The sequence below is a fragment of the Lonchura striata genome, chromosome 5 (assembly GCF_050655825.1).
Source record: "Lonchura striata isolate lonStrDom1 chromosome 5, ASM5065582v1, whole genome shotgun sequence".
Classification (NCBI taxonomy): Eukaryota; Metazoa; Chordata; class Aves; order Passeriformes; family Estrildidae; genus Lonchura; species Lonchura striata.
Window position 1 is genome coordinate 6,791,118 of NC_140707.1, and position 70,563 is coordinate 6,861,680.

Sequence of the window (70,563 nt, forward strand, 5' to 3'; positions counted from 1 at the left end):
TCCTGGAAACCGGGGGTGGAAAGGATCTGGATCAGCTGGCAAATGTGAGGATAAGACCCTGCTGGAAAACATCTCAGTCCTCTGTATTTTTCTCTTTCTCCTCTTTTCCATCATCCTTTTTCTTACCACAGATTCCTCCTGCTGCTTCTTGCCTGAACCATATTCCTGCACACTCCTCTTCACCCGATCCCTTCCCAGCACACCAACCCCATCCATCCCCTGTTGTCCAAATCCCTTCTCCCCTTCCCTTATTACCCCCCTGGGTGTTCATGTCCTTAATTACCTCTGGGGGAATATGCAAACTACCTCAGCATTCTCCCAGGGGACCCTTCAGAGACATTTTGGGATCATCATCCCTTTGGCCAGGACCCCTCCCTGGCTTTCCCTTTTCTCCCCTCCATAGGTGCCCTGCCATGTTCACTCCCCGAGGATCCCAGGGCACTCACTGATGAGATTTTCAGTGCTCTCTCCCTGCTGACTCTTCACAGACCCCCTGATGTGTCACTCGCCTGTCTCCTGGTCACTCCCGGGTCCCCAATCAATCCCCGGTGCTGCCGCCAGCCAAGGGAGCCGATCACCCAAAGTGGGTGAGGCACCTTCAGCTGCACTCCCTGCCCGCCCCGGAGGGTGGAAGGAATTTGGGATGAACCCCAGGGTTTGCAGGAAAATTGACATCACCAGACGATTCTGTCCACAAAGAATACAGAGGAGTACTGTAAAACTAATTTCATTTCTAAAACTGGGAGAGGCCATGGGACATTTCCCATGGGATCTCTCCAATTGTTGAAGGACACAGCCCTCCTTTTCATCCTAATTTTCCTGGCCACATCTCACTCTCTCTTTCCTCATTGGCTGAAGTACTTGAGAGCTACCGATATCCCAGTCCACCTACTACATACACCATTAATATGCTCCCCACTTTTGTATAGCAAACGGTATTCATGGCTCTGTTAAGTCTTTGTTGTTCTTCTGGAAGTTCATGAATAGAGCAGGACCTTGGCTGAGCAGCAGTCTGTGTCATCAATTAATAAAATTTTCTGAAACCGATGTCTTCTCCTGTCACTTCCTTACATAAAAAAGTTGCCTGGCCCTATCTCTGAGCAGCTTCAGAGCATCTGTTTGTAAAGACACTTTCCTGTGGTTCCTTCCATGGGGTCCCCCGTTTGTGGGACATCCCCCCTGGAGCAGGGTGTCCCCTCTGTGCTGCAGCCCCAGGGCTGAATGTTGGTGCTTTATTTTTTTTTAGGGGCTGAATCTTTATGTTTTGGAGGAATTTTTTGCTGAATCTTGATGTTTGGGGAGGTTTTGATCTGTGTCTTAAAAGTTTGGAGGATTTTTATGCTGAACCTTGGTGTTTTGGAGGTTCTTATAGACACACGATGCCCAATGACTTTGTGAGATGAAGTGGGGACAGGAGGAACTCCCAGTCCAAGATGCTCTGTTCTTTTTTTTTCCCCCAGACCAGGATTTTTCATTCCCGGGGAGGAATGAAAATGGAGGAAATGGAGGAGGAGGAAAAGCCCTGGAGATCCCGCACAAGGAGTGGCAGCAAACCCAGCCCAGGGAGCTGCAGGGAGGAAAGAGCCCCCCTGAGCCAGGAAGGCGGGCAGAGATCCAGCCAGAGCTCAGAGCTGGTGGAGAAACCTCGTGGCAGGGAGAAGCCCCACAAGTGCTTGGAATGTGGGAAGGGTTTCAGCCGGAGCTCCGACCTGATCTGGCACCAGAGGATCCACACTGGGGAGAGGCCCTACGAGTGTGAGGAATGTGGGAAGCGTTTCCGCTGGAGCTCCAGCCTGAGACTTCACCAGAGATTCCACACCGGGGAGAGGCCCTTTGAGTGTGGGGAGTGTGGGAGGAGCTTCAACCAGAACTCCATTCTGATCCAACATCAGAGGATCCACACTGGGGAAAAGCCCTTTGAGTGTGGGGAATGTGGGAAGAGCTTCAGCCAGAGGAGCAGCCTGATGCAGCACTCGGTAATCCACACTGGGGAAAAGCCCTTTGAGTGTGGGAAATGTGGGATGAGCTTCAGCCAGAAGGGCCACCTGATGCAACACCAGAGGATCCACACTGGGGAAAAACCCTATGAGTGTGGGGAATGTGGGAAGAGCTTCAGGCACAGCTCTGGCCTGAGGAGACACGAGAGGATCCACACTGGAGAAAAGCCCTACGAGTGTGGGGTGTGTGGGATGAGTTTCAGCCTCAACTCCCAGCTTACGGAACACAAAAAGATCCATACTGGGGAAAAGCCCTACAAGTGTGGGGAATGTGGGAAGAGTTTCAGAGAAAGCTCAGCCCTGATTCGGCACCAGGTGATCCACACTGGGGAACGGCCCTACACCTGCTTGGAATGTGGGAAGAGCTATGGGTGGCACTCAGACCTGAGAAAGCACCAGCGCATCCACAGCGGGGAGAAGCCCTACGAGTGCTCCCAGTGTGGGAAGAGGTTTCAGATCAGCTCCAGTCTCCTCGTACATCAGCGGAGTCACACAGAGGAGAGGCCGTTCCGCTGCCCCGACTGCGGGAAGGGCTTCAAGCACAACTCCAATCTCACCGTGCACCGGCGCATCCACACCGGGGAGAGGCCCTACGAGTGTGGGAAGTGTGGGAAGAGCTTCTCACAGAGATCAGCCTTGATCAAACACCAAAGGAGGCGCCACTAAGGGGGGAAGCCCTGTGAGCTCCCCAAGGGTGGGAAGAGCTTCTTATGCTCCTCCCAGCTCCATTCCCTATGGGAGGATCCACGTTGGATGATCCTCAGTGACCTTCATTGGGCAGTCTTGGTGATCTATGGGCCTGGTTATCTGTGTTGGGAAGACTCTTGACTGGGAGGCTCCACATCTTCCTCGTTCCCTGTGGGCACCTAGATAAACCCAGTGGCAGGAACATCCATTGGGGCACAGACCAACAATGAGAATTCCTTGGGGAGAGCAGATTTAATGACTTCCAACTCCATAAAACCTTTTGCATTCAATCCTATCTTCTGGTGGCCTCAAGGAATACTGAATGGTCTTGGAGGTATGTCCTAGGTTGACTATATGATGTTTGTATCTCCAGTTGTCTGTTCTGTTTATAGTGAATTATAATTTTTGCACCTTTAAGACTTGTTCCGAGAGCAAAGGAGGGAGAGAAGGGCAGAGTTTGTTTTCAGAAACTGCACTCACTCCTCCACATTCCTGCTCCTGGGCCAGGTTGTCTGCAGATGGACAGACAGAGGTACAGATCTCTCCTTTGCTGTTAATTAGTTTTAGCTAGCTGTGGCAGAGAAGTTCCCTGGACTGTGGCTGCTTTTCCCTTTTCTTTGGACCTGTTTAAACCTGCTCTGGCCTGAACACCCAGAAGAGCACCGGCAGCTCACACCTGTGGCCCAGCGGGCCAGGCCTGGACTGTGGCATTTCCAGCACCGGAGGGACTGATAAGAGACTGAGTGAGCTGAGCTACAACCCACGGAGGGACTTCCTGAGTTTGTCTCTCTTTTAGAGCAGCAAGAGGTTTTATTGTTTAATATTGTTTAGGTTTTATTCTTTATAAAACAGTTTTTTCCACTGTTCTCCAAGGAGATACTTTTCCCAAACTGGCTGGGGGAGGAGCCAATTGAATCTGCTTTCCAGAGGAATCCCTTTGGAGGTTCTCTCCCAAATTTGCTCTGAACCAGGACAAGGTCTTTTCCAACTTCAGGGATTCCACGATTTTGATTTCCTATTGCCCAAGGGTGTCTTCTGCAGCCAGATGGTGGAAAAACTGGGGAAAAGACCAAGATTTTGGAGACAGTGGGTTAGAAACTCCACCAAAAAGGTTCTTCCCTCCCCCCAAGCACGTGGATCCTCAGCCGTCATGGACATGGAAGTCTTTTTCTTTTGGCCTTGATTTTGTTTTCATTTCTCTTTATCCCTTTAAAATATCCAATATTGAAGTAAAAATAGACATTGAACTAAGTTAGTGGATGTGGTCATGGTAGGACACAGACATGGTGGGACACGTGTAAGAATGTGCCCTCTGTTGACAGAGTAAACAAGTTAACCTTTTGTTCCCTTAAAAAGGACAAAAGGCCAGGTGTTTCTCTCCTCAATTTGGTTGAAAGACACCTCATAGGACTTTGGGGACTTCACCTCAAACTTAAGGATAGCTAATTGGACAGGAGCAAAAAAGTCCCACCTAAGCAATTCCCTAGAAAAGAAGAGAACAAAAGAAGTTAATTGCTTTTGTGAAGTGTTTTAGCAAGAGCAAGAACCTCTTGCCCTGACTTGGCTTTTCTCTGTAAAAAGCTTTTTTATTTTTGCCTTTTATTAAAACTTTTTATTCCCAACACTGTCACATGAGCCATCCTGCTTGTTTTATGCCACCTGAGGTAGCTGAGCTATCAAGGGTATAATGCTTATCTCTGAGAGCTTATAAGACCAGGCTCAAAAAGAGAAAAAGCATTAGACATGGAGAGTGACATGGGCACGCATGGACATGGAGGGGGACAGGGCCATCCCTAGGGACATGGGGAGACACAGGCATGGATGGAGACATGGGGGACAGTGACAGGGATGGAAACATGGTGGGGAGACAGCCATGGGTGAGGACATGGTGGGACATGGCCAGTGACAAGTGGGGACATGGCCATGGCCGGTGCCATGGGAGGAACTTGCAGGGGATGAGGGGGATGCTGGGTTTGAAGGAGTTGAGGGTTCCTGGGCAGGACTTGGACCTTGCTGAGGCCTTTGGGGAGCCCAGGCCGAGCGGCTCCGGCTGCGCTGGGAGAACCTGGTGGAGGTTCTGGGGCAGCTGCTCAAGGACCCCTGACCTGGAGCCCCAGCTGGGCATTGGGCTCCTGGAAGGGGATGAATGTCCTTGTCCCTAGGAGGGAAATCCCAACACCCCCAGGGTGTCGGGAACAGCTGAGGGGCCACAACAGGGAGGGGAAAGCCCAACAGAGCTGTCCTCCTCCTAAGCTACATCCTAAAAGTCCCAAAACTCAGGGATTCTTCCCAGGAAAAAGCTGCCAGGAGCTGCCTGAATTGAGGGAAAGGGGGGATGTGATCCCCAAACTGAACAGGAGGGGCCTGGATCCCCAAACCCAAGCCCAGGGGTGAGAGGTAGAGCTGGAGGCACAATGGGGAAGGGGTGGGAGAGCAGGGGAAAAGAGGATTCTGACCAGGAGAGGAATGGGACCCTCAGATTGAGTTGGGAGGGGTCTTTGGGTTGGGGGAACAATGGGAGTGGGGAGGGAAGGGTGGGGATGGGATCAAAAATGGGTGGTTCCATGGGGATCCCTTAGTGTCCCCATCACTTGATCCCTGGAGTGATTTCCGTGAGGCTCTGGGAGGGGGGAATGGATCTGCACTGGGTGGGTCCCCAAGCCCCCTGCCCATACCTGGGGGGCTCATGGGAGGTTCCCTCTATCCAAACGCTGGTGCTGCAGCCATGGGGGAGAGGTGGGTAGAAAAGGGGGATCTGGGGTGGTCAATGAGAGGAGCAATAGGAAGAGGAGAGAGAGATGAGGAGGAGGTTAGGGAAAAGAAGGAACAGGAACAGGAGGAGGAAGAGGAGGAACCGCAGCAGATCCACACGGTTTGCCTGCCCTTCTGCCGAGTCTGCAGCTCCCCTGGTCATGGCAGCATTGACTGCCCCAGATCCTGCAGGTAAGTGGGGAGGGGGAGCTCACCCCAAATCCATTGGGGGGTCTCTGGGAGTTTTTTTTTGCAGGAAAAGGGATATTTGGATCTTGCATTGCACCAAAGGTGAGACGCAGATGCCCCTTTGGAGACTTGTGAAGGGTTCCTGTAGCGATCTCTGTACTGGCTGGGGCAGTGGTAACAGTTTGGGGGGGACATTGGTTTTGGGGTTCCAATTGGCATCGGAGTGGGGAGAGCAGCAATGGCCAATCCTGGAGCTGGGGGATCCCAGCAGCCTGGAGGAGTGGGGGACTCTGGAGATGAGCAGAGTCTGGGCCCATCCAACTGTGAACAGGGTGGTGACTTCTCGAGCTGGACTTGGGCAGCAGGACCAAGGTGCTCACCCTTTGTTTTTCCCCCAAGCCAGGATTTGTCCATCCCAACCTTTGTGCAGGTGGAGCTGGTGGAGGCTGTGAGGAAAAGGAAGATAGCATGGAACACTGAGGCAGGTGAGGAGGAAGTCACTGCCCCTTTCCCCCTCTCCTCTGCTCCACCTATCAGCCCAACATTGCCCCTGGCTGCAGGACAGCGCTGCTGCCAACACTGTCCTGCCAGGGATGAATTGGTGGGATCTCCTTCCCCTTCCCTCTGGCATGGAGGCAAATCCCATCCTCTCCTTGTCCACCCTCCTTCCTCTTCTCATTCTATCCTTCTTCCTTCCACATTCCTTCCTCTTCTTTTCTTTCCTTACCCCAGGCACTGAGCTGCAGACAGAGACCTGGGAGGACAAATCTCTGCTCAGAACCTCTGTTTTGAGGCTGTTTTGAGCAGCTCCACAGCATGGGAACCTAATGGGGAGGAAAAGCCCTGGAGATCCCACACAAGGAGGGGCTGCAAACCCAGCCCCGGGAGTTGTGAGGAGGTAAGAGCCCCTCTGTGCCTAGAAGGCAGCCAGAGATCCATTTGGCACTCAGAGATGGTGGAGATGACTCATGGCGGTCAGAAGCTCCACAAGCGCTTGGAATGTGGGAAGGGCTTCAGCTGGAGCTCCGGAGATCAGACCTGATCTGGCACCAGGTGATCCAGATGGGGAATCAATCAGCCCTACAAGTGTGGGGAGTGTGGGAAAGGCTTTGGGTGGATCTCCAAGTTCATCAGCACCACAAGATTCACACCAGGGAGAGGCCCTATGAGTGTCCCAAGTGTAGGAAGTGGTTTCTGAGAAGCTCCAATCTCATCGTAATGAGCCAAGGGGTCAGCTGGAAAAGTATTTAGGATAAATGAAAACTGTGGATGAGTCAAGGGGACATCTGGGAATATAACTGAGATAGTAGAAGATTACATATTTTAGTTAAGATTTTAAAATTAGTTAAGAAGCCAAGTTGCTAGCAAAAATCACATGCCTTAGTTAAAGAGTAGCAAATATATTAGAAAAGTAAAGCTAGGAGTGACAGGGATAGATGTAGGAATTGTGAAGGAGCAGAGACCATAGAAATATCTTGCCTTAAGAATAATCAGCAGTTAGGAGACGCTACCGTGACCAGCAGATCAAAAAGTCCTGCAAACTGGCCATGGGTGAAGAGTTTACCTTGAGGAAGACAGCTTTCTTCCTCCCTTACACCCACTCCCTTATTTCAAAATCCCAAAGACCCAGTTAAGGAAACACGATTGCACAGCCGTAATGGATATTCAGCTGATTATAATACGAAGTGGGCAGGTAATGATTATGTATTATGTGTCCTTAGAAACAGCTTGGATATGTAAAACCTTTCCTGTATAAATAGAAAGCAGGAGTCTGCAACTCCTTGCACATGTACTTGGAAATGATTCCACATGTGTCCAGCACTGCAATAAAATACCCTTCTTTCCAGCTTTAATTAGTTGAGGAGCCGTCTGCCCATGCTTCAGTGCATCAGTGGATTCACACACAGGAGAGGCCCTTCTGCTGCCCTGACTGCGGGAAGGGCTCCAAGCACAGCTCCAGCCTCGTCACCCACAGGCACATCCACACCGGGGAGAGGCCCGGTGAGTATCCTGTGTGTGGGGAGAGATTCTCCAGAAGCTCTCGCTTGACCCAGCACCGAAGGAGGCACCATTAAGGGAAGCCCTGCGAGCACCCCCAGTCCCAGTGTCACCCCCTTTCCTGCCCACAGAGCTCCTGAGCCAGCGGCGGCCGCAGCCGCTCCCCGTGGCCTTGCACAGGACCCCCTGTGATGGGGCAGGGAGGATTCGGGAGGGTTTGGGAGGATTTGGGGAGGGTTTGGGGAGGATTTGGGAGGATTGGGGAGGATTTGGGAGGATTTGGGAGGATTTGGGAGGATTCGGGCCGTGGCGGGGCGGGTCCGGCCGGGACCGCTGGTCGCTGCGGGTCTGCCCAGCAACTGGTGAGTCATCAGCCGCGCTGTCTCTGATTGGCTGAGGGAAGGCGGGAGTAGGAAAAGGATCGGGAGAGATCCCGCCCCGAGCACCAGCACTGGCAAAACAGTCCCAGCCCGGGCACAGGGAGGGAATTTATTACCATCCAAATCACAGCAGGAGAAGGGAAAGAAATCTCTCCAACACCTTCCCCCCACCCAACAGGGATCACCCAGACCAGGGGTTATCAATGATGGAGAGTCGGGGGCATCTGAGTTGGGATCAGAAGCCAATTTTATTGAGTGTACCAGGTGTTTATATAGAGTTTCACTTGTATGGTGCTTATATAGGGCTCTGGTTTTGGTAACAATTTCCCATTGGTTACACTTCTTTATGACATTACATGACCTGGTAACATTATTTTATCACTATGTCTCACAATATGTTTCTTGGTCACTTCTTGCCCAGGGAGACTTTCTCTGTCTGTCTCTGCCATGGTTTCTGCTCAATCAGGCAGAAGAAGAAGATATCAGGCCCCTTTATCAGTTCCACTGTACTCTCTGGTTTGTTCCCCATACCTCCCCCTATCTGTTCAAACAAAAATACATTCTTAAGTGATTTGTCTATTAATTTTTTCACACAATATAAAATACAAGGAATAAGCATAACAATACATAATATAATCCTAATACATATAAGCCTATTTTAATTAAATTTCTTATCCATCCACCAAGTCTCCAATCCCCCAGAAGCTGATCTAGCCCTGTAAGCCCTGATACCACTGGGTAATCATAACCATTTCCCCAAGGGCATAAGTCTGCTAGAGGTTAAACAGGTGCTGATGTGGTGGCGAGGTCCTGTTCACAAGGGTTCTCTTCCAATGTTGATGTTCAAGGTGAATCTTCAAGTGATGCAGTCAAAGAATCTCAAAACGCCTTCACATTGTTTGCTGGAATCCACTTGGAACCATTCTCTGTGGACATGCAAGCAAAACCTCTACCCCAGCCTGGTCAGAGAGAAAGCCAGGTAAACTTTCCTAGGAATTGTTCTGGGGAGTTTTGAGAAGGCTGAGAGAAAGAATTAAAGCAATCTTGCAGCTGGTGTTTTGAACAGTTGTTTTCTTATAAGATGTTTACTAAAGGGTGTTTCCTTAATTAGCCAATCATGTGAGGTGTGTTGATTAAAGGACCAGTCAGGTCGGTGTTGGAGCAGTGTATAAAAAGGAATGGGTTCCTAAAAAAATTAGTATTAGTCTCCTGGAGAGAGTTAGACTTTATGTGTCGCCTGACTCTTGTCCCTGACTCAGTGGTGACACCAGGTGACATCAGGTGACCTAAGGATAAAGCCCCAATATCTTACCAGATCCTGGATCCTTCACTAAGGCAAGGGATTTTTCCTTTTGTTGCAATTGTGAATTACAATTAAAATGTCAAACAATCAGGGGTTGGGGTCCATCAAAGATCATTTCAAGAAGTTGAACACATAAAAGGCTTTCTGCAGTCTCTCGGAAGGGTTGTCCTCTCTGGCCCCCCCTTTCTATTGTACCAGGAGACGCTTGAGGGAGCCATGAGCCCATTCAGTGACAGATTGGCCTTTTGAGGAATGAGGAATACCTGTTTTGTGCATAATTCCCCAAAGGCAAAAAAGGTAGCAACTCAGCAGGAAGTATAAGTTGGGCCATTGCCTTTACTTCAGGTGGTATACCCAGAGTTACAAAAGCAGCAGTGAAGTTCTAGAGACATCTTTAGCCGTTTTCCCTGAACGGGCTGATGCAATGTCTTGGTTTGAAAAGACAGGAGTCTGTGTAGGAAGGCAAGACCCTCCTGTGAAATGGAAAAGGTAAACCCCCTCCCTCCGAATTACCACAATTTCAAAATTAAAAGGCTCTCAAGCAAAGATATGGGAATGGGAATAACAGTTCTTTACTAGGGAAAAAACTAAATTTAAAAAAATGCAATTAGTACAAACAAAACTAGTGATAGAGTCAGAAACCTGACACCCTGAGGAGTCAGGGTGTTGGTAATAGTCCAGTTAAAATGGTGGCTGCTCCTCCTGGTGTGGAAGATGAAATGCTGCTGAAGCGGTGATCTCTAGAAGGGTGGAGTTTTCTCTGAAGGTCTGGTAGTAGTTGGGCCTGGTCTTCCTCTGGGAATCCAGCAGAGAAGAAGCTGCTCCTCGGGGAATCCAGCGAAGTGGCTGCCAGTGTCTCAAAAAGTGCTGATTTTATGCAGGTAGGAATGCTTGGCTCCTCCCTCTGGGTGGAGCATCTCACAATGGGATGATGTAACTTTATCAGTCATGCAGTGAGTTATTCAATGGTCCATGAACAGAAGATATCTCTCCGGAGGGAGACATTGTTCTTGGAAGAGATAAGAAAACTGCCCAACCTCCAACAGATGGCAATAGAATACATGCTTATCTTACAAACCAGGACACCCCACATCCCCATTGTCCCCAGTGTCCCCCTACTGTCCCGATGTCCCCAATGTCCCCGATGTCTCTGATGTCCCCAATGTCCACCCGTTATCCCTGATGTCCCCCCAAATGTCTCCACATCCCTGATGTCCCCCTATTGTCCCTTATGCTCCTGCATTGTCCCCATGTCCTCAGTGTCCACCCATTATCCCCGATGTCTCTGATGTCCCCAGTGTCCCCTCCCCATTGGCCCAAATATCTCAATGTCTCCAATGTCCCCACATTGTCCCCATGTCCCCCAATGTCTCCTATGCCCCTGCACTGTCCCCATGTCCCCAGTGTCTCTCCATTGTCCCCACATCCCTGATGTCCCTGATGTTCCCACATCCCTGATGTCCCCCCACATCCACATTGTCCCCGATGTCCCCAGTGTCCCCCCACATCCCTGATGTCCCCACATCCCAAATGTCCCCCCGTTGTCCCCGATGTCCCCACACCCCTGACACCCTGTCCCACTCCTCAGTGTCCCTGTTAGTGTCCACGCGGACGCCGCAGACGCGGGCACTGCTGGGGGCGCCGGGGCGGCTGCACTGCCCCTTCGCACCCCTGGCCGGGCCCTTCACGCTGCAGTGGCTGCGGCACCGCCACGGCGCCACGCAGCGCCTGCTGGCCTTCGACTCGGCCGCCGCCCACCGCACCGAGGCCGCGCCGGGGGTGCTGCTGTTCCTGGGGGGCCACGGGAGCCCCCCCGGCACCGCGCAGGTGAGGGGAGGGGAGGGGCTGCGGAGCCCTGCGGGGACAGCGGGGGGCGCCACCGAGCAGGGGGGTGTCAGGTCCACCCGGCTGCCAGGGGGCGCTGCTGGGAGTGGGCGGCCTCAGTCCTCCTGGCCACTGGGAGGCGCCAATGGACAGCCTTGGTCCTCCCGGCCACCAGGGGGCGCTGCAGGCATGGAACTGCTTTGCTCCTCCCAGCCGCTAGGGGGCGCCACTGGCAGTGGGTGGTTTTGGTCCTCCCGGCCACCAGGGGGCCCCACTGGCACGGGAACAGCCTCGATCCTCCTGGCCGCTAGGGGGCGCTGTGGGCATTGGTTTTTTGGAAGGTTTTGGGAGCATTTTTTGGGGTTTTTTGGGAGGTCCTGGGGGGGTTCAGTGAGTGATTTTTGGGGGTTTGGGGGGCATTTTTTGGTTTTTTTTGGGGGAGTTTTGTGGGTGATTTCTCGGGACTTTTTTTGTGTGTTTCTGGGAGGGTTTAGCAGGTGATTTTTGTGGGTTTTGGGAGCATTTTGGGTTTTTTTGGGGGGGCGGTTCTGGGGGTTTTTGGGCACAGAACGGCCATGATCCTCCCAGCTGCTAGGGGGCACCATTGAGGCTGAACGTTTCCTCGGTCCTCCCAGCCGCCGGGGGGCGCCAGGGAGGTGTCGCTGCAGCTGCCGCCGCTCTTGGGGTCGGACGACGGTGCCTTCGTCTGCTCCGTGAGCGCGCCCAGGGCAGGTGCAGCAGGTGCTGCGGCTGCACGTGATTGGTCAGTGCCGGGAATGGGCGGGGCCGGGGCTCCCAGTATGTCCCAGTCCATCCCAGTCCCTCCCAGTTCCCTCCCAGTATGTCCCAGCCCCTCCCAGTCCCTCCCAGTTTCCCCCAGTCCCTCCCAGTATCCCCAGCTCACTGTCCCGTGTCCCAGCCCCTCCCCGGGTGTCCCTGCTGCCGTCCCGGCTGTCCCCGGGGCTCCCGGCCGATCTGCGCTGCGACGCCGTCGGCTTCTTCCCGCTGGACGTGGAGATCCGCTGGGAACACCGCGCCCACGGACACACCCGGCCACGCCCGGGGGACACTGAGGGGGACACCGAGGGGGACACCTTGGTGACCACCCTGGGGCCCGGCTGGGACATGCCACACCGGGTCACTGTGGCGGTGGCGGGTGAGGGACACATGGGGACATCAGGGATGGGGTTTGGGGACAACTGGGGACATCAGGGATGGAGCTTGGGAAACCTGGGGACATCAGGGACAGGGTTTGGCCACAGCTGGGGACATCAGGAACGGAGTTTGGGACACTTGAGAACATCAGGGATGGGGTTGGGGACACCTGGGGACATCAGGGATGGGGTGTGGATGGTCTTGGGACACCAGGACTGGAGCTGGGGACACCTGGGATGGGGTTTGGGACATTGAAGATAGAGTTGGGGACACCAGGACGGAGTTGGGTACATCAAGAGTGGGGTTGGGGACAGCTGGGGACATCGGGAATGGGGTTTGGAGGGTCTTGGGACAGCAGAGATGCCTGGGGACACTGGGGACAGGGTTGGGGACATCAGGAATGGGGTTGGGGACAGCTGGGATACGGCTGGGGACAGCTGGGACGGGGTTGGGGACACCGGGGATGGGGTTTGGGACACTGGGGACAGGACTGGGATCTCCTAAGGGACATCAGGAGCAGAGCTGGGGACATTGGGGGGTGGCCGGTGCCACCAGGACGGGCTCGGTGCCACCCGGGGGTGTCGGTGCCACCCGGGCGTGTCGGTGACGCGTCCCCAATATCCCCACAGGTGCCACCAGGCCCAGCGTGGAGAACATGGCAGGGATGGGCCTGGTGGACATTTGGGGAGGTCTGGGGAGGTTTGGGGACATCTGCGGACATCTGGGGATGTTTGGAGACATTTGGGGAGTTTGGGGACATTTGGGGAGGTTTGGGGATATTTGGGGATATTTGGAGAGTTTGGGGACATTTGGGGAGGTTTGGGGACATTTGGGGAGTCTGGGGACATTGGGGACACCGGTGGGGTTGGTGACACTTGGGGAGTTTGTTCCAGTTTGGATTTTAAGGTTCTTTTTTAAAGCATTGATTAAAAAACCCAAAGCACGAATTTAAAGTCATTAGAGAACCAATTACCCAGCTCCAATTGTTCACTGGATTTTTTTTAAAAAGCAATTTTTAAAAAGTTCTGTTTCCCATTTTATCGATTTTTCAGCAAATCTGCGCTTTTGTCACGGGAGAGAGAAGGGCAAAAAAAGGAGAAAAAAATGGGGGGAAAAAGGAAAAAAAAGGAGATTTCCATTCCCATTATTCCTTCATCTCCACACATCCAAATCAATAGCAGAGAGTTAGCAATGATCAATAGTAGGGAGTTATCAATAATCAATAGTGAGTTATCAATAATCAATAGTGGATTATCAATAATCAATAGCAGTGAGTTATAAAAAATCAATAGCAGATTATCAATAATCAATAGCAGTGAGTTGTCAATAATCAATAGCAGATTATCAATAATCAATAGCAGGGAGTTATCAATGATCAATAGCAGGGAGTTATCAATAATAGCAGATTATCAATAATCAATAGCAGTGAGTTATCAATAATCAATAGCAGTGAGTTATCAATAATCGATAGCAGATTATCAATAATCAATAGCAGGGTGTTATCAATAATCAATAGCAGGGAGTTATCAATAATCAATAGCAGTGCATCATTCAATCGGCATTTTTCACAATATTACAAAGAAATCAATCCAATATTATTTATTGATTATTGATTATTGATAATTGATTATTAATTATTAACCATTACAAATAAATTTATCCGATATCAACTATTGATTATTAATTAATCAACACTAAAAATAAGTTGATCTATTATTAATTATTAAGGATTAATTAATCAATATTACAAAGAAATCTATCCAAAATTAATTATTAATTATTGATTATTAAGAATCAATATTACACATAAATTAATCCTATGTTATTAGTTATTTATTATTAATCAATATTACAAGGAAATCAATCCTATATTATTAATTATTATTAATATTACAAAGTAACAAATCCAATAGTGTTAATCAATGTTAAAAATAAAATAATCCAATATAAATTATAAATTATTAATCAATATCACAAAGGAATCAATCTATATTATTAGATATTAGTAATTATTAATTATTAATCACTCGATATTACAGAAACTTTTATCCACTCTTCATTATTATTTATTATTAATCAATGCTACAGAGGAATCAATCCAATGTCAATTATTTATTATTAATTAATCAATATCACAAATTAATAGTTCCAGTATTAGTTATTAATTATTGATTATTGAGCAATGCCACACAGGAATCGATCCAGCATTAGTTATTGATTATTGATCAGTGTCACACAGGAATCGATCCAGCATTAGTTATTAATTATTGATTATTGATCAGTATCACACAGGAATCGATCCAAAGCTCGTTCCTGTGTAACGTTTCCCGCTCGCCGCGAGTTCTGAAAGCGCTGATCGCGGGTCTGTAAAATCACAAACTAATCACTAATTACACAAGTTAATTAATAATAAACTAATTATTACACAAGTTAGTTAGTAATAAATAACTAAACAAGTTAATTAGTAATGAAATAATAATTATAATAGCGATGAAATCGGAGCAATAAAAATGTGGACAATGAGAGTCAGGACACCACAAGATGATAAAAAAATGAAGAATTTTGGACACCCAGGAGTTCTTGGGCACTGTGAAAACACCGATCAGTTGTTCTTGAAATGTTAAAAGTTTATTAATAATAAAATAGTTATTAAAAATATAAAATAAAAAATTAAAATAATAAAAATAATAAAATTAAAATACAAAATAAAATCAGAGTTATCAAAATCTGGACAATGACATTTAGGCCACCACAAGGCGATAAAAAGAAAATAATTTTGGATGCCCGGATGTTTTTGGGCACCGTGAAAAATGCCAGTCTGGTTCTTTAAAATATTTTAAAAATTACTGATTCAAACAAGTTAATTAGTAATAGAATAGTTATAAAAATAGCAATAAAGAGGAGTAATAAAAATTTGGACAATGAGGGTCAAAGCACCACGAGATGATAAAAAATGAAGAATTTTGGACATCCAGGAGCTTTTGGGCACTGTGAAAACACAGATCAGTTGTTTCTGAAATTTTAAAAGTTTCTTAGTAATAAAACAATTATTAAGACATATAAAAAATAAAAATAAAATAATAAGAAATAAAATAAAATAAAATGTAAAAATAAAATCAGAGTAATAAAATGTGGATAGCGAGGGTCAGGCACCATGAGACAATAAAAAATTAAGAATTTCAGACATCCAGGAGTTTTTGGGCACTGTGGAAAATAACAATCAGTTGTTTTTTAAATTTTAAAAGTTTATTAGTAATAAAATAGTGAGTAAAAAAAAAAAAGTAAATAAAATCAGAGTAATAAAAATGTGGACAATGAGGATGAGAACACCACAAGATGATAAAAAATGAATTTTGGACATCCAGGAGTTCTTGGGCACTGTGAAAAGCACCACTCGCTGGTTTTTGAAATTTAAAAATTTACTAATTCAAAAAGTTAATTAGTAACAAAATAGTTATAAAAATAGCAATGAAATCGGAGCAATAAGAATCTGGACAATGAGGGTCAGGACGATGACAAGACAATAAAAAGTGAAGAATTTTGGACATCTGGATGTTTTTGGGCACTGTGGAAAACACCAGTCAGTTGGTTTTTAAAATTGTAAAAGTTTATTAGTAATAAAACAGTTATTAAAAACCAGCGATAAAATCAGAGCAATAACAATGTGGACAATGAGGTCAGGACAGTGACAAGACAATAAAAAGCGAGGGATTACGGACGTCCGGATGGTTTGGGCACTGAGCTGCCAAAGCCACGCCTTGAACAAGGAATAACCCAAAAGCAGCAGCCTGTTGCATATTCATCGATCTCATGCATGATGCATAAATCCTGTCCAGCCACAGAGCCCGGAGCAGTGGCAGCCTCTTCTCAATCCCGCGGCGCCCGCAGGGCTGAGCGGGGCACGGAGAGTGAATTTCCTTTAATCAGGGAGCCCTTGTGGCAGCACATTGCTCTGCCTCCCAGCATTTTCCACAGAGGAGCACAGAGGGAAACGAAAGAGAAAACAATTTCTGTTTCTGCTCCTTGTTTTAGCATGTGGAACGTGTTTGGAGAATTGTTTAACGATTTGTTACCCAAATTGTTGTGGGGTGGTTGCTGGGTTGGGTTCTGGTGAGTATCGTTTGAGCCTGGGGCCAATCCAACCCACCTGGGGCTGGAATCTCAGAGAGGGTCACGAGTTGTGAGGAGTTAGATTTGGGAGTTAGAAAAAGCAGTTTGTAGTTTTAGTGTCTCCTTTAAACAGTATATTAATCTATATTAGTATAGTTCTAATAAAGAAACCATTCATCCTTCTGAGCTGGAGTCAGGCATCGTCATTTCTTCCCCCCGGCTCGCCTGCATTTACAATAAGCTGTAAATTCTTTTTCTCTGGAAGATTTCGGTGTCCTGCGGCTGCCGTCCCAGTGCAAGTACCTCATTCCTTTCTTCCCACGCACAGTTTCTATTTTAACCACAAAAGCTCCGTTTTAACCACAAATCTACATTTACCCTACCATTAAAATGTTAATACAGCACTACTAATCAATGTAACATAATATAAATCCTATTCAATATAATACTTGCAAAAGCCAACCATAAAATATGCATTTTTCACAGAGGACATCCCGAGGCTGCTGCAGGGACAGCGATGTCACCGCTGTGACGTTGTCGGGGACGGTGACATCATCAGGGACATCGCTGCTGTCACTTCTCCCCCCTCCCCAAACCACACTGGATTTGAGATGAATTCGGGGAATTTTCTGGGAATTTTCATTGCAATTGTCCCAAATGCTGATGGGAATTCCTGGGGTGACGTCACTGGGGACACTTGGGGACATTCTGAGGACGCTCTGGGGACACTGATGGGGGTGGCGGTGGGTCAGGGGCTGAATGAGTCCCTCGGTGCCTTGCAGCAGAGCCGGGTTATAAATGACAATAGAATAATCAGCTTTTGAAATTCTGTATTGCCTTCTGCACGTTGTTATTGAGCACGAGGATTTTGCTGTGGTACTTGGTATTGATATTGATTACTGATAATTCCTTGCAGCTGCTCGCTGGTACAATAAAATCAATCCGTTTATGTGTGCAGCATATAACAAATTTACTGCTAGAGTAATAAACAGATATTATATCATAGGCCTTAATATATTAAAAATAGATAAACATTAAATAGATCAATAATAAATACTGGAATAGAGACTATGTAATGTTAAAATGCTTTTGTGTGACTGACTCAGGTGTAAAACAATTCAGTTGTTTCCCACATCTGTGGACCAGCCTCACCAGGTGATACCAGTGACACAAAGCTCAGAAGAATTTATGAATTTATCAGGGGGCCTGAAACAACAGGGTGGAACCATGAGAAGAAATCAAAAATATCAACTTAATCTACAGAATGTCCTGCAGACAAGTCAGAGGTGAGACCCAAACACGAGTTCCTGGGACACACAAACCTCCCGGGAGTGTTTGAATAATGTCAAAACTCAGGAGTGTGTTCGTGGCCCTGCAGTGGAACCGGATCCGGAGAACGAAGGGTTAAGTTGAGGGCGAGTTCTTTGGCTGAGCCCAAAACCCTTTTTTATCCCTGATTAAACTTTATTTAGTAATCCCTTAGTGAACTTTGTTTTTCACACCCGGCTGGGATTTGGGGGGGCCGGGGGGGTCCCTGGACAGCCCCCGCTGCTGAGCACTGACCCCCCCTCACCGAGCACCGGGACCCCCCAAAAACCGCACCCGCACCCCTTCAGTGCCCCCGACCCCCCTGAGCACCGGGCCCGGACCCCCTTTGTGCCCCCCACCCATCACGGGGGTTCCGCCCCCTCCCCTTTGACCCCCCAGAGCCGCGGGACCCCCGGGAACAGCGCCGGGAACAGGGGGGGCCAGGGATGTGAGAATTGGATTCGTAAAGGATTCCCAAATCCTGGCAGAAAGCTCACACTGCCTTGGACTTGTCCATGCAAACTCTGAGATTTTATTGTGCCAGCGAGCAGCTGCAAGGAATTATCAATAATCAATATCAGTATGAGCACCTGAGCAAAATGCTGGGGGTCAATAGGAACCTGCAAAAGGCAACAGAGAAATGCCAAACCCAACAGAAAAAGCAGAAAAATGCAAAAGGCAACAAGGGAATGCAAAAGCCTTCTGAGTGCTCTCAGAATGGCCCCAGGTGCGGCTGGTAACGTCATCCCAGAAACTCCCATCAGCATGTGGGACAATGCCCATGAAAATTCCCAGAAAATTCTCCGAATTGGTCTCAAATCCCGCGCGAGGAGGGGACTGGTGACGCCAGCGCTGTCCACCAGGATGTCACTGTCCCTGATGCCATCAGAGCGGTGCCATCGCTGCAGCAGCCTGGGGAGATCCTCCACGGCTTTTTGGCACCGTTGGGCCAGGGCGCGCCTGCTGGGCCACCGGGGCCACCGGAGCACCACAGGGACTCAAGAGGAGGTCATGGATGTCCCCAAGTGTCCCCAGCAGGTGATCCTTGCCCAGGCAGGCACTGGCATCCCACAGCTGCTCAAACTCGGCCACTTCGGCCACCAAGGCCTCAGGGACATCGGGGGACGCCTTCTTTGTCCCCTCCAGGATGGCCTCGATGTCCCCGAGCTGGCGCTGCAGCTCCTCGGGGAACCACCTGCCTCCTTCACACTCTTCCACCAAGCGCTCCAGCGGCCCCAGGGCCACCTGTGCCCAATGTCCCCTTCTGGTGGCCACCATGGCTTGGCTGCTGGCCACCACGGCCTCTCCCACGGCCTCGTTGGTGGCCGCAGCCACCTGGGCCTTGTGCTGGCCCTGCCGAGGCCCTCTTTTCCCTGCCCAGGGCCACCTTCAGCTGCTGGGCTGTGGCCACCAGGCTGCTCCCAGCTGTCCTCCTGCGGGTGGCCACGTTCTGCAGGTCCCCGGCCCAGATGGCAGCGATGGCCGCGTCCCAGCGGGCGTCGCGGAGCTCGGTGGCATCCCAGGCCAGCAGGGCCCGGCTGTCCTCGAGCCTGACCACCAACTCCTGCCAGGCCCAGGCCGCAGCTCTCACATCGGCCCAGGTGGCCCCTGGGGTGGCCCCAAGTGTGGCCAGAGCCTGGCCCAGGGAGGGGACACCACGGTGGCCCAGGGAGGTGACATCGCCCTGCTCCAGCGTCTCACCGAGACTCCAGGTGAAGTTCCTCAGGTTCACGTGCAGGGACTCTGGGGACATGAGCTGCTGCTCGTCCCTCTGTAACCCTGTCACGGTGGCTGCCACACACAGGGTGGCCACCACATTCACCAGTGACTCCAGCTGATATGGGGACACCTGGGGAGGAGACAGGGGTGGTGTCACAGACCTGCTGGCACTTGTGGCCTCCTGCGGTGGCACCAGTGCCCTCCCAGGGTCCCCTTTGTCCCCTCCCTGGAGGGCTCTGCTGTCCCCTCTGTCCCTTTGTCACCCCCTCATCCCCTCTGTCACACCCCTGCCAGCCCCCACTGTCCCCTCTTCTTGCCCATGGAGACTTAAACTGTGTCTGTGTCTCCCACAGTTTCTGCTCAGTCAGGCCTCAGATATCAGGCCCCTTTATCAGCTCCATTGCTTTTCTCTCTGTTTTATTCCCCATACCGGGGCACCAGGGCTCTGCCCAACGGGGGTCACTGGGGATCATCCAGCCCGGATCCTCCCATGGGGAATGGAGCTGCAGCAGCGCACCAAGCTCTTCCCTGACCCTCTTCCCTCACTCAAAGCTCTTTCCTCACTCGGGGCACTCACAGGGCTTCCCTTAGTGGTGCCTCCATTGGTGTTTGGTCAAGGTTGATCTCTGTGTGAAGCTCTTCCCACACTTCCCACACTCGTAGGGCCTCTCCCCGGTGTGGATGCGCCAGTGCACAGTGAGATTGGAGTTGTGCTTGAAGGCCTTCCCGCAGTCGGGGCAGCGGAAGGGCCTCTCCTCTGTGTGAATCCGCTCATGCTTGAGGACAGCAGAGCTGGTCCGAAACCTCTTCCCACACTGGGGACACTCATAGGGCCTCTCCCCAGTGTGGATCCTCTGGTGCTGGATCAGGTGGGAGCTCCGGCTGAAACCCTTCCCACATTCCAAGCACTTGTGGGGCTTCTCCCTGCCATGAGGCTTCTCCACCAGCTCCGAGCTCCGCCTGGACCTCTGCCCGCCTTCCTGGCTCAGGGGGGCTCTTTCCTCCCCGCAACTCCCTGGGCTGGGTTTGCAGCTCCTCCTCCTGCAGCATCTCCGGGACTTTTCCTCCTCCTCCATCCAGCCACGGCCTGGAAATGAAAACTCCTGGTTTGGGGAAAAAACAAGAGAAGAGCACCTTGGACTGGAGGTTCCTCCTTGCCCAAGTTCATCCCAGGAAGTCATTGGGAATCTTGTGTCTCTAAGAACCTCCAAAACACCAAGATTCAGCCCAAAAATCCCACAAACTTCAAGACACAGATCAAAAACTCCCCAAACATCACAAGTCAGCAAAAACCTCCTCCAAAACAGGAAGATTCAGCTGCCACATAAAACCAAAGCACCAACATTTAGCCCAAGAAAGCTCAGAAACAAGAAGATTCACCCCGTGAAAATTGTGGATCCCCCTCCACAGTCACCTGCTGCTTGTGGGGGGAGCAGCGCTCCTGGGGCTGGGGGGAGGCTGCAGACACAGGGAGGGGTGGAACCTTCTGCTGCTTCCTCTTTCTGCTCCTCCTCCTCCTCCTCCTGTGTCTCTGCTCTTCCTCACACTCCTCTTCCTCCTGCTATTCCTCCTTCTCCTGCACAATCCCACCCTCTCATGCCACCTGCACCGTTTGACCATTTTGTTCCTCAAGCCTGCTTCTCCTTCCCTTCTCCTCCTGCCCCCAGGCCCAGCACCCACTGCCGGCTCCCTCTTCCCCCCACACCCACCGCATCCCAGCGCAGGGGCAGGGATGGAGCTGGGGCAGGTCGGGCTGGGGCAGCGCTGGGCTCTCGGCCGCTCCCGCCCGCGCTCGGTCCCCACTGCAGCCGCTCCCGCCAGGACAGCGCGGGGGGGCCCGGCCTTGGCGCTGCCCCACTCCCACCTCCCCAAATTCCCCTCGCGGGGCCATGGGGCCGAGGGGGGGCGCAGGTGGGTCCCGGTGGGGAACGCGGGGAGCTGCGAGTCTGCCTGGCAACTGGTGAGTCATCAGCGCCGCGGGCTCTGATTGGCTGAGCTCGGCCCGAGCCCTGGGGCTGCAGCACAGAGGGGACACCCTGCTCCAGGGGGGATGTCCCACAAACGGGGGACCCCATGGAAGGAACCACAGGAAAGTGTCTTTACAAACAGATGCTCTGAATCTGCTCGGAGATAGGGCCAAAGAACTTTTATGTTAGGAAGTGACAGGAGAAGACATTGGTTTCAGAAAATTTTACTCATTGATGACACAGACTGCTGCTCAGCCAAGGTTCTGCTCTATTCATGAACTTCCAGAAGAACAAGACTTAACAGAGCCATGAATATCGTTTGCTATATGAAAGCATGGAGTATATAAAGGTGGGTATGTAATAGGTGGATTGGGAAGTCTGTACCTCCCAAGTACTTCAGCCAATGGGGAAAGCAGAGGGAGATGTGGCCAGGAGAATTAGGATGAAAAGGAAGCTGTGTCCTCAAACAATTGGAGAGATCCCATGAGGACGGTCCCCTACTCTTTCCCATTTTCAGGAAATAAATTATTTTATAAGATTCGTCTCTCTGCTCTGTGGACAGAATCCTCTGGTGATGTCAATTTTCCCGCACACCCTGGGGCTCATCCCGAATTCCTTCCACCCTCCGGGGCAGCGGGCAGGGAGTGCAGCTGAAGGTGCCTCACCCACTTTGGGTGATCGGCTCCCTTGGCTGGTGGCGGCACCGGGGATTGATTTGGGACCCGGGAGTGACCAGGAGACAGACGAGTGACACATCAGGGGGTCTGTGAAGAGTCAGCAGGGAGAGAGCACTGAAAATCTCATCAGTGAGTGCCCTGGGATCCTCGGGGAGTGAACATGGCAGGGCACCCATGGAGGGGAGAAAAGGGAAAGCCAGGAAGGGGGCCTGGCCAAAGGGATGATGATCCCAAAATGTCTCTGAAGGGTCCCTTGGGAGAATGTTGAGGTAGTTTGCACATTCCCCCAGAGGTAATTAAGGACATGGACACCCAGGGAGGCAACAAGGAAAGTGGAGAAGGCATTTAGACAACAGGGGATGGATGGTGTTCGTGTCCTGGGAAGGAATCAGGTGAAGGGGAGTGTGCAGCAATATGGTTCAGGCAAGAAGCAGCAGGAGGAATCTGTGTGGTAAGAAAAAGGATGAGGGAAAAAAGGAGGAAGAGAAAAATACTCTGGATTGGGATGATTTTCCACAGAGTCTTAACCTCACAATTTGCCAGCTAATATTTTGAATTCCCAGTTGCCCAGACAGGAAAAGCAGGAGGTCAGGATGCCAGGGGTTTCTCTGCGCTGGCAGCGGCAGCACCGGGCGCAGAGGTGCGGCACCGGGAGCACGGGCTGGGGCCTGTGGGGAGCTGCGGGGCCGGGCCGGGGCTGTGGGGCAGCCGGGGCTCAGCGCCGGGCGCTGCCTGACCCCACCAGCCCCAGGCAGGGCCGGCAGTGGCCCCCGGCCCCCAGGAGGCTGCGGGACGCCCCGGCCGCTGCCCGGCCCCGGGGAGCTGCCGGCCCTGCCCGCCGGGGGGGCCGCCTTTGGACACTGCGGCAGGACAGGCACCGGCTCTGCCACACGGGCTGGGCAGGGACCCTGAGCACAACGGGGAAAACAAAGGAACAGCTGGGAAATGCAGAGTGCACATGGAAGGATCAGGATTTGCTGTTCAGGATTTGGTCTGGGTCCCTGCAGAAAGGAAAGGTTTTGCAGAAAGCTCAGCAGCTCTCAGAGGATGAGCACCCACAGGCAGTGACCGGGGCTGCAGGAGTGGCACAAGAAGCCCTGCAGCACTTGGGCACAAAGGCACAGCAGCTGAAGGCAAGAAGGGATGAGCAAAAGGCCAAGCTGAAGGCAAAGGCCACGGCAGAGTTCCCACAGCCCCTGAGGGATCAACCCCAGGGCCCAAGGGGGCCCCAGCACCCAGGGCATGACGGGGTCGGCCACAAGCACCTGGCAGAGGCATTGCCCTCCTGGCCAGGGCAGAGCCCACCCAAACAGCCCCTGGGAAGGAGTCAGGGCTCCAGCTGCAGCCCACAAGGACACTGCAAGCACAGACAGCAGCACCCTCAGCAGGAGCAAGTCCACCCCTGCATGGACATGGATTGGCAGGGCGCTCTGAGCTCCCATCCCACCGGGGACCCACCACACTGGAGCCCTGGAGAACATTCAGGCTGGGTCTGCATCCAGAGGAGGCCTCTCCTGATGGACACAGGGGCCTCTCCATCCACTCTGAATCTTACACCTAAGGGGGGAAAACTGTAAAGGAATGTTTTCATTATTAAGGGAATAAATGGGAAAGCTGAGCTGGTGTCATTTGTTCAATCATTATTAGGAGCTGTGGGGGATAGGTTTGAAATAAACTAAATTCTTTTTCTTCCTACTCTGATTGTAATTAACTAGGAAGGAATTTGATGGTGGCATTGTAGTATTGTAAAAGGTGATACAGAGGCTATTGCTGCTGTACCTTTGTGTCAAATGTCTGGCAAGGCCTATGCTGAAGTTGAAATGTAAACTTTAAGGAATTTAGAGATTTTAAAGGAGCTAAGGTTTTAGTTAGAAATAATCTTTACTAGCATTAATTAAAATAATAATAATAAATGAGTAGACTTGATGAAGTTAGGAGTTAGTAGTTAACTAATAATTGATTGCTTGTCAGCACAATGTTTAGCTAGCTGGTTTTAATAATGAAGAATATAGAAACTGACAAATAGCTTTTAGGAACATAAGACAATTGTGGGCCTCCTCTATTCTGAAACCAATTGAAGACAAGGAATGGGAGTTCTACCAAGAGTTCATTTGTCATATTTGCATTGAAAAGGTAGAAAGGTCAGAAGGAGGAAGACTTCATTTACTTCCTCATTTTGGGACCCCTCCCCATGAAAGGGACCACCGACCCATTTCAAGGGACAAACTACGCATGCTTAATAGCTTTTGGAGTGATTAGCATACGAAGCGGGGAATGGGATGTACCAAAAATATGAATATGTATTTGTATTTTGTGTATTCAGTACTTGTATGGATAAAAAGACGCTGTAATCACCTGCAAGGTGCGGTGTGTATTTGGGAGCGATCCCGCACGATGCCCGGCATTGAATAAACACACACTTTCTAACTTTAAACTGTTAGAGAGTTTTTGCCCGTCACAGTTGGATATCGGTACTAGATCAATATCCATAATTTTTCAATAAATCAAAGTGAACCCAGAGGTGTGGGCAGACCCAAAGGGAAAATTTGATATGAAGTCTCTCCAAATTACTTGGAAGCAACCAGGACAAGTGGTGTCTAAAAGCAACACCCTGTTCCAGGGGAGGGAAGGAAGGGCTCACAGCCTGGTATGGAGTCCCTGCTAAAGGCAGTGCTTTTGGAGCCAGGGATGTCTCCCTACAGCACTCCTATCCTGCACTCAAGGAATCAGATGGCTCCAATGAGGAGGACAAGAACAAGTGCTAGACAAAGCCCCTCTGAAATGGCTGAATTTTCTGGCTAAAAGTCATATCTTGAGTATTTGAAAAAAAATTGCAAATGGTGGAGAAAAAGGTTAAATATATGGGACATAATTTGACTGAAGGATTGACCCAGAGAGAGTCTAGGCAATTTCAGATGTAAAGAAGTAAACTAAAATAAGGAAAAGACCAAAACGAGCTGCAACAATTCTGAGAATTAAAACACAAATACACAACGTGGATTGAGGATTCTATGTTCCAGCCAGAACATTGTAGGACTTTTTAACCCCAGACAGCCTCCATGCTGTGGTATGGACAGGAGAAAGTGAGCAAAACTTGAGAAAATGAACAACCAAAACTATTGATGCCTCAGCTCTGGCTCTTCCAGACTCAGAAAAGAAATTGGAATTGTAGGTGAATGTTCAACAGGGCCATGCCAAAGGAATCCTTGGGCCAAAATGTTTCACCCAGTGGCCAGAGTGGCCTCATTGCCTGCAAAATTGTGCAGCCACAGCTTCAACGGGAACCAAGGCCCAAAACCTGATGACAACAGGATCTCCAACTGTTCCAGTCTGCCATCAAGTTCAAGCTTTGGTAACCAAAAGAACCTCGCAATGGATGAGCAGTGCTCGGTTATTACAGTGTGAAACTTGTTCAGTGGCACAGGAGGATTCAGAACTGAGCACAGGGGAAGGGTTTAACCCAGCCTCCTGTTTGAACAGCCCACAGAGGGGCTGGGAAGAAACCCAGCACTGCATTCAAGTGACACAGCTCCAGACCCAGCCTGGGGGAGATTCAGGAGACATTGCCTGGCCTGAGGCAGAAAATGTGTTTCTGGATGGCTCTTCAAGGGCAGCAGAATGGAAAAGAGTTCCAAGACACGCTGTTATTGAGGAAAGGGAATCAGACAAAGCGCAGGTTACCCCCATGGTCAGCTCAACCAGCACAGCTGTGTGTGCTTGTAAGAGCCTGGCACTGAAATGCCCTGAGCAGGAAGGCTTCAATATCTTCTGGTGACACCATCTCACCTAACAGGGGGGCAAAAAGCAATTCTGATTGCTGGGCAACCACTGGATCACTTATTAAGGTATTTCTAAAAGACATAATTCCAACAAAAGGGATTGTGGAAGCAACAGACTCAGAGAGCAGAACTAATTTCAAAGGAAAGATCCTCCAGGGAGTTATGGCAGCTTTAGGAATACAATGGGACCTCCATAACCCCTGGCACCCCCAGAGCTCAGGCTGGGTACAAAGAATGAATGGGGAAAGAAAGAAAGAAACACCTTTGGAAGCTGGGGATAGAAACCAAGATGCCATGGGTACGGCTTTTGCCACTGGATTGGGCAAGAAGAAGAGCCAGAGCAGATATTCAATTATTTCCCTTGGAATTGATCTCGGGAATTCCTTACCCTGGGAATTCTCCACCTAGTGCAGGGTGGAGATAAGGGATGCACATTTAAAGCAGTCTGTGGCCAGAATCCTGTCTCTGGTGCAATCTCTCCCCCAGGAAGCTGGGCTGGCACAGAGCCTGTCTTGGCACTTTGCTGTTGCCAACATCCAAGCAGGACATGGGCTCTGCCTAAGGAGTGCAAAGCAGCACCACTGGTGGCCAAGTGGCGTGGCCCATGCCAAGGGGCCCCGAGGCCAGAAACAGCCGCCAGCACAGCTGAACACGGGGGGACCCCTCAGCCTGGGCTCCAGGTCTCTGCAGCCCCGGAGATTTGCACTTCCCGCCTGCAGCAGGAGGATGGGAGGCCCCCCTGAGCCTGCACTGAAGGCAGCACAGCAGCAGCCAGGGCTCCACAGCGGGGCAAGGCCCTGGGCCTGCCCACACCTCCTCTGCTGAAATCCTCGGCCTGGCCACCCTCCTTGGGCAGCTCCAGCCACCGGGGCCAGCCCTTGCTGCCACTGCTGCAGCTTCAGTGCTCGCTGGGCCTGCACTGCCACAGCTGCTGGGGACACACCGGGACAATTCCACTCTGGCTCTCACTCACACTCACACACTGCCCTGCCTGCCAGTGCATCCACAGAAAATAGACCAGCTCATAGACTTGAACATTGTTAACCTTTGATTTCTCTACTCAGGCTTGCTTTGCCTTGGCCTTAGGGAAAGAAATGTTAAAGGTTTTGTTAAGGGATGTTACACCACTCAGTGGAGATGAGTTTAACACCTCAACACACTGGGAATGGCCCAAAAGATACCCACAAAGACAACGACCAGCAGCAAAACATCAACCCCAGCAGCAAACAGCAACCAACACCTACCCCAGACACTGCCCCCGGCAGGGCTGCAGACACCTGGTCTGCAAAAGGCTGAGAAGGAAATCCAGCACTTCCCACCTCATTAACAGCACAAGCAAAGGAATCCGGGTCCAACTGGAAACCAAATAATAAAACTGCACAACTTGAAACTACAGAATATTAAACCAGTGGATTTAGATTGCTTCAGACTGCACAAATTTGGGGAAAATCGAGTAAAACCCACATGTAATGGAACTATTTTCTCTGCACACCTGGGCGATGTGGGAATGGAAAGATTTTTGTTGCATATCCTGGCAAGAATCAAGGAATGCCTTTAACACTAAAAAGATTAGTGAAGTTTTCCTTTTTCCTGAAGTTTCAATGCAAAGTTTAGAGCATTAGAGTATTTTTTTATTACTCATACTTCTATGTAGCTGGTTAGGTTTGGGTAAAGAATGTGAGAATGAGTTTTTCTTCCGAGGGGAAGTAGAAAAAAACTGAATCACCTTGGGATTTTTTGTCTATGTTTTTGCATAGCAGTAAAATACACCAAAATTTTGATCTGGGTTTCTCGAAGTTCACTTTTAGGCTGCATGACTAGAAGAGATTTAAAGTGAGCCCTTAATGTTTAAACAGGTAGCCTGGACAGGAGCTTTAGACATGCAAATTAAGACTGCTGGGGCAAAGTGGGGACAATGTACCTGGCTCTTCTTGCCTGGGGCAGGAATTGGCTGATTCCCTCTGCCCCTCACCCCAAGCTCTGCCTGCTTGCACAGATGGAATCTGCACAGCTGAAGGCAGAGCCCATGCTGAGGATCTCTGACTCTGCAACAGAAATGGCTGAAGCTGCAAAGGGAAACAGCAAATGGAGAATGTTGTGAAAACTTCACTAAAATATGGGGGGGATCATCCCTCTGCCCACTCCAACATCTGCTGTCACTGTCTGTGCTGTACAGGGTGTATCACAGCACTGGGGCTTTTCCTAGAACAAGTTCAGGGAAATCAGTTGGAATTCAAGTATTTGATGATGTAATTAGAAAAAAGCGGTCAATTGATGGAGCCCCAGCTGAAGGGAGCACCCAAAAATGGGGAAAAGATGAATGGCCACCAAAACAAATCCTACAACACCATGGATCAGCCCCTGAGAACCCACACCAATTCATATCAGGAGTCAGAGAACCCATTTATCATTTCAATGGCATCATTAGATTACAAGCTGTCCTCCGAATAAGAACCAACCAGACAGCTCCAGCTCCTGACCTTCCTGCTGACCAATCCACTGAAATGAGAAACACAACATTTCACCAGGGGATGGGATCAGATTATCTGTGAGCAGAAAAAACAGGAGTTTGTGGAAAACTAAATGACTCAAACTGCTGCTGGTAAAGAGATGACAAGGGAAAAGTGGTGAAAAAGCTAACAAAGGAAATAGGAGAGCAGTTTATGTATTGGTCAAACATGGAAAGGATGGATATAGGACACAGTTTCGTGGCTCCCTGGCACACCAGGGGTCAAACGAATGCTGCTTCTCCTCTTCTGTGCTGCAGCAACTCTCATCTTTTTACCATGCTCCACACCTTGGCAGTGCAGCTCATCCAGCAGCTGAGCCAGGGCATGCAGGTGGCAGCCAGGCCTCCTGATCCACAAAGGGCTACAAAAGGACAGGGAATGAGGGCACCGAGAATAATCCCAAAACAAAAGAGGACCCGGGAAGAACAAAACAGAGTCAAGGAGTGAATCTGCCTGGAGATAGGGCCGGGCACTTGTAGATAAGGGGAGAAACCATCAGTTCCAATAAATGTTACAAATTGACCCAGAGAGCTGCTCAAAGTCCCGCCACATTCCTGAACTTCGAGGAGAAGAACAAAGACTTAACAGAGCCATGAATATCGGCTGTTCTACAAAAGGAGGGTGCACATTAACGAGGACAGGCAGCAGGCGCATCGGGAAGTCGGAACCTTCCAAGGAACTCAGCCGGTGGGCAAAGGCAGAGGGAGATGCGGCCGGGAAAATGAGGATAAAAAGGAGGCTGCGGGCTACAGCCACGGCAGAGAGCGCACGGCAAATGCCCCACGGCCTCTGCCCCTGCTCGGCAATAAAGTCACTTTGACAGGACTCCTCGCTCTCCCCCGGGCACACGAACCTCCGGCGACGGGAATTTCCCCGCCCGCTCCCGGCCGCGGGGCAGCCCCTCTGTCCTACCCACAGCAGCCGGGCCGAGCCAGCGCTGCTCCGGCAGCGGCTCCTGCCCGGCCCCGGCGGGAAGGAGACCGCGGGCAGCCGCTCCCGCAGCGCCCTCGGCCCGGGGCCGGCACGGGCCGGACACGGCACCGGCGAGCCGCCGGAGCCCCCTGCCGCCCCCTCCGCCCGCAGCCGGCCCCGAGCCCCCGCAGAGCCCAGCGCGGCTCCCACCTGCGCCGGGGCCGCCTCCGAGCTCCGCCGCCGCCGCCTCACCGCGCTCCGGCCGCTGCCGCCGCTGCCGGGCCCGCGCAGCCGCTCGGCCAATGGCGGCGCTGCGCGGCCACGGCCGCCCTCAGCCCGCCGCCGGGGCCGCGCCGCGCCCCGCTCCCACCAATCAGCGCGCCGCAACCGCGACTGACGGCACCGGCGGCCAATGGCAGCGAGCTCGGGGCGGGCTCTGCGCACGGCCCCGCCTCGCCCCGCGCTCTCGGCGCCCCCGGGCTGCGTGAGGGGAAAGCCGGAGATGAGGAACAGCCCCGGCACGGGCCCGGGCCCGAGCCGGGATTGAGCTGCCCACACAAACAAACTTCTCCGCGCCTCCCGCCACGGCTTTCCCGGCCCTGCGCCTCCCGTGCCTCCGCCTCTGCGGGAAGCCCAGGAGCCTCACTTCTCCTGCCCCTCGTTAGCGCATCAGTGCTTCGCTTTGATTTCCCCCGAAAAGGGAAACCTGCCGCAAGCCCTGTGGGTGGGTGGGGCAGGGGAGAGATTTCTGTCAGAAAACTCCAAAGACTCGGAGCAGGAGAAGGAGAAGTCAGTGCAGAGCCTTAAATGCAGCTTTCCCCACGCCTCCCTGCTCCCAGCTGCACCTCCTCCCCCGGCAGGGCAGGAGACAGGGAATGGGGCCATGCTCAGCTCATCCCCCGGGGCTTCTCCCTCTGCTCAGGGACAGGAGTCGTTCCCTGCTGCACCCTGCGCTCTCTCCCGGCCGAGACTTCTCCAGGAACTTCTCGGAGCGGAGTCCATCCCCTGGGCACAGCCCCCTCCGAGTGCTGCAGCGTGGGTCACTGTGCCACGGGCTCAGTCCTGCCAGGACAGGCTGCTCCAGCGGGGCCCCTCTGCCCGCGGGCTCACAGCCTCCTCTCAGGCATCGCCGAGCTCCAGCTCGGCTCCTCCAGGAGCTGCAGGGGATCTCTGCATCCCCATGGACCTGCAGGGGGATCTCTGCATCCCCATGGACCTGCAGGGGGATCTCTGCATCCCCATGGACCTGCAGGGGGATCCCTGCATCCCCATGGATCTGCAGGGGATCTCTGCAGCCCCATGGATCTGCAGGGGGATCTCTGCATTCCCATGGATCTGCAGGGGATCTCTGCAGCCCCATGGATCTGCAGGGGGATCTCTGCATCCCCATGGATCTGCAGGGGATCTCTGCATCCCCATGGATCTGCAGGGGGATCTCCGCATCCCCATTGTAATATATGTTATGGAATAATTTGTGCTTATGTAAAATATACATCAAGTCAGTTGTGCTTGTAGAAAAAGATTCTTAAAGTTCTATATGGCCAGTGGCTGCAGCCGGGGCTGGAGAAACCACAGCTGGAAGAGAAAGAAAGACCTAATTTACAAATGAAAAAAGGTAGCTGGGTGCAGAGATGGGCTCTTTCCGGGGACAATCCAGGAGACACCCAACGTTTAACCCCTGGTCTGCCGGGGAGCCAGGAAACCAGGCACACGGGCACCCCGCCCTTCCAGCTGCTGAGGAGGCTGCTGGACTGTGCTTCAGCAGAGGAGATGGAATGTGGCTTACCACTCTGCCCTTCTCTAAAAACGGAGAATGGGTCAGGAGGTTTGGGCTCTGAGCACACAGCAGCCTGGCCCAGGCACAGGCCGTGGTGGGACAGGTGCACAGGAGCCTTCTGTGACTGACCGTGGCTCTCTGGTTTCTCTCTGCAGGCTGCCAGCTCCTCATGCCATGGAAACGGCCCCACTCGGCCTGCCAGTCTGGGAGGGCTGGAGGGCTGTGTAACTCATTTGCTGTCAAAAATAAATTGTGTTTTTTTGTCATTGTCATCATCAGAATATTTCTTTCATCCTTTTCCAAGTTTTTGGCCCCTCCAGGGTAATATTTTTGTGTCCTTCCTCAGACAGTTGATGGCATTTGGATGGGGGGGTTAAGCAATGTGAAAAGTTCAACAACAGCTCCAGTTGCCAACTGCAGCAGCCCCTTCAGGAGCCCTGAGCTACCAGCGAGGTCCACGTGTGCCTTGCAAAAGGGAGTGGTTTGCAGCGATGGGGTTGGTGCCCTGCTGCAAAAGCTGGAAGCAGATCAGAAGTGGCAAAATGCCATTTTGGCTCAACCCCCACCCAGGTTCTTTATCTTTTCCCTCTGCTCGGTGATAGGCAGACAGGGCTGGATCCAGCGAGGTTCAAGTTCTGGGTTCTCCCTGGCATCAAAGGGATCAACTAAACTCTTGTATGCAGTGACTGCAATAGGGCTACTGAAGGAAAAAAGGGAATGTCATGAGATGGGGAATCCTTCTTGTCTCCTCTGTCTCCCCAGAAGCCCCTTGGAAAGGGAAATACCCACTGGGTTTATCTGACTCCTTCCCAGCCAGCCCTTCCCTCGCTCCCGGGTCTCATTTGCTCCGCAGGATTCACCAGCTTGCTCAGCTCAGAGGAGCTCTCAGAGGAGAAAACGCTGCCTGGCGTGGGGCTGCCTGATCTTGTCTCACCTTGATTCCATTTGCCCCCTCCCTGCCCCATCCAAGAGACCGAAGGATCCCCCACAGCCCCACGGTCCTGCAGCACATCCCGGCACGTTCCCAGCTCCGCTCCTTGGTGCCCTGGGAGGCTCCAGAGCCCTCCCTGTGTGCGGGACAGCGGCTGCAGCACCGCTGCGCCCGCGGGCGAGCAGCGCCCAGGAGCAGCTGCGCCAGCTCCGAGCCTGAAGGGAATCCTCAGCGCACACAAATGACAGCTGGCACTTCAGGGGCTGGCAGGAGAAGCTCAACCCATCTGCTCGCTGCCCTTCCCAGCCATGGCCACGCTGGTGCAATTGGAAGAGTCGCCCCTGCCCAGGAAGCTCTCAGGTCGAAGAGAGGAGCAAAAGCCACGGGTTTCTGAGGTGTTAGCTGCCACTGCCTCTGGTTTTCCTTCCAATTCCTAAGGGGTTTTGACTGGTTTTACCATTTCAACACTTTCTGTGAAGAATGCTTATTTTATGATTGGCTTTTCACAAATGTTACAATGGATATTATATGTGTAATGTTAGAAAGTTATGCTGTATTAATTCTCTTAAGTAGTGTGTTAAATAGAGTTTTAGGTAACAACATAATATTAAAATAGAAACTCTGCGATGCAGGATTTTTTTACTTGCTCAAGCAAGAGATGAGATAATCAATAAACTCTTCACACAGGGATGGCGGTGACTTGGGGCACATAAAGAGTTACAACCTCCTTATCAGAAAAGACAAACATTCTTCCATCTTGTCTCCATCTTTATGGAAGCACCAGGATTAAGGGAAAGAAGTTGACAAAATCCAGAAAAGTTCCTAATTTGCAAGGAATTTATGCATCATGTATGAGATACATGAATATGCAATAGGCTATTGCTTTTAAGGTTATTCCTTTGTTCACAAGGCATGCTTGTCCTGGCTTAAGTGTCCGAGAGCATCTGGACATCTATAATTTTTTGCTTTTTATTGTCTTGTAATTGTCCTAATTCTAAATTTGATTACTCTAATTGTGTTACTATTTTTATAACCATTTTATTATTATTAAACGTTTAAAATTTTAAAAACCGAATGATTAGCATTTTTCACAACGTTCCAGGCTCCCGGGGACCCCCTTATCGGTATGTCCGACCCCGCAGGCTGCAGAGGGTCCCCCCGCTCCGGTGCCGCCCTTCTCCGCTCCCCAGCCCCGCCCCGCCGGTACCGGGCGATCCCCGGTGGCTCCGGGCTGACGATGCAGCGCCTGCCCCGGGCAGCCCAACCCCACCGCGGGAGGGTCCCACGCATCCCCGGCCCAGCGCCGGGGCTCTGCCGGCAGCCAGCACCGGGACCCCAAAATTCTGCTGTCCCGGGGCCACCGAGCGGGCACCCGGCCCTTGGCCCTGTCATAGATACATATTATAATATTGGCTTTTTGCAAATATTCCACTGGATTTTATATGTGTGGTGTTACAATAACTTTGTTATATAGTTTTTATTTCTGTTGTTCATTGATTAAGCTCAGACATAGTAGTGCCATAGCTGATAGAAGCATGCTTGTGTTAAAATGCCTGCTTGGATGGGATAACATCCAGTGAGCACAGGATGAGGACACCTGTACAGATCTGCCGACCATCAGCACTCACCGTCTGAAGGCAGTGTGGGCCGGGGCCAAAACCGAAGATTATGATAAAAAAGGACCAAAACCACAACCAAGGAATACACATGCCCTAAAAAGGTGGAACCGAGGAGGAGCCATGCTGAACAGTTCTTGGAATATGTAAACTAGCTTGGGAAAAAGTTTACTATGCATAAGGGACTATGAATATGCAACAGGCTGGTGTAAGGGAAAAGGTATTCAAGGGGTATCTCCGGAGATAACCGTGTGCTCTTGGCTCAGTGCCGAGATGCACCCGGCCCTAACAACCTTTGCTCTATGGCCCTTGTCTCCTCTTGTCCTGTATTAAACTTTTTAAATGTTCCCAGGGCAGTGAAGGTGTTTTTCCCAGCCCCGAGCAGAGAGCTCTGCCCGGCGGCTCCCGGGAAAGGCGGCGGCGCTCGGCAGCGGCCCCGGCCCGCCCGGCCCGCGGGAATTCCCCGCAGCGGGACAAAATCCTGCCCCGAAGGAGCGCTCGGAACGCCGCCTGCGGCTCCTCCGCGCCCCGCAGGTGCCGCAGCTGCCCCGCTGCGGCAGGCGCGGCTCTGGAGCAGGGAGGCTCTGCGGGACCCCCGGGCTGTGCCCCCTCCCGGGCCGTGCCCCGGGGCTGATGCTCGGCCCGGGCTCTCTCGCTGTCCCGGCTCCCGCAGGCTCCCGGCGGGAGCGGCACCGCCCGCCCGGCGCCGCAGGGCCGAGCCCTGCCCAGCAAAGGCTCCGTGTCCACGGCCGGGCCCTGCCGGGGCTGCGGCCGCTGCCCGGCCCGGCACAACCCGCAGCGCCCGGCGCGGCTCCCTCCAGCCGGGCACTGCGGCTCCAACCAGGCGGAATATTCAACGCACGGAATCCCTGTCAGCGCTGCTCACATTGCAAAACCAGCTGCTGCCGAGGCAATCCCACCTCCCACTGAAGCCTCCCACCCAAAATGCTGCCTTCAGCTTGGACACACCGGTAAGAAACCCAAGAGCAAACTGGAAGCTGATTAGAGAATCTTGCACAATCACATCCAAGAACATTTTGTTACAAAATCACAAATATTAACAGAAGCTGAGAAAGTCAACAATGTTAGAAAACAAGCTTCCAACAGCGGGACTCAAAGAGCTAAGGGCATGCGTTTGAATGGAATGAGCTTTCTCTTTCTGACATGTGAGCAATGCCATGGAATTTCCCAAACTAGAGAAATAGGGAGGCCTGGCAGCAGCAGCTTCACACACAGACACAGCAATGACACAGAACAGGGCAGGGCAAGAGGCTGACAAAACTCTAACCGCTACTTGCAATGAAGTACCTTTGTTTCCAGTTCTAATCTAGCCACTATTAATATAGAGTCCAAAAGACTAAAAATACTAGTAATAATAATAACAACTGTACCATTAATAGCAAAAATAGAGGTAATAGAAATGATAAGAGTTAATAGTGGTAATAAAAACTCTACTATACTTATACCAGGTTTGCATGGCCAGGTTTTGGTAAGGCAGGGGATCTAGGAGCAGCTTCTGTGAGAGCAGCTGCTCCTCCATGTCCCACAGAGTCAATTCCAGCTTGCTCCAGGACAGACTGGCTGCTGGACAAGGCTGGCCCTGTTAGAAATGGTGGTAACGCCTTTGGGATAAGAGATTTAAGAAAAAGAAAATGGGTGATGCTGGAGTTGTGACTGTGAGCAGGGAGGAGCAGGGTGAGGACCTGTGAGAGGAACAGCTCTGCACATCCCCAGGGCAGGGCAGGGCAGGAGGGGCAGGAGCTGCTCCAGCTGCTGGAGCTGATTGCCCTGAGATTCCCTGGTCAGTCCCTGGGGAGGCAGCTGGGCCCTGCAGCCCATGGAGGGCACCGAGGGCAGAGATGCACCTGCAGCGCCTGGAGGAGCCCGTGCTGGAGCAGGGGGATGCCTGAGCGGAGGCTGCGACCCCATGAGAAACCTGTGCTGGAGCAGGGACCTGGCAGGGACCTGCAAACCCCTGGAGAGGAGCCCACGCTGGAGCAGGGCCCTGCCAGGACTTGTGAGCCCATGGAGGAGCGAGCCACGCTGCAGCAGCTTGTGGAGAACTGCTGTCCGTGGGATGAACTCACCGTGGAGAAGTTCATGGAGAAGTGTCTCCAGAAGGGACCCCTGGCACAGCAGGGCAATGACTCCTCCCCCCGAGCAGCAGGAGAAACAACAGGGGATGAACTGACCAGAGCCCCCATTCCCTGTCTCCCTGCACCCACTGGGGGGTGAGGTAGAGCTGGGAAGGAGGGAGGAAAGGGCAGAAGGTGTTTTTAAAGCTTTGTTTTACTTCTCACTATCCTGCCCTGATCCAGATAGCAAAAATTCCATTAATATCTCCAATTTTGAAAATTTTTTGCCCATGATCGCATTTGCTGAGTGATCTGTCGCAGTCCTTAGCTCTACCCATGAAGCCTTCATTCTGTTTTCTCCCTCCTGTCCATCTCTGGAGGGGAGTGAGAGAGCAGCTTTGGTGGGTGCCTGACATCCAGCCAGGGTGAACAGCCAACACTTCCTTTCCTTCATTCATTCTTTCTTTCCAGAGGTCACTGTGAAGGGGTTGAGTGGGGCTTTGACGGAGGGAGTGAAGGTGGTGGGGAATGGTGGAGACAGGAGCCACAGGGACATGGGACAGGCATCAGAGGGGCCTGGGCAGCTGGCAGGGGGCACGGACTGTCCCCTGGCCCAGCAGCAGGGGACAGGGGGCACGGCCTGTCCCCTGGCCCAGCAGCAGGGGACAGGGGGCACGGTCTGTCCCTTGGCCCAGCAGCAGGGGACAGGGGGCACGGCCTGTCCCCCTGGCCCAGCAGCAGGGGACAGGGGGCACGGCCTGTCCCCCTGGCCCAGCAGCAGCCCCGTGCCCTGCCCAAGGCGCTCCCAGCAGGGGCTGGGCCCCAGAGGCAGGGGGAGACCCCAGTCCCAGGGCAGCGTTTCTGCCCCGTCCCCTGTCCAGCCCAGCCTGCCCTGTGTGCGCAGTGACCGCTGGCACGGGCTGCCCTGGACACTGTGACCTGCTGGGGACACTGAGAGCTGCCCCGCTGTGACACTGCCCTTGGGATTGCACAGGCACCAAACAAACCCCAGCCAGCACTGCCCCTTGTCATGTCCCAGGCACCGGAGAGCATCAGAGCCAGCCCCGCTCCTGGTGATGTCCCAGGCACCAGAGCACATCCCAGCCCCGCTCCTGGTGATGTCCCAGGCACCAGGGCACATCCCAGCCCCGCTCCTGGTGATGTCCCAGGCCCCACAAGTGTCCCAGGTGTGGGAAGAACTCATCACACAGCTCAGCCTTGACCCCAAACCAGCAGAGGCACCACGAAGGGCAGCCCTGCGAGTGCCCCAGTGTGGGAAGAGCTCCGTGCGCTGCTCCAGCTCCATGCCCCACGGGAGGATCTGTGCTGGATGATCCCCAGTGAGCCCCGGTGGGCAGAGCCCTGGTGACCCATGGTGCTGCTGATCCATGTTGGGAAGACACCCGGCTGGGGGGATCCACATCCTCCTGGCTCCCCGTGGCCTGGATTTTCTTTTCATTTCTCTTTGCCCTTTCAAAACTCTTAAAAGCAGGTAAAAATAAAGATGTTGAGCTAAGACAAGGATGGGGACATGGGGGGGTCTTGCAAGGGATGTGGGGGATGCTGGGTTTGAAGGACTTGGGGGTTCCTGGGAGGGACCTGGGAGTTTCTCAGGGCTTTGGGCACCCCAGGCTGAGCGGCTCCAGTTGCCCTGGGAGACCCTGGTGGAGGTTCTGGGCAGCTGGTCAAGGACCCCCTGCCCTGGAACTGTCCCCATGTGCCCCATCCCAACGCCTCGTCCCCTACAGAAGCTGCCCCATTCCTTACTCCCCTTCCATACTCCCCTGGCCCCTGCCTGTTCCCGTGTCCCCCCTGTCCCGTTCCCATCCTGCTCCCATCCCAATCCGGACCCCATTCTTGATCCTTGTACCGTATTCCCTGTCCCTGTCCCTGTCCCAGTCCTATTCCCTGTCCCCATTCCTCGTCCCTGTCCCCATTCCCTGTCTCTGTCACCACTCCCAGTCCCTGTCTCCATTCCCATTCCCCATTCCCTGTCCCCATTCCCATTCCCTGTCCCCATTCCCATTCCCTGTCCCCAATCCCAGTGAGACATTAATTTTGAAGAATTAAGAATTTTAGGAAAGTTAAGATGATAGTTAAATTAGATGTTGCTGACTTATCAGAAGTAGATAAATGGGCTTTGTTCATAGTTAACAGTAGCTGGATCTTAGATAAGATATCCAGGATCTATTAACTCATTGCTTGCCAGCTTTATGCTTGGGTAGCTGTGCTTATCATGTGAAACAGAATGTGATCAACAGATTTCAGGGACACAAAAACAGTTGCAGACTTCCCATACTTTAGGAATCCATTAAGCACAGGAAAACGGCAAGGATTCATTTGTCACGTGTGCATGGGAAAGGCAGAAAGGTCAGAACGAGGAAGACTTATTTTACTTCCTCATTTTGGAGACCCCTCCCCAAAATGGACCCCTGACTCATTTCAGGGAACAGAACTACACATGCTTAATTGCCTTTTTGCCAATTAGCATGTGAAGTGGATCAGAGGAAGTGACAGGGATATGAATATGCATTCATATTTTGTGTATTCAAGACTTCTGTAAATATAAAAGCTTTGTAATACCTGTGATTTTTGCAGTGTGCATTAGGGAATTATCCCAGGTACTGCCCAGCTGTCTCAATAAACATACACTTTCTAACTTTAAACCCGTAGAGAGTTTTTGTCCATCTCAGTTGGATATCGATATTAGATTGATATTCATATTTTAGTAAATCATTGTCCTAAAGAAGTCCTAGTATGTGCATTAACATGTCTTTTCTTAATATTCGAGTAATTATTCTTGCATTGCTTCAAGATAAACTGGTATGATTCAAAGAATATCCACTGAGGTACACATAGAACATTGATTTATCATAAGCAAATTGCAGTTGCAGAGATTTTCACTGACATTCTGCCACTTGTCATCATTTTAAAAGTGAAAAGTCAGCTATTAAAGTCAACAACAAAATTTCTAGCTTCTAACAAAGGGAAAAAAGTATATGGTTTGCACTAGATAAAATATAAATACAGAAAATGTCTCCCAACCAAGTTCCTTGCCCTGATCAAAACATCTCCCAATCAAGTTCTTCGCCCTGAACCTGGCTGATAAAGACAACTATTATCAGTAAATGTGGATGAAACGTTGCATAAGTTAATAGTATTCAAAGTCCATGTTCTGTTCCTATTATTATTTTTATACAAAGAAAAAAGGGGAAAGGGGTTGGATTGAGGGTACACCCTCCTCCCCTCTGAGTCTGTTCTCATGTTTTACAATAAATCCTACAACAGTACAATACAGCTGCCTAAAATATGGACACTGGAAACCACAGACAGCATTACAAATGATCACCTGCCTCATGGACAGTTCATAGATGGATTTGATTTGTTTACAAATTACTTCTCAAGTTTGCAAACAGTTTTTCTGTTTACAGATTGTTTTCTGGAAGTTTGGTTTTTTTCCAAGGGATCAAGTGCTGAAAGGTTGTTTTTTAAAATTGGGTTTTTCTCTAAGGGTTAAATGGGCTCAGGGTTAAATAGCTTTCTGCTTTTAGAGATTAGTTCAATTTGTAACCAAGAAGCATTATGCCTGTGGCCTGAGTTCTCCCCTAACAGTTCTTGGAGGGGAATGCTGCAGCTCCAGTGTAAATTAGATGCATGCTGTTCTCTGTCCCATGTTGGCAAAGGGCCCTTGCAGATGGGTGACAGAGAACAATACACAGAATTTTATAAAGAAAAGGAGGGTGAGGTGTTACCATGATTGACAGGGGTCTTGACCAATCAAATATCTCCCAAAACTGCAGGCACCTCACGGGCCAGAACCTGAAGGGGCATGGAGCTCAAACCAATGAGAGCTTCCAGGCCTGGTCTTTCAAATGCCCTGTGTAAGGGGGGGCTTGGGAAATAAAATCTCTCTGTTGCCCCATGAACTCGGGAGGAGCAGTCTTTGTCTCCTGTGCCCTCGCTGCCCCACGAGACCAAAGAGATGTTCACCAGGGCCCTCCCTGTTTGTGGCCGTCCATTGCCCAGCTGAGCAGACAGCCAGTTGTGTTTGCAGTGAGCTGCCACAGGAAGACACACAGCAGCTGGAGATTTGAATAGCAGGGCTTGGCCAATTCTTTTACTTTCAGAGTGCAAGAAAGACACAAAAGCACAAGGAAACATGGCAGTGTTTCGGTGGAGTCTCTTTGTCCTGTGAAGTTCAGTAGCTGTTGGTGTTTCTGTGCTGCTGCTAATCCCTTCCATGAAAATATTATTCCAGGAAGGAGCAACAACATCTGACACGCGCCAAGTGTTGCCCCCAGTTGCTCCAGGTGCTGCTCCCCACAGCCCCTGTAGGACGGAGAACAGCCCCCAGTGCACACCAGCTTTGGCTGCCCTCTGGCAGAGAAGCCCTTTTGGGGCACAGGTTTCTGGGGCAGGAGACGGGCACCGGTGCTGCCAGGGCTCAGGGGAACTCTGCTTGGGCGGGGACTGTGCCTCACCTGCTGCTGTCAGCGCTGCCCGGGCCCCAGGGCTCAGAGCAGCATTCCTGCCCTGGCCCACACGTTCCCGGTCTGTGTCCCACAGCCGTGCTCAGGATGGCCACCATGTGGGACGTGTCCCGAGGAGGCCGTGCCAGCTTCTGTGGAGGCCCCGTGCCCTTCCCGCCGCGGCTGCGTCGGCAGCTGCGGGGGCTCCTGCTGCTCTGAGCCCGCAGAGCAGGGCAGCGTTTGCTGATGGGCTGAGCCCTTCCTAAAGATCCTGTTGGGCTGTCTGACACACCTGGGGCAAGGCATTCCTTCCACCCTGGGCCACTCTGGGGGGCTGGGGGTGGCCCCAGGGCAGGTGGCAGTGCGTGCAAGGGCCCTTGGTGACACGGTGCAGCATGGTCACCGTGGAATGGAACGGGACAGGGGATCCAAGGGCCCTTGGTGACACGGTGCAGCATGGTCACTGTGGAATGGAACGGGACAGGGATTCCAAGGGCCCTTGGTGACACGGTGCAGCATGGTCACCATGGAATGGAACGGGGCAGGGATTCCAAGGGCCCTTGGTGACACGCTCTGGCAGAGGTGTTGGCAGTTACAAGTTACAGTTACACTCCACAGTGCTCGGTGCACACGACGAGAGAGGACGCGAGAGAGCGGTGCTGTGAGGAGCCCTCGCACAGCCACTTGTTCCTTGCTGACCCAGAGCTTTCCCAAGGTATTACTCCTGCAGGTGAGCTTGTGGCCAGACCAGAGCACTTGGTGACCCCTGGCCTTCCCGAGGCATCTCTTCTGCAGCTGCCCTCGAGGGCAGATCGTGGCATTTGCACCATCCTTGACAGGAGTCTCCTGTCCTTGTGGCTGGAGCCCCCAGGACCAGAGTGCAGGACTTGCTGTCCTGTAGCCTTGCCAAGACTTCACTCTTGCAGGTGCCCTCAAGGTACGACTGCAGCACTTGCTGACTCGGACCTTTTCCTTTTCACCTTCTGCAGGCAGCCATGAATCCAGGCAGCGACGTAGAGCACAGACCTGGGAGCGTGCCCAAGCTGGCCTGGGGAAAGGAGGAGAAAGAAGGCCCTGGAGCTGCCCCAGCACAGCAGCCTGAAGAGGTGGAGCAGTTCCAGCCACGGCAGAAGGGTGAGTGGCAGAGCTGGGCCACAGGGATGGTGCCTGCAGCCAGCTTGGCCCCATGCCATGCCATGCCATGCCATGCCATGCCATGCCATGCCATGCCATGCCATGCCATGCCATCCCAGCTTCTGGGGCCATGCCCATGGACAGGATGGAATAGGGGCCGGGCAGACACCCACAGCCGTGCTCCGTGCCCTGGGCCGTCACGGGGCTGTCCCTGCCTGGGCAGCGCAGGGCTGGGCTGTGTTCTCCGGCCTCTCCCGCAGCCCCTCAGCTCGGGCTGCGCTCGCTCTTTGCCAGGTGCAGCCGTGCAGCGCACACGAGAGCAGGAACGCACCCGTGGCCGCTTCCGCAGAACAGCGCAGGTACCTGCAGCCATCCCCACCTGGGCTGGGCCTGCTGGCACTGCTCAGCCCAGCAGCACGCCTGCAGCACTCCGTGGCTTCTTGCCCTTCTCCTACAGCTCGTTTGCAAATTCATCAAGAGAATTCGGCAGGAAGAGATCAGCGCCATGGGCCCTGGGCTCAGAGCCTACTCAGAGCTCTTCGGACATGAGACCAGTGCCGCCCTGCTGGATTTGCTTGTGCAGAGGGGTGTTTCCAGAGCAGAGCAAGTAGGCAGCTGTGGCCAGGCTTCAATTCCCCCATGAGTCACACGGCTTCCCAAGCCACAGTGCTGGGCCCTGTGAGCCTTTGAGGCCATCACATTGTGGTGGGAAGGGAAGCACTTCTCTGGGGACACTGGGAACACTGGTCCCTCTGGCTGCTTTCCAAGTCTCCCTGTGCCTTCTCCAGGTGCCTGCCATGGTGAGGTACATCCACCAGTGGCTCATGGCCAATGATTCTGCAGAGCACAGGCTGGACAACGCCCTGCTGTATCTCACAGAAGCGCAGCCAAATGACGCAGTAATGACACTTCTGCGTGTGTCCCCATCCTGTGACAGGTATGGGGCCCACCTGCCCAGAGGGCTCAGGGCTCACCCCAACCCATCGCCCTGTACAGCCTGTGCCAGGTGTCTGACCCACAGAGAGTCCCAGGGCCCTCTGGCTGCTCCCTCTGCCAGCCCTGGCACGTCAGCCCCCGAGCCTGCTGCCATTCTCCCTCGCTGCCCCACAGGGGCCTGTCCCCACAGGGCTGGGCTGCCTGGCTGCTTCTGGAGAGGGGCAGTGGGTAAAGGCAGAGCCGTCGGTCAACCCAGGCCCCTAGAGATGCCCAGGCCACGGTGCTGTGTCTGAGATCCCCTGAAACAGATCTCTAACCCCACAGAGCTGCCATGGCCATGTGGAAGACCATCATGTGCACGCCCTGGACTGCAGAGCTGGCACAGCAGATACTCCTGGATGTGCTGGGGAGCTGGCCAGAGCACAGCACGTGCACCTCCGATGGGGACAAAACGGGTGTCTTTGTCCTGGCTGTGAGTTTCTGCCAGTGGCCTTTGCTGGCCCCAAGGTCACCTGTCCAGCAGCTCTCCATCCTCCTTCCCCCACTGCATCTCCCTGCCTCAGGGCCTGAAAGCTGGCCTAGGGACAGCTGCAGGGCCACCAGGCCCGCTGCTCCCCCTGTGTCTCTCTGGGCCTCTCCCTGCCACGCTCGGGCCCTGTCACACGAACACCTCGGCACTGAGCGCTGTATTGGGGGGCTTTGTCCTTTGCAGGCAACTGTGGTAATATGGAAGATCCTCCAGGAGCGCTGTGTCCCAGATATAGTGGATGAGCATTTCCCGCAGTTATTTGTGCATCTGCTCTTCCAAGTGTTCTTCAGCACCAAAGAGATGCCAGAGGAGGTGGATACCTTCTGGAAGGGATGCCAGGAAGAACATGGCCTTGCCACCAGCCCCAGCAGGTGCTCTATCCCAGTCCTTCTGTCCCTGCCACACGGCCAGGGCAGGAGCCAGTGCTCCGAGTGTGACCCGGGCTTTGCTCTGCACTCAGGTTTGCAGTGAGGACCCTGAAGTCCCTGCTGTGCCAAATGGACTATGAGGATGTGGTGTTGTCAATGGAACGCAAGCGTGGCTGGGACACGCTGCTCTGTGCTGACACCCACATTTATGCCGTGGGTCTGCTGGCCAGGTGAGACCCCCTTCTCCCCATTGCTCCCGGCATTTGTGTTCTGTGTCTGGGGTATCCCACTCAGTCCCTGTGGCTGTGGGCCAGAGGCACGAGGGACGGCCAAGCAGACTGGGAAAGGCTGGGAGAGGAGGGTGCCCAGTAGCAGCCACATCTCCAAGGGCCCAGGTCCCCCTGCAGGGTGGGGGGTAAAGACAAGAACTGCATCAGTCTGTCCTGGGAGGGGCTTCCCCCCCCGGCTCAGGGTCTTAGTGTCATAGGAGCAGGCCCCCAGCTGGGTAATCATTATCACTGACTCCATATATTTCAGAGGTCCAATCAATAATAATTATTATTAAGAAACCCAGTGTTCTTATAGATAGTTATGATATAGATTGATTTAATGGGTTTTCAAGTTTAAACATTATCACCATTAGTTAATTAAAAAATCACGCTTAGGTAGACAAATCTCCGTAACATATTCAGATGTTCACAATACCAGGTGCAGCATGTTAAGATAAGAATGTTTTTTCATTCTTTCCTCTGATCTTCTCAGACTTTCTCAGGCGATGCCTGGGAAGGTTGTCTGTTTCTCTCTGAGGCCAGAGAGCTGCTGCCACATCTTAGTGCCATTTTCCACCTTCCAGGGAGATGCACAATGAATCCATCGATTTGTGTAAAAGCATCTCAGGCTGTCTCCTTGAATTGCTCAGCACAGAGATGCCATACTGGCACTTCCCTGCCATGGCATTCTTTGTGGAGGTGAGTCTGAAGGCCGGCGCTGCCTCCCAGCTCTCTGCCCTCTCCTAGCCCCAGCTGCCTGGGACGGTGCCCACGCCCTGTGCTGCTGCCTGGTCCCCGCCCTGTGCGGTTCTGGGCTCCTGCTGGCCGGGTCCCCTGTCACTGCCCTGTGCCTTTCAGGTCCTGCATTGCCTGGACTTGGGTGCATGTGGTGACAGCATCATGGATCTCTTGTCGACACACTTGCTGAGTGAGTGCACAGAGATGCGCCGCCAGGTTCTGAGGGCCCTCCTCTTGCTCAGGGATAATCCCTCGCTGGTAAGGAGGGGCAGCAGCTGAAGCCGTGCAGGCAGCGTGGGGCTGGGGAACACAGTCGCTGGAACTTGGCTGGGCTTCAGGCACTGGGGCAGCCGCTCCCAGCTCTCCTGCCTCCCACTTCAGCTGCCCGAGTGCTGCGGGACAGGCCTTTGGCCTCTGGGCCCTGTGGCAGCAGGGTGGCCTTTCACACACCTTTGCTCCGCACAGGCCAAAAGAATGTGGAGCCTGACCGAAAGCCTCGGGGAGCTCCTGCAGGAAAATGATAGTGATGTGGTCAGGATGGCCATTGTTCTAGTTAGTGATTTGTTCCTGGATAATGACGCCCCAATAACCATCCCCATCGCCCTGCAGCTGGCTAAGGTGCTCCTGCCACTCTTTGAACACGTAAGGCTCTGTGCCCTCAGCCACGGCCACTGGCTGCTGCCCAGACACTTGGTGCCCTGTGGAGATGCAGGCCTGCACCAACGTGGGCCAGAATCAGCTGATGCCAAGGTCTTGTTTCCTTCCTGTTACACAGGATGACTGGCATGTGCAGTGGATCTCCATGTTTGTATTTCGAACCTTGCTGTCTACTGCAGAAGAGGAAGGAAAAAAGCTCCTGATGACACAAGTGTGTCACAGCCTGCTCCCACTCTTCTTCCACTGCCATGATGAGAATCAGAGTGTGGCAGAGGTGAGGACTCGCGGGCTGCTGCTGTTCCCCTGGGAGAGGACTTGGCTGCCTCCTGCCCTGGCACCTAGTAGGCTGGATCCTCCTCCTGGCCCTGGCACAGGGATGCTGATCCTGGGCTGTAGGGCGATTTCTGTGTCTCTACTGCTCTCCAGGCTTCTCAGGAAACTCTCCTTTGTGTGGCCAAATTCCTGAACAGGAGACATCTTGAAAAATCTGTAAAGAAGGAGAAACTGTGGAAGTTCATTGAGATCCTGGTAAGGAGGGCCGGGAAGCCGCAGCCCCAGCCTGGAGCAGCCCCTGAGCGCGGTGCTCGGTGTGCGGGCTGGCAGCTGTGCCCCTGCCCACTGCTGCAGCCCGAGGCCGCGCGGGCTCTGCTCCAGGCTCCTGCGGCCCCAGCCGGGTGCCCATGGAGCCCCGGCCCGGGGGGCTGCGGGGCCAACCCTTCCCTCCTGCCGCTCTCTCCAGCTGGCAGAGGACAGCAGCAGCGTGGCCGAGCACCTGCGCCAGGCCCTGCCCTACCTGCAGAGCCCACAGGAGCCCCTGCGAGAGGCGGCCGTCAGGTTCATGGGTGAGCCACGAGCCGGGCCAGGAGGGCGTGTGGGCACAGGGCTGGCGGCGCCGCTGGCAGGGAGCTGTGCCCTGGGCCTGACAGGCTCTGTGTTCCCAGGGACGGCCGGGCGGCACCTGAGGGGGAGGAAGGAAGAGCTCCAGCTCCTCTCTGAGGGTGAGTGAGGGCAGTGGGCTGCCAGCGGGGGCTGCCGGGGGAGCTGCGAGCCCTGCCCCGGCTGCGGAGGGCTCTGCTCCCTGTGCGGACCAGGGCCGGCGTGGGCAGAGCACACAGAGCTTTCAGGGCACCTGGGGGATTCGTGGCCAGCAGCTTTGGGCTGATCCAGCTGGTCCCTGGTCCCTGCTGGCCATGGCCAGAGCCGGCTGGGATGGCCCTGGCACAGAGTCCCCTCGGGTCCCCTCAGATGTGGGAACTGACCATGGCTCTGCTCCTCTCTCTTTCAGCCCTTGAAGGCCTGACCAATGACATCAGTGACGCCGTCGGAAGCCTGGCAGTTCAGACACTGTACATCCTCCAGGAAGCAGAGAGAGCTCCATATTCCATCTTCAATAACCTGCGTGATCGGCTCTGCAGGGCATGGAGGAGACGGCCTCGTCTGTCGGGGCTCGGCTGGCTGCGCTGCTGGAGCTCTGCAGAGAGCTGATTCCAGAGGCTCTGTCTGCTGGGGCCACCTGAGCCAGCAGGAATGTTTTATTTCTTTAACATTGTTCTTTTCTTCTTTTTGTTTTTCTTTAGCATGTTAATATAGGATGTGTTGTAATAGACAGACTCCCAGCATCTTTCTTTTGCTGCCCAGGCTCTGCAGGGCTGAGGGGAAGAGGGAGAAAAGGGTTCCTGGGCTCAGCAAGCTGCCCAGGCTTGCAGGGTTGCAGGGAAAATGGCCAGAAGCCCCTTGGCCTTTGGTGGTTCTGCTGAAGCCTCTGTGCTGCCCACAGAGCAGATGGGCAGGGGCTGGAGCTGTGGAGATCTCTGTGAGAGCAGTGCCTGGAGATGGCCACAAGCCCTGTCCCAGGCAGGAAGCGCCATCCGTGTCCTCCTGCCCGTGTGTTGCTGGCTGGATTGCTGAGGGCTCCCAGGTGCCTCTTGGTGGGGCTCCTCTGGAGCTCCTGTGGGGCTGCGGCGCTGCTGCCGGGAAGGTTGGCCGGGCTGGGGAGACCCTGAGGGGACGGGCCCACGAAGGGATGAGGGGCTGCGGAAGCCCTGACAGGACAAGGCAGTGGGAAGGCACGGGGGGGACGTGTGAGGGAGTGGGTAACGTTGGCTCGGGGAGGAAAGTGGGTTGGAGCCAAAGAGACCACTCACCCTGATGTTTGTGTGGCAAACAGAGCACATTTATTCTCAAGCCCTTCCTTCTAAAGGGCCTCTGAAAACCCAGTCTGGATGATTTCACTGGTCTGATCTCTGTGCCCCTTCAGATTCTGGCCTAGGGAATGCCTGCAGCCTTGGGCCAGCTGCAAACAGGGAGCATTCCCTGCCACAAAGAGCCAAGGTGGGGCTGCAGGGCAGCTGCTCCAGCCCCGACTGCACTGCTGAGTGCTGTGCTCTGGGGCTGGGGCTCCCTGCACAGGGGACTGCACTGGTGTACCAGGGGAGACAGAGAAGCTGCAGCTTCAGCCTTACCGAGGTGGGTTTGTGGGCTGGGAAGAGTGGGGAGGCTCCAGGAGATTCACAGAGCTCATCCTGCTGCAAGGACGAGGAAAAGGGAGCGGGAACTCAGCAGTGAGGAGAGCTGGGGGCTGGAGAGCAGCTCTGAATGACACTAAAATCCCACCAGACCTCTGAGACATTGCTGCTCCTCAGCAGTGAGAGGATGAGTCCCTAAGCCTGGGGGCTCGGCCTTCCTCATGGTGAGGGGCACCAGGGAAGGCAACAGTGTTATGGAGACTGGAATGGGCTGGGAACTCACTGGGGGAAAAGAGGGAGCAGTTGGGAAGTAAAAGGCAGGTGGGGGAGAGAACTGGTCAGAGAAGTGCTGAGCTACTGCTTGAGCAAGCTGCAAAAAGTCATTTGGGGTCATCCCAGATTGATTCAATTTCAGAAGTTATTGAACAAGCTTATTTTTTGGGTGGTGGCATGTTTTCTCTTGGAGGTGTACACTCTGCAAACTTGAGCTGTGTTGCTGAAATGCTCAAGCCAGTCTGTGCTGCAGGGCACCCCATTTCTCCTTTGGCTGATTGCAGCCCGGTGCTGAGCTCCAGCAGGGCCCTGGCAGAGCCCAGAGCAGCCTCAGCACCCGCAGAGCCCGGCTGCAAGGAGAGAAACCAGAAAGCCCCGTCAGCTGAAGGCTCCTGTCCCCTTGTCCCAGCCACCCGCGGTGCCCAGGCCATGCGGGCCGTGCCAGAGCTGTGCCCAGAGCTGCCCATCACTGCTGCCTTTGGGAGCAGAGCAGGAGGGCAGGACATGTGCCCAGCCTGCAGCCAGCCACGGCACCTCCAGCCCTCAGCAGCTGCCCAGAGCAGGACACTCCTGTGCTTGCTGCCATCTCCCCAAAGCTCTGATCCCACCATCCCCAGCAGACAGGACCCACCTCACGCCATCCCCCGCTGGAAGAAAAGATGCTCCCAAACGATGCCCTCAGCCTTCTCCAAGGGCACAGCCCATCCACACCACAGCTGCTCCCAAGCACTTCCTGATCCAGACTGGACTCCACCTGAAACACTTCCTCTAGAAAGACAAACATCAAATTATGGAAAATAGGTTACAGAGAAAAAGGGGAACAAGAAAAAAGGTCAAAAATCTTATCTCTGTCAGGGCCCTAAGGAAGGCCCAACCCCTGCATGCCAGGGAAAAACCCACCATGGGTGAGGGAATCCCAGGCTTTCTCCCTTCCCTTGCACGGCCCCCATGGTGATCCCAAAGCAAACAAGGGCAGTGGAGCAGCCCAAGTCCTTCCTTGCCTGCAAAGCAAAGCAGCCCCTGCACAGGGTCTGGAGTCCCACCTCTGCTCCCACCATGGGGGTTTGTTTGTGTCAGGCTGGCTGCCCCAGCCCAGCCCCAGCCCGGGGCACGGTGGGTGCTGGGGGCTGTTGGCAGGGCCAGGAGCCCACTCCCATTTTGTACCCACCCCAGCCCATGCCCCCAGCCCTGCCAAAAGCAGCCTGGCAGCCGACTGAAGGATCAGCTGCATCCGCCCCAGCAAAGGGGGAACCTTTGGTTCCCAGTCAGGCTGAGCAATGCCGAAATCTGGGAGCATCCCCCTGCGTGTGGACTGATCTGCAAATTCCCTGTGGAACCTGGCTTTCAAGGAGATGTCAGAATCAAAGTCCACCATCTTCAGCCTGCCAGAGACCAGGTGGAGCAAGAGGTTGTCATCCTTGACGTCATCCTCGCTGTCCCCAGCAGCAGCAGCCCCACCTGGGACAGCTTCTCCAGGGGCTCCTTCTTCCCTGGGCCAGACCAGGCTGTCAGGGCTCTGCCCAGGGCCCCAGCATCCATGAACCATGGCCAGCAAAATCAGGGGGATGGTGGCCCCCTGTGCTTGCCACACCAGGTCTCCAGCTCAGCTACAGCCCAAGAGCTGCGTCTTCACTTCTGCTGACCCCTGCTCAGAGCTACAGGCAGGACAAATCCTGTCTGGTTGTCTTTGCCACTGAGTGCCAAGCGATGTGTGCAGCTGTTACCTGCCAGGCCCCTGGATCCAACTGTGCACGTGGATCTCTCCCATCTTCTAGGGCAGAGGAACTCCCTTCACCCAAGGATCACGGAAAAGCTCTTCTAAGGATGGCCTGTCCAAGGGCTGCATGGACAAACACCTCTTAATGACATCCAGGCACTCTGGGGAGAGAAACCAGCAATCACCAGTCAGTTGCAGAAGTTGCCCCCTGTTTCCATGCCCAGGCCATGCTGGGTGTGCCCAGAGCTGGGCCTAAACTTCCCCATGGATTTTCTGTTTGGAGGAGAGCAGGAGAACAGGACATGTGCCACCTCCTCAGCAGCTGCCAGAGCAGAATGCCCATGAGCTGCTGCTGTCTCCCAGCACTGGTATTCCCCCTGTGCCCACAGATGAGGATCCACCTTGAGAGAGCCATGGTGGGAACAAGATCTTTCCCCAGATATCTCCTGGCCCCTCCTGAATGGGAGCTTCCCCATGACCAGGTGGTGCAGCAGGAGGCCCAGGGACCAGATCGTCGCTGCCTCGCCGTGGTAGCGTTGCTGGTGGATCCCCTCTGGTGGGCTGTAGGACAGGGTTCCTGTGGAACACAGACACAGTTCATCAGGGGGATGCTGCAGCCTCCAGCACCTGGAGGAGCAGCCCCCGCGCCTCCTCCTCCGGCAGGAACCCCCGCTCTGCCAGGAAACCCGACAGGTCCTGGCACCGCTCCGGATGCTCCAGCACCAGCACAAAGCTGTCGGGGAGCTGAGGCCACTCCTGGAGCTGAATGACACCAGCACAGCCAGAGGAGACCTTGTCCAGCAGCGCAATCTCCAGGGCTGCGCTGGTGCCGTGGGGCTGCGGGAGGAGCACGATGCCGTCAGTGGGGCTGATGCCGTGCCGGGGGTCGGGAACCCCTCGGCCAGCCCGGGATGCTCTGCGCCCTGCGCTGGCCCCACGCCCGCTCTCCCTCCAGGCGTCCTGGCAGCTCCCACCCTGCCGGGCCCCGGCTCAGCCCCGCCCGGCACGGCCCGGCTTCTGCCGCTGGCCCGGCTCACTCACCAGCTCACCCTAGTGCTGGTTGCTTTCGCTGCTTTCGCTGCTTTTGCTGCCACTGCAGCCGCTGCAGCTGAAATTCCATGTCCGTGTGTCCCCGTTTCCATGTGTCCCCGTGTCTGTGTGTCCCTGTATCCATCTGTCCCGTGTCCGTGTGTCCCCGTGTCCATGTGTCCCCGTGTCCGTGTGTCGAGTGTCCGTGTGTCCCCGTGTCCGTGTGTCCATATCCATGTGTCCCTGTGTCCGTGTGTCCCGTGTCCGTGTGTCCCCGTGTCCGTGTGTCGAGTGTCCGTGTGTCCCCGTGTCCGTGTGTCCCCGTGTCCGTGTGTCCCTGTGTCCGTGTGTCCCGTGTCCGTGTGTCCGCTGCCCGCTCGCCCCCGTGCCCAGCCCCGCGCTCCCCGGGGCAGCCCCTGAGCCTGTCCAAACACGGGAACTTTGCCGTGTCCAGCCCAGACCCAGAGCCTGGACTCCTGCCCAGGGGCACAGGAATCCCCTCGGTCACGGCTGTGCATTGTCCCTGCTGAGGGTCAAACACTCTTGGAGCACATTCCCTCAATGCTGAATTTGTACCTGACCCAAGAACTGCACTTAGTCCCCAGCACTGATCTCCAAAAAGAAAACACCAAAAAACAAAACAAAACAGGGGAAGGCAAACTGTGTGTAGCTCATGATATTTTACACTGTCTAAAACTTGCCACGTCTTGGATCATAAAAGTGAGATCCACTTGCAATTAGTGGGAAGGAGAAGTAGTGAAAGATAGAAAAGGGTAGCATAAAAATAAACAGAGAAATACATCTTGGATTGTTTCTTTCCATTTTCATTTCATTTCTTAAAAGCTGTTTCAGTTTTCCAAGAACCTTTGCTGGAAGACGAGGAAACTTTGAGCAGCTTTTGTCACAAGATGTGCCACCAGCTGCAGCTTTTCTTTGCCTTTCCACACCATGTGTGCAGCTTGACTCTTGCAGAAAAGTGGGACAAATAGTTGAAGAACTTTACAATTTGTTCTTTCTTTATCTTGTGGGCTGGGCAGTTGGGCCATTGGTGAGATTTTCACTGTTATTGTTCTACCCTAAGAAACCATGATGGGCTACCAGGAATTGTCAGGGAATGCAAGCCTGACTGAATGCAGAGAAAGAATCTCCAGAGCCTGCAGCCAGAAATGGAGAGCTGTGTGATAATAATTCCAACATCCCCATGGACAGCTGAAAGTGATGTAGAAGATGAAAATGGGCTGACAGAGGGAGTTTGTTTCTGTGTTCAGTTTAGAAGCTTCCACATCTCATGCACTGATATATATCAAGAGTTCAATCAGTTCATGAAAAGCACCAGAACAATCTGGACCTTTCAGGAGATGACTGTAAGAACCTGAAAAGGAGAAATGCAGGCAATGACTTGGTGAACTTTGTCTGGAAGAAGGGTCACTTTTTCCAAATAATTTCTAATCCATCTCGTCTGCATTTGTCTTTCTGAAAAAGGCCATTTTCATCCCAGATTCCCCATGAAATGGGAACCCTGAGCTTGTGGAAGTGCCTGAAAAATGCCCTGTTCCTCTGCAGGGACACTCGGGCTGAGACAGGTGCCGGAGCCCTCTCTGGGGAAGCCTCCTCCGAGCTGGAATTTGTGCTCTGCTTGGAGAGGAGGAGGGCCGCAGGACATTCCATCTGCGCCGCTGCCCCGCAATGGGCGGGAACGCTGTGGGGAAGGCTGGGGGACACTGGAGCGGGATATGGATGGCACTGGGGGGACTGAGAGGGCCTGGGAATGAACTCAGGTGTATTGGGAGGGACTGGGCTGTACTGGGAGGGACTGGAGGGGTTGAATGGGCTGGTCCCGCCCGCACTGCCTCCCATTGGCCGAGGCTCCTGCCTATCACGGCTCCAACCAATCAGCGTCAGGAATCATGGCTTTGGGAGCAGTGCCTGGAGTCTGCGCCATCTTGTCATCTGCCTACAACTCCCGTCATGCTCTGCGGCCCCATAGAGCCCCATTAAAGCCGGGACTACAACGCCCGTCATGCCCCGCGCTCCACAGAACCCCGGTACCGCCCCCATCTGTCCCATCAGTGTCCCCCAGACCCTCCGGGACCCCCAAGTGCCCCTCAGCGCCCATTCGGGACCACCAAAATATTACTGGCAAAGTACAAAAGAACAAGAAACTTTGGAAAAGCGTTTAATACAAATCCAATCCAACTTAAATCACTTGTCACAGCTGTAACTTCATTCCGTCAGCCCATTTAGCCTGGAAAGCCCTAAACACTGAAGTTGTTCAGGTACCCACAAATGTTCCATATAAAGAGCATTAGAAGGGGAGGAAAGAGAGAGAGAGACAGGAAGACAGAAGCTTCACAGAAAGACACACATGTGGCTCCCAGCTCTGGGGCTCCAGTGTGGGTGAGACACAAACCCCAGGAGAAGGCAGAGTCCATACCAGGGGCTGACCTTGTGCTCCTTGGTTTTAAGCCCCTGGGCCTTTGTGGGCCTCCCCCCAGTTGGGACTTCTGATATCTCAGGCGTTCAGAGCTGGGTCAGCGCTGTCCCATCTGTGTGACTGACTGACAGCTCAGCCCGAGGTGTCTGGGGACATTGATCTCATCCAGCCTCTGACAGCGACCACGGTGACACTGGGGAACCTCATGGAGCCTCATGGAGCCATGGGTCAGTTGTGACAAGGCAGGTCCAAGGACACCCTGGTGACACTGGGGAACCTCATGGAGCCATGGGTCAGTTGTGACACTTTGGGGACCTCGTGGAATCAGAGGGGACCATTGGGAAGCTCCCATGGATCCAAGGGCCCAGGGTGACACTGTGCAGCCCAGAGTGTCACAGAGGAGCCATTGTGACACTGTGGGTCCCCATGGAACCAAGGGAACATGGGACAGGCTGATGCCTTAAGTTTTAGCTTCCATATTTTCCCAATTCTGTCCTGTATCTGTAACTCTAAACTTCATGCAGAGTGTCAGCAAGTTTTCTTACAGTGTAGTCAGACAAAACAATCCTTTTCCTGCCCGAGAACCAAAGACACCGCTGCAGCTTTGGGCCCAAAAAGTGAAAACAACAGCAAATTGAGGAGAGCAGACTGGGAGGGTGGGGCTGCATAATCTGAAGGTGTAATTGGACAATTAACCTCAATATGGAAATGAACCAAATCTTACAAAAGTGTGAAAATGCGTGACCTGGCGTCCATCCTGGATGTACCCTCAGCCAGGCCCTTGTGCTGCCCAGGTGAATCCTTTGAAGGCCTTTTTAATAAATCCCCACTTTACTCCTGTAACACTGTCCAGCCTCTGCTCTAGGTGGCCTCTCAAGGCATCAAGGCCTGGCTGGCTGGGCCACCTGGGGGCCACCTGACAGGTCCAGCTGACCTTGGCATGTCCAGGGCTGCTGCTCATCTGCCCCTGGAGCACTGTGGCTCGGTGCTCTCCTTCCTGTGGAAAGAACTGTCCTTCTCCTCCAGGTGGCGATGGCCAAAATCTGGATTCCTCTTCTTAGTTTGCTTCTATGCAAAGATTGTTCCCAGATGAAATCTGCCAGGACAGACAGACCTGGCTGGCTTGGCCACCCAGGGGCCATCTCTCATCTTCCTGTGAAACACTGGGACCCTGTGCTTTTCTTTCGTATGGGAATAAAGCACATTTCGCATACAGGCACCCATGGCCAAAGTTGGGAATCCGCCTCCAGGATTCCCTATGTCCAGGGATTTCTCCCAGGTGAAAGCTTCCAGGAGAGACAAATCTGGCTGGCCTTGGTCTCCAAAGAGATGATTTTTATCTGCCTTTGAAACACTGGGGCTTTGTGCTTTCCTTTCTGATGAAAAGAACTCTTCTTCCTGCCCAGGTGCCCATGGCCAGAACTGAGATTCCACCTTCAAAATTCTGAATATCCAAGGATTTCCACCAGATGAAAGGTGCCAGGAGAGACAGGTCTGGCTCTCTTGGCCTATGGTGACCACCTCTCATCTCCTTCCAAAACACCTGGGTTCCACGCTTTTCTTTCCTATGGGAAAAACCATCCATCTTGACCAGATGCCCATGGCCAAAGTTTGGAATCCTCCTCCAGAATTCCCTAGGTCCAAGGATTTCTCAGTGACAAAAGCTGCCAGGACAAACAGGTCTGGATGGCCCGGCCTCCCAGGAGCCTTCTCTCTCTGCTTCTGCCCCTGCAACACTGGGGCTCTGGGCTTTCCTTCCTATGGAAAAGAACCGTCCTTCTTAACAATGCAGAAATGGCCGAAATTGGGGTTCCACCTTCAAATTCCCTATATGCAATGGTTGCTTTCAGACAAAAAAATACCACATCAGAGAGGTCTGGCTGCCCTTGGCCTCTGATGGTCACCTTTCATCTGCCCCTGAAACACCGGTGTTCCGTCCTTGCCTTCCTATGGAAAAGAACCGTCCTTCTCCTCCAGGCAGCCAGGTCTGAAACTGGCATTCCACCTCTAAAATTCCCTATATCCAAGGACAAAATCTGCCAGCACCATCTGATCTGGCTGCCCTTGGCCTCTGGTGGCTGTGGCTCATCTGCCCCTGCAGCACTGGGGTGGGTTGTTCCCTTCCTGTGGAGACCATGGTGGCACGGTGAGGACCTGGTGCAACCATGGAGTCCATTGGGACTTTGGGGCCATGGTGACACCGCGGGGCTCCATGGAACCCAGGGACCACCATGACTCTGTGGGGCCTTGTGGAACCATGGAGACCATTCCAACCCTTCAGGGTTTCATGTCACCAAGGGGGCATTGTGACACCTCAGGGCCTCCTGGAAACAAGGGACCATTGGGACATTGGGACACTGTGGGGCTCCATGGAATGAGGGGAACAGGGAACAGGTCTGGCAGGCTTGGCCTCCCAGGGACCACCTGACAGGTCTGGCTGATCTTGGAATGTCAAGGGCTGCTTCTTATCTGCCCATGAACCACTGGGGCTCTGTGCTTTCCTTGCTATGGAAAAGAACTGTCCCTCTTTTCAGACACCCATGGCCAAAATTGGTACTTCCCCTAAAAAATTTCCTGTATGCAAGGGTATCTGCCAGAAAAAGACCTGCCAGCTCTGGCTGGCCTTGGCCTCTGATGGTCGCATCTCAGTTGCCTCAGAAGCACTGGGGCTCTGTGCCTTCCTTCCTGCAGAAAAGAACTGACCCTCTTGTCCAGGGGCCACGGCAGGAACTGGAATTTGGCCACCAAAACTCCATCTATCCTAGGATTGCTCCCAGACAAAAGCTGCCAGGACAGACAGTTCTGCCTGGCCTTGGCCTCTGGTGATATGAGCAGAATGTTTTCCTTTGCAAACACCTTGGATAGGGCCCAGAGATCTCCCGAGCTGGGTTTTGCAAACCTCAAGAACATAACCCACGTATGGAGACTGATGTGCCTGGGCTCAGCTGTGAAGAGACTGAGGACAGATCAGGAGTGGCCTGGAAGGGCTTGAAAGGTGGATTCCGAAATGGTGGAGCTTTTCTCCATAGTGGGAAACAGCCAGAGAGAAAAATTATGCCCCAAATGCAGCTGGGGAAGGACAGACTGGACACAGGAGGAGAAAGGAATTTCCCTCCCAGGGCAGGGCTGTGGTGCAGCACGTCCCCAGCAGGAGCCTGGAGCAGCCCAAGGCTTTGTGTGGCCAGGCAGGGGCAGCAGGAGGCAGAGCTGCCAGCAAAGGAAGGGCCAGCGAGGTGGGGCAGCCGGGGGTGACGACAGCCTGCAGGGACAGAGGCGCAGGGCAGGGACACCGTGGGACAGCCTGGGCTGCAGAGGGCTCAGGGATGTGCAGCAGCTGCAAGGCCCTGACAGAGCCAACCTGTGCAGCCCTTTGGCCATGGCTGCTGGCCCTGGGCCTGAGGCCACCAGGGGACAAGTGACCCTTGCAGCCCTGGGGCCTCAGTGCCTCCTTGTCCCTGCTCAGCAGCCTGGCAGGGGCCGCCCCATGGTCCTGCCCTTGGCACTGCACATCCCCACATGCCAGTGCCCATCCCGGGAAGAGCCCTGAGCAATGAGGGAGGGACAGGATCTGCCTTGCCAGGGGCTGGGGCTCAGGCCTGGGCCCTTTGCATTCCTGAAACACATCCAGGTTTGCCCAGCACCAGAGACACCTTCCCCTTGCTTGTCCCCAGCTCTCATCAGTGCCTCCAGTGTTCTGCTCTGACTGGAACCTTGGGACACTTTCTCAGTGCTGTCTCTCAGTGGGACCCATTAAAACTTCAAGAAACTTTGGTGTTTTAATTTAACTTTGAGTTCTTGAGAAGTTTTTTTGAAGACTCTCAGTGGCTGAGTCTGATGTAAATAACACGAAAGCCCTGAGGGGCTCATTAAAGTTTTCTTATTCCAGTTGTGGAGAAAGATTTCAAAGTGCTTGTAAGAAATACACATTCCTATTTTAAAGGGTGCATTTTATTACATTTCTCTTTGGATCAGAGGTGATTGCAGCATTCTGTGATTGATATTGAGCCAGGGTCTCCCCTCAGGAGCTCTGGCCTGCTCAGAGAAGCTGTGCCCTGAGCTCTGGCCCAGCGTGGACAACCTTGCTCCACATTGCCCCAGCCCATCCTCTCTGTCCTCACTCACCTGGGACCTGCTGTGCCTGCAGAGCTGGCTGCACCCAGCCTAAGAGAGGCTTTCTCTTTTTCTATGTTTGGAGCAATCTAAAACTCCTGAGTTTCCCCATGAAAACAGACACCCTCCTCAGGTGTGTGCCAGCCCAAGGTGCCACCAAAATCACTCCAGCCCGGCCCTGGGCCAGCTGTGAGGGTGGATCATCAGCCCCAGCTGCACTGGGCACTGCAAGGGGCTGTGGCCATGGGCACTGCACTGACCCCGCTGCTGGGTTTGGCTGCCACGGCAGCCCTGAGAAATTAAACTGTCCTTGGAAACACTGGGGAGGACTGGGACATACTGGGGAACACTGGGAATGCTGTGGGAGACACTGGGACACACTGGGAGTGAAACTCGGAGTGAAACTGGGGGATACGGGGACAAACTAGGGACATTGTGGGGAAGACTGGACAATACTGCGGCATACTGTGGATGATATTGGGAGGAACTGGGAGGGCCTGGGAATGAACTGAGCTGGGTTGGGAGGGACTGGAGGGACACTGGGGTTGTACTGGGCTGTACAGGGGATGAACTGGGCTGTGCTGGGAGGGACTGGAGGGGCACTGGGGTTGTACTGGGCTCTACTGGGGATGAACTGGGCTGTACTGGGAGGGACTGGAGGGGTTGAATGGCAGTTCCCGCCTCCGCTGCCTCCCATTGGCCGAGGCTCCCGCCCATCACAGCTTCCAACCAATCAGCGCCAGGGATCATGGCTTTGGGAGCGGTGCCTGGAGTCTGCGCCATCTTTTCTTTTTGCCTACAACTCCCATCATGCCCCGCAGCCCAATAGAGCCCCATTGGGGCCGGGACTACAACGCCCGTCATGCCCCGCGCTCCACAGACCCCCCCCCCCCCCCCCCCCCCCCCCCCCAGTATGCGCCCCCATCTGTGCCATCAGAGTCCCCCAGACCCTCCGGAATCCCTAAGTGCTCCTCAGCGCCCAATCGAGACCCCCCAAAAGCGTTCTCGGATCCCCTGAGTGCTCCCAGCCCCACAGATGCCCGGTACAGCCACTTCTGGGAATTCCTCTCCTCTCATCCCCCGCGGCCCCAGAGCCCTTCAGAACACAGTTCCGCGCCTAAAATTCCTGCCGCGCCCTGCGCCCTGAGGAACCCGGTTAAATCTGCCTAAGCTCCCCCCGAGTGCTCCAGAGCCCCCAAGGAGCTCAAGTCGCGGCTCGGATGCAAAAGTGTCCCCCGAGGCCTTCTCGGGCTCCAAACGCCGCGTCCGAGCCACTCCCGGGACTACAGCTCCCATCATGCTCTGCGGCGCACGGCCACCGCTGTTCCAGCCGGGACTTCATCTCCCGTCATGCCCCGCGCCCCACCGAGTGCCGCTGCCGCTGTGCCTGGAACTTCCGTGATGCTCCGCGGCCCCGTTACAGCGCATTGTACCCGCGCCTACAACTCCCATCAGCCCCCACGCCCCAGCGAGCCCCGCCCGAGTCCCCCGAGTGCCCAATCAATAGCCAATAGTGCTCAATGAATTAATGAAGGGAATTGTGTTACTTAGATCCAATTTTTTGGTTACAAAACACATATAGAGATTTTTTTATACAAGCATTAAAATGAAATAATAAAATATCGAATAATATTTTTATGCATAAGCAAAATAATATTTTAATTGTTATTAAGCTAAAATTAATTAATTGAAATAATTTATTAAAATTTAATTAAATTTTAATTATGAAGAAAAATGCATAATTTTAAAAAAATGTTTTGACATGTCAGTCTCAGTTGGGCAATATTTGTGGGTAAGGAGCATGTGTTAAATGGATGTGATTCATGCTGAATAAGTTGTGTCCTAGATTGCAAGGCAAGATGTATTCAATTGCCATCTGTTAGTTTGGTTCACTGCATTGTTTATTTTATCTTTTAATTTTCTTCCCTAATAAAGAACTGTTATTCCTGCTCCCATATTTTTGCCTGAGAGCCCCCTTAATTTTATAGCAGTTTACAGGGAGGGGGTCTACATTTATTTTTTTCCCCATTTCAGGGAGGGTCCTGCCTTCCTTAGCAGACTCCTGTCTTTGCAAACCAAGACAGATTTTGGCACCCAACGTGCAGCTCAAAGGCAAAGAAACAAAAAAGGGAATAACAGTTCTTGAGTAATCCAATTTTTGATTTTTGTGTGCTGCTACAGAAACCTCGTTAAGCGGCACCCTGTGCTCCAGCCTGCCCTGGTTTGGGTGACACGGAACCGTGGCTGCATTTCTCCATTTGCAGGCCCTGATCTAAACACGGCTCCTACAGCCAAGGCTGCTGTGGCTGTTCTCCGGTTTGTTTTATGGGTGAATAAGGGGAAGAATTCATGGATCTTTAACTTCCTCTGGGAAGCAGGCACATGGATTCACAGCTATCACACACTAACTGTGTGCTTTTGGGGTTACTTTAATAATGGCACCTACTGTGAGGAAATGACACTGGGGGAAATTTTCTCCCAACCCTTTAACCATCTCTTTGGGTCTGCCCCACCAGTTTGTGAAGGGCTCAGATCCACTCCAAATACCAATGATATCATACAGGGGCTGTGTTGCTGTTAGCCCTGTTCTATTTGGCACTGAGAGACAAGGGAAGATTAGCCTGGATAACCACCCTGACACCCAGCCCAGAACCTGACACGGCCCCAGAGACCAGGGATGCTGCTGCCCCAGAGCCTGACCCTGCCCCACAGCCAGCCCAGATATGAACCACCCAGACTGGGTGGGGGTCTGGTGAGGGAGATGCAGGAGATGCTGAAGGAGTGCATTTCCCCAGCTGGTGAGAAGCCCTCCCCCTGCCTCGAAAAAGGAGAGTCTGATGGGGCAGCAGTGGAACCCACAGATGTTACAACTGTCCAGGTTCAGCTGAGCCACAAAGGCAGCCACAGCCAGCAGCAGTCGCCCCTGTAGAAACAAGGAGGTCTGAGATGGAATCAGAGCAACCAGATAAGGGAAGGCCCTTACAACCCACAGGGGAACCAGAGGTTGTGATCATCACCGAGTCCCTGACGTACAAAAGTCTCCGTAAGCTGCACAAGGACATTGAACGACGGAGACGTGAGGCTTATACAACCTGACTGCTTCAAGTCTGAGACCTCATGGGTACAGGTGTCCAGCTGGATGGTGGTGAGGCAAGGAATTTGGGACTCTTAACCCAAGACTCAGGTATGAATCAGATTTTTGTAAGGGAGCCAGGGTCCCTTTCCCTCTGGGAGCGGCTTTTAATGAGTGTCAGAGAGAGGTTTGTCCACAGGGAGAGAATGCAGGAGCACCAGCATAGAACGTGCTGGGAAACCCTTGAGGAAGGGACCAACAGCTGAGGGAAGTGGCAGCATTGGAGGTACTCTTTGGGAGGGATGGACAGCATGATACTGACCCCGACAAGGTCAGGGGCACAGGGCAAATGCTGTGGAGTCTGGCAAGGCTGGGGCCATCTCAGTACACCACCTTCATTGCCACGATTAATGCCAATAACAGCCGAGAGACAGTGGGCTCTGCTGCCAACAGCTGAGAAATTGTGAGAGTATGATCCATGGCCCAGTGCAGGCTCGTGGCTCTGCTGTGGGCAAGGAACTCAAAGAGGAGATGAGGGAGATGAGGGAGGAGGTGAGGAGGAACAGTTCCCACATTGCCCCAGTGCGAGTCACAGGCCCCAAAGTCAGAGCCCAACGTTCCCCAGCCAGAGAGAGAGGGTACACCCCACGGGCTGGCCTGGAGTTCTTTCTGCGTGACCATGGGGAAGACATGGGAGGGTGGGATGGGAAACCCATTTCTGTCCTGGCAGCGTGGGTGTGTCAGCTCAAGGAGGGAAGCACTGACCGAGGGAATTCCAGTGAAGTGAAGGCAGCCTCAGCCTCCCATGATTGAGCTGTCAAGTATGATTTGTCAGATCACCTTTAAAATACCTCTACCATGTATGCCTAGGAAAGAAATAATAACCAGGGTTAGAGGGGCCCTGTCTCTAGCCAGGGAGAAGCACTGGAAAACTGGATCTTCTGGATGGTATGGATCCGATGGCCTGGCATGTCAGAGTCACAGAAATATGAAGCCTTAGCTGATACTGGTGTGCAGTGTAGCCCAATGCCATTGGGACATGTGGGGGCATAACCTGTTTCCATTGCCGGGGTGACGGGGGGATCACAGCAATTGACCCTGTTGGGAGCCAAGGTGAGCCTGGCTGGGAAGGAGCGGCAGAAACATCCATTGTGACCAGCCCAGAGGCCCCGTGTGTTCTGGGCATAGACTTCCTCCAGAACGGATGTTACAGAGACCCAAAGGGACTCAGGGGGGCTTTTGGCATAGCTGCTGCAGAGGCAGAGGACATTAAGCAATTGAACACCTTGCCTGGACTGTCAGAGAACCCATCTGCAGTAGGACTCCTGAGGGTGGAAGAGCAACAAGTACCAATTGCCACCTCAACAGTGCACAACCGGCAGTATCAGACAAATCAAGGTGCTTTGATCCCCATCCACAGAATGATCCGTGAGCTGGAGAGCCAAGGGATGGTCAGTAAGGCCCACTCACCCTTCCACAGCCCCATCTGGTCTGTGCACATGTCTGAAGGAGAATGGAGATTGACTGTGGACTATTGTGGCTTGAATGAAGTGACTCCACCGCTGAGCGCTGCTGTGCCGGACATGCTGGAACTCCAGTACGAGCTGGAGTCCAAGGCAGCAAAGTGGTACACCCCTGCTGACATTGCTAACGCGTTTTTCTCCATACCTCTGGCAGCAGAATGCAGGCCTCAGTTTCCTTTCACCTGGAGGGGTGTGCAGTACACCTGGAACCAACTGCCCCAGGTGTGGAAGCACAGCCCCACCATCTGCCATGGACTGATCCAGGCTGCACTGGAAAAGGGTGAGGCTCCAGAACACCTGCAGTACATCAATGGCATCATTGTGTGGGGGAACACGGCAATGGAAGTGTTTGAGAGAGGTGAAAGGATCATCCAGATACTACTAGAAGCTTCGCCATCAAGAAAAGCAAAGTCAATGGACCTGCTGAAGAGATCCAGTTCCTGGGACTGAAATGGCATGACGGATGGCACCAGATTCCCACTGAGGTCATCAACAAGATCACAACAAGATCATCAACCAGCAAAAAGGAAACACAAGCTTTCCTAGGCGTCATTGTTTTTGGAGAATGCCCATTCCCAAGTATAGATAGACTGTGAGCTCTCTCTACCTGGGTACCCAAAAGAAGAACGATTTCCACTGGGGCCTGGAGCAGCAACAAGCCTTCACCCAGATCAAGCAGGAGATCGCTCATGCTGTAGCCCTTGGCCCAGTCAGGACGGGACCAGAGGTTAAGAATGTGCTCTACTCTGCAGCTGGGAACAATGGCTTGTCCTGGAGCCTTTGGCAGAAGGTGCCTGGGCAGATTCGAGGCCAACCACTGGGATTCTGGAGCCGAAGTTACAGATGGTCTGAAGCCAGCTACATCCCAACAGAGAAGGGAATCTTGGCTTCCTATGAAGGAGTTCAAGCTGCCTAGGAGGTAATTGGCACAGAAGCACAACTCCTCCTGGCACCCCGACTGCCGGTGCTGGGGTGGATGTTCAAAGGAAAGGTTCCCTCCACCCACCATGCCACTGACACCACATGGATCGAGTGGATTGCTCTCATCACACAGCATGCCGTATTGGAAACCCGAATCGCCCTGGGATTTTGGAGATAATTACAGACTGGACGGAAAGTGAAAACTTTGGCCTCACTAACAAAAAAGAGCAGGGAGAAGTGACACAGGCTGAAGAAGCTCCACCATACAACCAACTATCAGCAGAGGAAATACGCTACACTCTTTTCACTGACGGTTTCTGTCGCATTGTAGGGATGAACTGGAAGTGGAAAGCAGCCGTATGGAGCCCCACACGACAAGTTGCACAAGCTACTGAAGGAGAAGGTGGATCGAGCCAACTCGCTGAACTCAAGGCCGTTCAGCTGGCTCTGGACATTGCTGAAAGGGAGAAGTGGCCAAAGCTCTACCTTTATACCAATTCATGGATGGTAGCCAATGCTCTGTGGGGCTGGCTGGGAAGGTGGAAGAAGGCCAACTGGCAACGTAGAGGAAAACCAATCTGGGCTGCTGATATATGGAAAGACATTGCCTCTTGGGTGGAGAAACTAACGGTGAAAGTCCATCATGTAGATGCCCATGTCCCCAAAAGTCGGGCTAATGAGGAGCACCGAAACAACGAGCAGGTAGATCAGGCAGTAAAAATAGAGGTGTCAAAGATAGACTTAGATTGGCACCATAAGGGGGAGTTGTTCCTGGCTCGATGGCCTCAAGATGCCTCAGGTCATCAGGGCAGAGATGCCACCTGCAAGCGGGCACGAGACCGAGGGGTGGATCTAACCATGGACAGTGTTTCCCAGGTTATCCATGACTGTGAGACCTGTGCTGCCATCAAACAGGCCAAGCGGGTGAAGTCCCTCTGGTATGGTGGGCGGTGGTCCAAGTACAAGTATGGGGAGGCCTGGCAGATTGACCACATCACACTGCCCCAGACACGCCAAGGCAAGTGCTACGTGCTGACCATGGTAAAAGCCACCACTGGATGGTTGGAAAGCTACCCTGTGTCTCATGCTACAGCCCGTAACACCATCCTGGGCCTTGAGAAGCAGGTCCTTTGGAGGCATGGTACCCCTGAGAGGATTGAGTCAGAAAATGGGACTCATTTCAAGAACAGCCTTATCAACACCTGGGCTAGGGAACATGGCACTGAGTGGGTGTGCCACATCCCCTACCATGCACCAGCTGCAGGCAAAGTGGAGAGGCACAATGGACTGTTAAAAATCACCTTAAAAGCATTGGGTGGGAGATCTTTCAAAAATTAGGAGCAGCATTTAACAAAGGCCACCTGGTTAGTTAACAGCCGAGGTTCCACCAATCGAGCAGGTCCTGCCCAGTCTGAGCCCCAGAATATAGTAGATGGAGATAAAGTCCCAGTGGCACATGCCAGAGGTTTGTTAGGGAAATCACTGTGGATCAATTCTGCCTCGAGTACAGACAAACCCATTTGTGGGATTGTCTTTGCTCAGGGACCAGGTTGTACATGGTGGATAATGCAGAGAGATGGAGAAACACAATGTGTACCTCAGGGAGATCTGATTGTGGGGTGAGACTCATGTGCAAATATCACTGTTTGCTGCGTGTTACTGCCAGTGTCTGTACACGAAAACACACAGACATGAGACAGAAAGAAATGTGTAAGTGTCAAAGGTTTGAGTAAATGAGATGGAAGGAAATGTGTATGAGTAAGTGAAAGATGGAAGTTTTTACTTGATGGAGTTTTTAGATGATGTTGAAGATATGGAGATAAGGGGTGGAATGTCCAAGGCTGACGTTATGGTGTTTGTATCTCCAATCGTGTGTTCTGTTTATGTTTGATATTCTGTTCTGTGCTTTCAGAACTGACTCAGAAAGTGAAAGTTTGTTTTGCCTTGTTACCAGCCGGCTCACCTCCCCCATGGTCTGTTGTCTAGAAGAGGCCAGTGTTGACTGACTTACTTTCTTTTGCTTGTTGGCTTTTGCTTGCTTTGTTTTGCTTTTTTGCTTGCTTTTGCTTTTGCCTTTGCTTTTTAAATTAATTTAGCTAAGCAGTCCTATTCTTTCCCTGGACTGTTTCTTTTCCCTTTCCCTTTCCTGAATATCATCCAACCTGCTCTGGACTGGGACCCTCTAAACACCGAGGAGTATCCAGAGCCTGTGCTCTGTGATCCACAGCAGCCATCCCATGCCCAGAGCAATCCCCAGCGCCCAGACCTGGGCAACCACCCCCAGGAGAGACTTTCTGGATTTGTCATCTCTGCAGAGTGGTGAAAGAGTTTTGTTGTCATCTGGTGTTGTTCATTTTTTTACTGCTGGGAAGGGTTTTGTTTGTTAAATAAACAGGTTCTTTTCCACTTGTCTCAGAGAAAATTCTTCCCGAATCAGGTGGGTGGGGAGGGGCTGTGGGGGATTGTTTTCTGGGGGCTCCTTCCAGAGGTTTTTCTCCCAGATTTGCCCTAAACTAGGACAAATATTTTGCTGCCCATCTCGTGGCTGGAGAGAGTGAAAAAACAAACCCTGTTGTAATCATATTTTGGTTCCAATTACTTTGTGTTAGTATGGAGCAGTTACTGGCTTTGTTGTTTGAATTCGTAGTGTCTTTTAGAGTGGAGGCCTGTATGTGTTCCTGGTCCCTAGGGGTTTTTTTGAGATCTTAATCCCTCTATGGTCCCTAGGTTTATTTTTTTATCCAGGAATAGCTCCAGTATTGTCCCTAATACGTAGTTTTTGCAGTAGAAGAGCACTGACCAGAATATCCATTGGGTTGGGCTTGGGTGTAATGGCTTCCAGGGGGTTTATGAAGGTGCTGAAGTCTGTTCCAGGAATGCATGGCTCATAGTCATGGTTGTGCAGCCAGTTTATTAGAGGGGAAGCAGGGGATGAGGCTTTTCAGCCTTTGCTTTCCTTCTTCTCCTCTGAATCTCTTAGCTCCCTATTAGAGAATGTTCCGTTTCCCCTGACTGTTAAAGAGACCATCTTCCTGGTGTTTAATCTGGTAACTTTCTCTACACAGTCTGCAGTCTCTCTAGAATGAGGGCTGAGATTTCTAGAGGGGCTGAAGAGACTCCTGACCCAGGAGTAGACCCATGTGTGAGAAATCCTGAGTGGTGTGGGAAATGGGGGAGACGGGAATTGGCACATAGACTGTTTTCCCACATTCAAATCGATTTTAATGATTTGCCTAAAGTAGGAAGGTATCAACACTTATTGGTGATAATAGATCACTTGACTCACTTTGTAGAGACATTCCCTACCTCCAGGACAACTACACAAACAGTAGTAAAAATACTATTAGAAGAGATAATCCCTTGCTACAGACTAGCAGAAGTAATAGACTCTGACAGAGGGCCACACTTTGCCTTCAGAATAATCAAAGAAGTAGTTACAGCTCTAGGAACAAAGTGGCAATATCATACTCCCTGACATCCACAAAGCTCAGGTAAAGTGGAAAGGGTAAATGGGAAAATTAAGAAACAACTAACTAAATTGATGTATAAAACACAGTTATCTTGGGTAAAATGTTTACCTTTAGCCTTGTTAAATATAAGAATTCTGCCCAGAACTGATATTGGAATTTCTCCATTTGAAATGCTTTATGGGGTGCCTTATGACATGGATTCTCCTATAGATCAACCTGAAATAAGTAATCAACAAATTAACCAATATGTCATGCAACTTATGAAGGCTCGGGAAGGGCTTAGAAGAGCTGAGTGACTAGTGCAACAACCTCCTTTAGACCTAGCAATCCACAATATAAATCCAGGTGATAAGGTGTTAATAAGAAACCTAGAAAGAAACCTCACTAACCCCAAACTGGGAAGGCCCCTATGTTGTTTTACTCACTACAGAAACTGCAGTCAGAACCGCCGAGGAGGGGTGGACCCATGTGAGCCGAATAAAGGGAGCAATTCCTGCTGCTGCCCAAGAGCCCTGGAGAATAACCAGCCAGCCTGGGGACCTTAAGGTCACATTTAAATGGACTGAGTGGACTCAGTAAGAATTGTACGAACCAGCTGGTAGAGTGAGATATTGGACTATGGATATCCTATAACTAATGATTTTAGAGTATATTGTACAAATAAGGATTGTGATTTTTACCCTTTTGTATGCCACATTTGTAAAATTTGCCGGAACAGTGGTGGGTCCATAGTTACAGAGGCACTCCTCCTAGGGGTATTTGTAAAGGTGTTATCAGTTAGAAAGAGAACTGACAGAGTCAGTCCTAAGGATTGGAGTAGAGAACGGGACCCTACCAAGGGAATCCCAAGAGTAGTGGGAGGTGTTTACTAAGGGGGCTAGGCCTGAAAATTTTTGTTTCCACTCCAATGAACTCCAAATTAGAAAAGGGAATTGCTGGAAAACTTTACCTGGGATTCAGTGTGACTCACCACAAGTGAAGGATAAAAATTTGGAATCATTCAAAGAGAGGCAACAAAAACAGAGTAAGGGTCCTCCTGAAGAATATCCTTGCTCCGAGAAGATGGTGCGCCTCGCGGCTTGGAGCAACCAAGTCGGCGAGCGAGGCAGAGGGATAAGAAGCGGTGGAGGAAAGAGCCCTCAGACTGGGACAATTCAAAGGTATTTCAAGAACTGCCTCAAGAATACTGATCTCCCAAGGGTAAAGGTGAGCCCGGCAATAACATGTCAAAACAAACACTGGGAATGGGGAGATAATGATAATCAAACCCTGGGGCGGTTTGGACTCCACCCTTGCTGGCAAATTCTGTGCATATTAGTTATATGTTGTACCTGGCCTGGTCAAGGGGACTATGCACACCAGCCATTTAATTGGACTCTGACCAAAACAGACCAAGGGAAAGTTGTTAAGCATAATGCCACCACTGTAGCTCCCATTTTTTTTGTTACTAACAAAGACTTGATAAACTCTATCTGGGGATGGAGTAAACCTGAACTCCAGGCTACCTATTGGTGTCCTAGTTCCAATCCTGAGAGGGGATATTGTCATTATCCCGGGGAATATCTGTGTGGGTATTGGGGCTGTGAAACCATAGCAACCGCCTGGGCAGTCACCCATCCAGATAAATGTTTAAAGGTCTCATGGTACCCTGAGGGGTGCAAAACTCCGGGGTATGGCACTAAAGGAGAATTCTGTATAAGGGAGATTGCAGATCCCGTAATATTGTTGTTACTAAGTTTAACTTTCAAACCTTACATTTTTAATAAAATCATAGACATTGTAAAAGGAAGACTAGAGGCAGCTCATCTAATGCTTAATAGAGATAGGTTGGAAACATTGCCCAGGGACTTAGAAGTAGATGAAACCCTGTTCTTAAACTACCAAGAGTTTAAGCATTTTAATGAACAAATTGGTAAAGAGGAAAAGGGGACATTGTAATAAATAAAAAGGTCTTTGTTCATCAAAATGAGCGTTAAAGGAGATGAGAATTTGAACTGAGTAGGGAATGCAACTAGCATAGAAGACTGTGTAATTATATACAAGTTAACTTTTAGGCCAAGGACAATCTGCAAGGAAGATGAGGAGCATTCATTCCTACGACCACCAAGGGCAGAAAAAAAGACCCCCTAGCAACCAATTGCACTGGCACAGAGTGCATAGAGAGAAAATACGTCACCCGGAAAAAAAAAGGGACTATAAAAACAAAAAGGTCAAATAGGGAAGGTACGCCGTGGCAGAGCAGAGGCTCCCTGGCCACCCAGACCTTTTATTTTGCTTAATACCGCTTGCTTAATAAATTCTTGTTAATTGATTTATCTAAAATTAGCCTCCCCAATTGAATTTGTCCATAACACCCTGGCCCAGCAGCAGGGGACAGGGGGCACGGCCTGTCCCCCTGGCCCAGCAGCAGGGGACAGGGGGCACGGCCTGTCCCCCTGGCCCAGCAGCAGCCCCGTGCCCTGCCCAAGGTGCTCCCAGCAGGGGCTGGGCCCCAGAGGCAGGGGGATACCCCAGTCCCGGGGCAGCGTTTCTGCCCTGTCCCCTGTCCAGCCCAGCCTGCCCCGTGTGCGCAGTGACCGCTGGCACGGGCTGCCCTGGACACTGTGACCTGCTGGGGACACTGAGAGCTGCCCCGCTGTGACACTGCCCTTGGGATTGCACAGGCACCAAACAAACCCCAGCCAGCACCGCCCCTTGTCATGTCCCAGGCACCGGAGAGCATCAGAGCCAGCCCCGCTCCTGGTGATGTCCCAGGCACCAGGGCACATCCCAGCCCCGCTCCTGGTGATGTCCCAGGCACCAGGGCACATCCCAGCCCCACTCCTGGTGATGTCCCAGGCCCTACGAGTGTCCCAGGTGTGGGAAAAGCTCATCACACAGCTCAACCTTGACCCCAAACCAGCAGAAGCACCACGAAGGGCAGCCCTGCGAGTGCCCCAGTGTGGGAGGAGCTCCGTGCACTGCTCCAGCTCCCTCCCCCATGGGAGGATCCGTGCTGGATGATCCCCAGTGAGCCCCGGTGGGCAGAGTCCTGGTGACCCGTGGTGCTGCTGATCCATGTTGGGAAGACACCCGGCTGGGGGGATCCACGTCCTCCTGGCTCCCCGTGGCCTGGATTTTCTTTTCATTTCTCTTTGCCCTTTCAAAACTCTTAAAAGCAGGTAAAAATAAAGATGTTGAGCTAAGACAAGGATGGGGACATGGGGGGGTCTTGCAGGGGATGTGGGGGATGCTGGGTTTGAGGGACTTGGGGGTTCCTGGGAGGGACCTGGGAGTTGCTCAGGGCTTTGGGCACCCCAGGCTGAGCAGCTCCAGTTGCCCTGGGAGACCCTGGTGGAGGTTCTGGGCAGCTGGTCAAGGACCCCCTGCCCTGGAACTGTCTCCATGTGCCCCCATCCCAACGCCTCGTCCACCTGCAGCGGCTACCCAACTCCTTACTCCCCTTCCATACTCCCCTTGCCCTTGCCTGTTCCCGTGTCCCCCCTGTCCCGTTCCCATCCTGTTCCCATCCCAATCCGGACCCCATTCTTGATCCTTGTACCGTATTCCCTGTCCCTGTCCCTGTCCCAGTCCTATTCCCTGTCCCCATTCCTCGTCCCTGTCCCCATTCCCTGTCTCTGTCACCACTCCTAGTCCTTGTCTCCATTCCCATTCCCCATTCCCTGTCCCCATTCCCATTCCCTGTCCCCATTCCAATTCCCTGTCCCCAATCCTGGTGAGATTTTGAAGAATTAAGAATTTTAGGAAAGTTAAGATGATAGTTAAATTGGATGTTGCTGACTTATCGGAAGTAGATAAATGGGCTTTGTTCATAGTTAACAGTAGCTGGATCTTAGATAAGATATCCAGGATCTATTAACTCATTGCTTGCCAGCTTTATGCTTGGGTAGCTGTGCTTATCATGTGAAACAGAATGTGATCAACAGATTTCAGGGACACAAAAACAGTTGCAGACTTCCCATACTTTAGGAATCCATTAAGCACAGGAAAACGGCAAGGATTCATTTGTCACGTATGCATGGGAAAGGCAGAAAGGTCAGAACGAGGAAGACTTATTTTACTTCCTCATCTTGGAGACCCCTCCCCAAAAAGGACCCCTGACTCATTTCAGGGAACAGAACTACACATGCTTAATTGCCTTTTTGCCAATTAGCACGTGAAGCGGATCAGAGGAAGTGACAGGGATATGAATATGCATTCATATTTTGTGTATTCAAGACTTCTGTAAATATAAAAGCTTTGTAATACCTGTGATTTTTGCAGTGTGCATTAGGGAATTATCCCAGGTACTGCCCAGCTGTCTCAATAAACATACACTTTCTAACTTTAAACCCGTAGAGAGTTTTTGTCCATCTCAGTTGGATATCGATATTAGATTGATATTCATATTTTAGTAAATCATTGTCCTAAAGAAGTCCTAGTATGTGCATTAACATGCCTTTTCTTAATATTCTAATAATTATTGTTGCATTGTTTCAAGATAAACTGGTATGATTCAAAGAATATCCACTGAGGTACACATAGAACATCGATTTATCATAAGCAAATTGCAGTTGCAGATATTTTCACTGACATTCTGCCACTTGTCATCATTTTAAAAGTGAAAAGTCAGCTATTAAAGTCAACAACAAAATTTCTAACTTCTAACAAAGGGAAAAAAGTATATGGTTTGCACTAGATAAAATATAAATACAGAAAATGTCTCCCAACCAAGTTCCTTGCCCTGATCAAAACATCTCCCAATCAAGTTCTTCGCCCTGAACCTGGCTGATAAAGACAACTA

At 52.5% G+C, this 70,563-nt stretch overlaps 2 protein-coding genes and 1 pseudogene across 2 annotated transcripts; 2 read left to right on the forward strand and 1 right to left on the reverse strand.

Moving 5' to 3' along the window:
• The first annotated feature begins 528 nt into the window (after window positions 1-528).
• On the forward strand, window positions 529-4,089 carry LOC146767197 (uncharacterized). Its single transcript, XM_085581168.1, has one exon. It carries the CDS (start codon window positions 1,434-1,436, stop codon window positions 2,661-2,663), a length of 1,230 nt encoding a protein of 409 aa, XP_085437294.1. The 5' UTR covers window positions 529-1,433; the 3' UTR covers window positions 2,664-4,089.
• Window positions 4,090-5,409: 1,320 nt separating this feature from the next.
• Window positions 5,410-12,846, forward strand: LOC146767198 (tapasin-like; annotated as a pseudogene).
• A 3,023-nt stretch (window positions 12,847-15,869) lies between these two features.
• On the reverse strand, window positions 15,870-29,560 carry LOC146767199 (uncharacterized). The gene is made up of 2 exons (XM_085581206.1): window positions 29,477-29,560; window positions 15,870-20,524 (listed from the first exon to the last, which is right to left on the reverse strand). The coding sequence occupies exon 2, from the start codon at window positions 20,495-20,497 to the stop codon at window positions 20,009-20,011; it is 489 nt and encodes a 162-aa protein (XP_085437332.1). The 5' UTR covers window positions 20,498-20,524; window positions 29,477-29,560; the 3' UTR covers window positions 15,870-20,008.
• Window positions 29,561-70,563: the final 41,003 nt, after the last annotated feature.

Bases quoted from the DNA above. Each gene is read 5' to 3' on its own strand.
- LOC146767197 (XM_085581168.1), top strand. From the start codon at position 1,434: ATGCTCTGTTCTTTTTTTTTCCCCCAGACCAGGATTTTTCATTCCCGG.
- LOC146767199 (XM_085581206.1), bottom strand. From the start codon at position 20,497: ATGGAGGAGGAGGAAAAGTCCCGGAGATGCTGCAGGAGGAGGAGCTGC.